At 39.1% G+C, this 72089-nt stretch overlaps 2 protein-coding genes across 2 annotated transcripts; both read left to right on the forward strand.

Annotated features, from left to right (window-relative positions):
• Positions 1–11071: 11071 nt before the first annotated feature.
• Positions 11072–26475, forward strand: LOC149589669 (uncharacterized). The gene is made up of 6 exons (XM_089861818.1): positions 11072–11212; positions 20216–20401; positions 24252–24393; positions 24692–24909; positions 24980–25242; positions 25329–26475. The coding sequence occupies exons 1-6, from the start codon at positions 11123–11125 to the stop codon at positions 25486–25488; spliced, it is 1059 nt and encodes a 352-aa protein (XP_089717944.1). The 5' UTR covers positions 11072–11122; the 3' UTR covers positions 25489–26475.
• A 30133-nt stretch (positions 26476–56608) lies between these two features.
• On the forward strand, positions 56609–58129 carry LOC149589670 (uncharacterized). Its single transcript, XM_089861836.1, has one exon. The coding sequence runs from the start codon at positions 56609–56611 to the stop codon at positions 58127–58129; it is 1521 nt and encodes a 506-aa protein (XP_089717962.1).
• The last annotated feature ends 13960 nt before the right edge of the window (positions 58130–72089 follow it).

Consider the following 72089-nt stretch of genomic DNA (forward strand, 5'->3'; position numbering starts at 1 on the left):
ATTAAGTATAAATTGTAATATTAGTTAATTATTAACACTGATTCCTTTAAAATGTGCCGAATGATTAATTTTGAAGTAGAAAACCAAATAAAATTGAATAAAAATTATCATTATTTTCCTACTGTGTTATTTTTTCTGTCTATATTTAAATAAAGCATGCCCACAGAACCGGAATTAATTAATTAAAACAGATTCCACCAAACTGATTTTACACATTTTCAATATAAATATATAGCGGCCACATTAAATTCTGCAAAAACCAAATTGAGTTCGATTCGGCCATAGTTATTATCACCGTTTCTTCTAATCATTGAACCACGAAAACACCATACTCATAAACATAGAAAGGCGGGTCAAAAGGAGCCGCGACTGACTTGTAAGAAGAGATCCGTTTTGAAAGCGGAATACTACACCAGCGGAAACTCAATCCTACAACTCTGCAACCGCATGCGAACCTTCTTTTGAAATTAATATATATCCTTATTTCAAGTAGCTTTGACAACAGACTAGTTGTTGCCTAACAATTGAAAATTTAGTAGGCAAATAGTAAAGATTAACGAGGAAAAATCGGGCTTCGAAAAGGGAAATCTACCCCATCTAGAGGCGATTCAACACTATACTCTTTCAAACAGATTCGTACTGTTTCTGTGAAAGGTCAAACTATAAAAACATGAAATAGGCCTATTATCTTTCAAGGTAATTTGTTTGAGAGCGGCTCAGCCGCCCTGTACGATTCGGACAGCTGCCCACTGGTAAAAACGTGAAACACAGTTTCTTAAGTAGTATAAGAGTCGTTTTCCAGCAGCAGAGTTGTATAAGCCGTGAGAGGCTGAAATTAACAGTAAACCTTGAAAAAATTGGTCTATCTGCTATTCCTTCCTTATATTGTCTAAGGCAAAAAAAATTAAAATCGGAACTCAATGCGAAGAGAAAAACACGTAAAGCCGGTAAAAAACCTAAAACCGTTGCTTCTCTCTTATTCCTAAATTCTCTTACGCGTTAAAAACACAGTGCGTGAGTGCTTTCGACTTTTCTTGTTGATATGGCAAGTAAACTTGAATTCGCGGGTATACAAATTTTGCCCTATCTTTGCGCAACAACATTCTAGGCGCTCCAAAAACAAATGGCGGTTGTCCAAATGCAACAGACACGGTCTGCTTAAATAATATCACGTTTCACACGTGTCCTACCTTGTAGGTTTTCCCTGGCAAAAAAAGCTGGCAATGAGGTAGTTCAACGTTGCCGTGTGCATATTTTGTCATGCTGAGGATCAATATCAGCCACAACTCCACATTCCCTGCCCAACCCCGACATTAATAGTCCTTCGTCAATTACACCATTCTATAAACATTCGCTCTGTCCAGTTCTATCACTGTTATTGAACAGTAGTCACCCAAACAAAATCATTCAGATTCTGTCCGGCTGTCTAGAAACCCCGACCAACAACCAGCCATTATGAAAGTCTGTCGATCATGAATTGGTAAGCACTCATTCTACTTCAGTCATCCAAAGCGTGGATGATACTCAAATTTGCGAATCACCTACCAACATGACTCTTTGAGACTTTAATGTCGAAAACGTGAATAAGCGCCACCGAAACGAAATTCAAGTTTCCAGACGTCTCCCATTAGTCTACCCTTCCACCTTCACATGTCTAAACTAATATCCGCGATTTAGACAACCAGGGAACATTTCCATTACAATTGTATAAGTTTACGTTCTAGGCTGAAGCTAGATTTCAATACGGTGTGGCCCAACTTGTTTTTCCCAGCTATAGCTAAAGCATAGTAGGGTAGACTCTAATTTAATTATAATTAATGAAAAAGTGTTTTTTGCGTCACTATTTCCTTAATAACCTTTGAAGTTCAAATCCGATTTTTATTTTGAAAACAGATTCGGTTTCTGGGTAACGTTATGCATAAAATGAGACCAACCACAACAAATTCGAAGAAATATTTCGTGACGTCATTTTGCGATAATTAACACATTCATGTGTTGCTCGTGGTCCTTTCAATATTTTCTATTAATTTCGATGGCATCGGGGTTTCAAGGGTTCACCCTTTCCAAAAACGTCTTACTCGTCGCTCTAGCTATTATAGAAGAAAAATGGCGACCGAATGAAAACGGCCGGAAACTTTTGATCGCGACTGTACTTAATCGCGTGTATACTCACTGTCTTCCTGCACAATAAACTGAATAGTTTTAAAGTAATTGCTGTCGTTTCTCAATAACAACAATATTCACTTATTAATATTGAAATAAAAACTACTTTCATTACGCAATAAATATTTTAAAACGTTTTTTATTTAAAAACGGAGACGACTAGTTTCGCTACTTTGTTACAAAGGCATCATCAGGTCTGATCTGTCGATCGCTAAAATTCGATTTAGGAAACCGCATGATTCGGGTCACGTGTCGTCCGTTGCGGGAACTTTGTATTCACCCCTATGCCACAATTCAGCTAAAAACCTCGCGGGGCCGTTATCTCGATTTAGACATTTTTTAGTTTTTCTTTTTTTAAGGATATTCATAGATTCATGTAGGTTAAGTTTAAAATATTGGTCTAGCATTATTAGGTTTTTTGCATTGTTAAACAGTATAGAATGGCCAGGGTTTAAGTCGATGTGTTCTGCCAGTGCTGACGAATCACATCTTTTGTTTTTTATATCATTTTTATGTTCATTGAACCTAAATTTAAAATTACGGATAGATTGGCCGATATAAACCATTCCACATGAACATGGGATTTCATATACTCCAAATTTTTCTAACGTTTTCATTTTGTCCTTTAAGGGGGTGATTGTAGATTGGATTTTGTTTAGAGGTCGAAAGATGGGTTTTATCCCATTGGTACTAAAAAGATTACCTATGCTTTCACTTATACCTTTGATATACGGTAACACTACTATTGGTTTATCTTTAAATTCGTTAATTAATTTTGTATTGTTCCTAATTTGGTGTCTGTTGACAATTTTATCAAAACCTCGTTTTAGTATATTGGGATGAAATCCCCTGTTCATGGCTATTGTTTTTATCATATTAATTTCGTTCTCTAAATCCGATTTTTCTGTACAGATATTCAGTGCTCTTGTGAGGAAGGCATAGAATGCCGACAATTTTTGGTTTAGAGGGTGCCGTGATTCTGCATGTGGGGGTAGAGATACTGAGAATGGTTTTCTATAAACGGTTGTGTTAATTACGTTATTATTATTTTTGACTAAGTAAATGTCTAGGAATGGTAATTTGTTTTGTTGTTCGATCTCTGCTGTAAATTGAATAAAGGGGTTAATTGAGTTTAAGAATTTTAAGAATGGTTGTACTTTTTCTTTTCCTAGTTTCCATACAGATAAGACGTCATCTACATATCTTTTCCAAAAATTGATAGGGAATAATGCATTCCTCAGAGCTACTCTTTCGATTTTGTTCATAAATATATCACTTAATAATGGTGAGAGTGGGCTACCCATTGCTAGGCCTATTTTTTGTTTATAGAATTTGTCATTAATTTTAAAAAACGGATCAACGATACACAGTTTCACTAGATTGATAAGGTCTATGATCTCTAAGTAATTAAAATTAGAGGTAGTTGCTAATCTATCGTGTAATACATTTAAAGCTTCCTCCACTGGTATACTAGTGAACATATTAACGACATCAAAAGAGATTAACAAATCGTTGGGGTCGAGTTGTATCTTTTTAATTTCGCCAAGGGCTTCACTCGTATTTTTTAAAGTATGGTTATGGCTAAGTAATAAGAAGTTAAGTGTTTTAACGAGGTATTTTGCAATTTTATGTGTGGAGGAGCCGATACTATCTACAATAGGTCTAAATTTTATCGGATTTTTATGAATTTTGGGTAGGACATACAGTCTGGGGGCGAGATAATGTGACGGAATTAGATGTTTTTGCGCATATTCGTCTAATGACGCGCAATTTTTGACTACGTTTTTGACCTTATTGTGGAACACTTGTGACGGATCTTTTTTCAACGGTGTATACGTTGCAATGAGCCTACGCTTCTAGGAATGGAAGATGGTGGGATTGATTGAGGTTCCTTCTTTTTTTGGGTTTCTCAGCTCTTTCGTTGATAAGTATTCTTATGGCGAGCGATATTTTGGATGCAGGGGTGTTGGAAGATTCACTATATGTTCCCTCTGTCTCTTTAGAGGTACAAGGAGATGGGTCATCCAGGTCTGTAATAGTTATATTTGATTCTTCCAATTTACCGCCGCCATCATCAGGTTCCAATATTTTATCGTTTATTGTAAATTCCTTGCCCCTAACTGTACACGTATGTGCTCCTGTCACCTCTTTTGAGTTTTGCGCACATGATGAATCTTCCTTATCGGTATGATTGCTCTGTTCATCTGTACGATTGTTATCGTAAAGCTTTGTGTTGGGTGATTCGTCCAACGATGAGAAATTCGAAGTTGTACTATACAGGGTGTTTCTGGAAAGTCTGGCACAAATTAACAGGCATGTTCCTAGGGTTAAAAGGAGTCCGAAAGGTCCTATGACGTTTTGGGGTAAAGCGCTTCGTTGCGACGTTATGGGCTCTCAAAAGTAGGCCGAAAAACAAGGAGATTTTGCAGAATTATAGCACTAGTATTATGGTTTTGACCCAATTGTTTTCGACTATTGAGCAAAAGGCAATGATTGAAATAAGTTCAAACCTAGTCGAAGACCGTGAACGTGTTAAACGGCCAAAAGCGTTAATCCTTGTTTTTATTAATGATTGTAATTAAAGGTAAGGAAAGGAGCTCAGATATCGGTTACTTGTTTGTTCAGATGTACTGGTAACTGACCAGTCTTTTATTTTTTATTTCAATTAGACACATTACTTTTACAATAAATCGAATGAACCCCTTAAATTTTACAATAAATCGAATCGATTCCATTAATTTCACAATAATTTGAATCGAACCCATTACATATACAATAATTCGAATCGAACCCCATTACTTTTACAATAATTCGAATCGAACCCCATTACTTTTACAATAATTCGAATGAAACCCAATTACATTGTTCTACAAAAATTGTTCAAAATGGGCACCATCAACGTTTAAGCAAAGTTGCGCGCGTCGTTTGAAAGATTCACGAACACGTTCGAAGATTCCTGGCGTGTTACGGATGCTATCACATCAATTATCCTTTGTCGTAAGTCTTCGACATCGCGAACTTCACTTCGGTATACCAAGTCCTTGAGATGGCCCCAATGAAAAAATCGCATGGGTTGAGATCGGGAGATCTTGCTGGCCACGCAACAGTTCCGCCTCGACCTATCCACCTCCGTTGAAAACAAATTATGCTGTGTTGGTCTAAACATTAGGGTTGTTTTCAAGGTCAGAAGTTGTAGGTTTTTTACAGACGGCTCAAATTTGTGTACCTTAACGTGCTTCATTGCGTACGTGCACATTTGGAAGCTTATCTAGAACTAAACATGGTCTACTTCACGAATGCAAAGTACTCAGATATCTTATGTTTGGACTGGCTCGGGGAAATGCGGTGGAAGCTCGGCGCTTGTACCAGGAGCACTTTCCTCAACGACAAGTTCCCAATCGACAAACATTTACGGCAGTCGACAGACGTTTGAGAGAAACCGGGAAACTTCAACCGTCGGGACCTGAACTGAACCCGAGAATGTAGAGGACACCGTTTTGACAATTTTCGAAGAAGGTCCAACAACCAGTACGAGGAACGTCGGGCGGCAATTGTGCGTTAACCATGTACTCGTCTGGAAAATCCTTCGAGGACATCAGTTCCAACCATACCATTTGCAAAAGGTAAAGCTTTAAACGAAGCTGATTATCCGAGACGGGTCGATTTCTGCCAGTGGTTTGTGGCACGGGTAAATGACTTAGACTTTCCGCGTACTTTGCTAGTTTCCAACGAGGCCAATTTCTCGCATGACAGGATACTTAATTTACATAACTATCACGAGTGGAAGCAACAAAACCCGCACGCGACCACTGTCATGAAACATCAAGTTCAGTTTAGTTTGAACGTCTAGTGCGGAATTTAGGAGATCATTTAATTGGGCCTTACGTTTTGCAACCGAGGCTAAATGGACAGGCGTACTTGACCTTATTTCTGCGTGACAATTTACCGGACCTTTTAGAAGACGTACCGTTACGACTGCGACAAATAATGTGGTTCTTGCAAGATGGCGCACCGCCCCATTTAAAGTCTTCAAATTAGAGCATACCTTTATGTCGCGTTTCCCCGGAGGTGGATAGGTCGAGGCGGAACTGTTGCGTGGCCAGCAAGATCTCCCCATCTCAACCCATGCGATTTTTTCTTTGGGGCCATCTCAAGGACTTGGTATACCGAAGTGAAGTTCGCGATGTCGAAGACTTACGACAAAGGATAATTGATGGATGTGATAGCATCCGTAACACGCCAGGTAGGCCAGGACAGATAGGCCGAAAAAGGGCTTGACCTAGAACATTTGAACATAAAGATGAAAATTGGTACATGTGTTGTTTTTGACCCAACAAAAAATATACTAAAAGTCCCCTGCTGTAGAGCGCGAGCTTTCGCCGCCATCTTGGAAAATGGCCGCCGTGAATTACAGCTACAATGTATTCCACGTTCTTCTTTAAAAATTATGAAAATTGGTACACATTATGATTGGAAACACATGAAAATCATGGCAAAATTTTACAGCTCTGTGTTCAATATTTTGGTCGCCATATTGGAAAATGGCCGCCGTGAGTGCTAGGTACAGTATACTTCACCATGTTGTTGGAAAAATATGAAAATTGATAGGTATTATAATCAGAGCTGTGTGAATCTCATAGTAAAATATTGGAGCAATTAGTCAGATAGTTTGGCCGCCATGTTGGAAAATGGCCACCATCAATGCCATTTAGATACAGTATATGGTTCAAAAATTATGAAAATTGGTAATTATTATGTTGAAGACCGTCTAAACATCATACTTGAATATTGAAGACGTGCTACTGATAGTTTGGGCGCCATCTTCGAAAATGACTGCTCGAAGTGCCAAATATATTACCGATATATAAATTTTTTCGATATTTTTTTATTGAGTAGATGATTTTCATGAACGTATAAAACGCCATAAAAATAACTATTTTCGAGTCCAAATTATCGACCCATCTTCAAAAATGGTCCCTGAAATATTACTATCCTAAAATCTGAAAAAAAGAGAAGGAAAGCCATATTACTCGGATTTTGCTTAAGAAAAAACCGTTTTATATGGGGTATATTCATTCTAATGTCGTTAAGGATTAGATTTAAGAAACGTATTTAACATTTCGTTCATATTTCTCGTCATCCTGAAGATATCTTATTACGGCTAATACCTTGACAATGACCACGCATTGCCTAGCAAGCTAATCCAGATCGTCTACATTCACAGTTCTTTATACAAGATGTTCTGCAGACTGCAGGTACAAATAATGAATGTTATAAGTTCATCTGATGCCGGAAGGAGAATAATGTGAATGGGTCTTCGACTTTCGCTAACGCGAACCAATCCCCACTGTTCGGGATTAAATCGTTTCCTAGCTATTGTTGGCCTTGAAGATACGCTTGGAAAAAATGTAGTTTTGCGGCGCCGGTTGTTGGATGAAGCTTTAGCGAGATCAAATGAGGACTTGACAGTATGTGTGGCAACGGTTCCATTATACGTGTAATATCTACATAGTTGAAGAGTGACGTGTTAATTATCACCCTAAAAAAGCAAAAAGAAATCTCTCTTCGGCAGCAACTATGGCTTCCCTTGATGCAATATGATCATTAAAAAAGCGCAACAAATTTGTAAGATGTTGATCATCTGTCATTACTTTAAACCACGCCTTATCATAACCACACACAATTACAGCACGTAAATGAAAGAAGTGTTCTTTTAAACTTTTTAACTCAAGTACTTGTCGTGGCGGAGGGGGCTCGAGTTCGGTGTGACGGTTCGGGAGTTCCTTGGGTTCGCCCTTGGTTCAGACCGTTCCTTGCCCCATTCCGTGAAGGTTTTGCTGGGCCGCTTCGCCCCCGGCCAGGTGCCGCCTCTCCTCGCCCCCGCTACTGGCAGCCCTCTAGGGTCGCGGATACACTATTTGTTTTTGGGTCGTATGGCACTGTTGTGCTTGGAGAGAACTCCCCCATCCCCTCGAGTCTTCTGATGCCTTAATCCCTCCCTGTCATCGACCACCTCCTGACTGGGCTCGCCGCTGAAAGTGTCGTGCTTCTGTCACCTGCTCAAGTGGCGTTTGTCGGGCCCGCTGGCCGATCCCGTGTGCCATGACGGCGGTTCCGCAGGTTCAATTTGGAATATGATGGGGAGTGGCGCTGATAAGGCCCCCAGCTAGGTGTAGCGCCTAATCAAGGGTTCTGACATGCAATTATAATGAAAAATCTTCAGGATGACGATGAATATGTATGAAATGTTAGAGATTTGTCTAAATTCTAATCTTAAACAACACAAGAATGTATAAACCCCATTGTTGTTTATTACGTTAATGAAAATCATCTATCCAAAATAGGAATTTCAAAAAGATTTATATATTTGAAATATATTTAGCATTTCCAGTAGTCATTTTCGAATATGGCGCCCCAACTATCTGTAGCAGGTCTTCAATATTCAAGTATGATGTTTAGACGGTCTTCAACATAATTATTACCAATTTTCATAATTTTTGAACCATATACTGTATCTATATGACATTGATGGCGGCCATTTTCCAACATGGCTGCCAAACTATCTGATTAATGGCTTCAATATTTTACTATGAGGTTCACACAGCTTTGATTATAATACCAATCAATTATCATAATTTTCCAACAATATGGTGAAATAAACTGTACCTAGCATTCACGGCGGCCATTTTCCAATATGGCGACCAAACTATTGAACACAGTGCTGTAAAATTTTGCCATGATGTTCATGTGCTTCAAATCATTATGTTTACCAATTTTCATAATTTTTGAAGAAGAACGTGGAATACATTGCAGCTGTAATTCACGGCGGCCATTTTCCAAGATGGCGGCGAAAACTCGCGCTCTAAAGCAGGGGACTTTTAGTATATTTTTTGTTGAGTCAAAAACAACCCATGTACCGTTTTTCATCTTTATGTTCAAATGTTCTAGGTCAAACCCTAAAAGTCCTGGGCTAAGGGGTCTTCGAACGTGTTCGTGAATCTTTCAATCGACGCGCGCAAGTATGCTTAAACGTTGATGGTGCCCATTTTGAACAATTTTTGTATAACAATGTAATTGGGTTTCATTCGAATTATTGTAAAAGTAATGGGTTCGATTCAAATGATGGTAAAAATAATGGAATCGATTCGATTTATTGTAACATTTAAGGGGTTCATCCGAATTATTGTAAAATTTAAGGGGTTCATTCGAATTATTGTAAAATTTAAGGGGTTATTCGAATTATGGTAAAATTTAAGAGGTTCACTCGAATTATTGTAAAAGTAATGCGTCTAATTGAAATAAAGAATAAAAGACTGGTCAGTTACCAGTACATCTGAACAAACAAGTAACCGATATCTGAGCTACTTTCCTTACCTTTAATTACAATCATTAATAAAAACAAAGGGATTAACGCTTTTGGCCGTTTAACACGTTCACGGTCTTCCACTACATTTGAACTTATTTCGATCATTACCTTATGCTCAATAATCGAAAACAATTGGGTCAAAACCATAATACTAGTGCTATAATTCTGCAAAATCTCGTTGTTTTTCGGTCTACTTTTGAGAGCCCATAACGTCGCAACGGAGCGCTATACCCCAAAACGTCATAGGACCTTTCGGACTCCTTTTGACCCAAGGAACATGCCTGTTAATTTGTGCCAGACTTTCCAGAAACACCCTGTAGTGTATAAATTACTTGCAGTTACGTTTTAGAAAGACCTGCTATCGCCAAAAAAGTAGGTTCAAAATAAACTGTAAATATTTTAAATCTTTTTACGGGGTGCAATAAGTCCAACCCATTCCTTTAATAATAGTTCTGAAACCTTTAAGTTTCCAAGGCAAACACACTAAAAGGCTCGTTTACATGGAAAAAGAAATGGAAAAAGTCGAAGTGCAAAGCTGAGAGATGAGGCGTATTGGGGTTTGCGTTCCCTAGGCGTACCGTTTACAAACAAGGGAGATCTTTTTATGTCGCGCTTGTTGCTCATAGATGAAGCGGGTGTTCCGAATAAGCTCCGATCTGACGCGGTAGATTTTTTCAGCTCATGTTTGCATGACGGTAAGAGTCACGTGATTTTCCAAGCCAATTATAGCCAAGGACCGAATATCGTTTGATACTTTTGCGTTTGTTTATCTCGCGAAATAGGCCTAGGCACCCCCGTTGATAATGTCTTTAAAAGTAAGAAAAGAACAATATAAAATTTTTGAAATACGTGTAATCACATTGCTTCATCCCTTCAAGCTAAACAATTAAATCAACATTATTCTAAAGCTCAAGTAGAGAAAATATACCCACATTGACAAATTATATCAAATAACGTTCCGAAGTGCGATAATAGCCTTCTCTTTTTTCTTCTTCTCCATGTAGGATGTACCCACCAACGACGTTAAATCCGAATTTTCTTTTTTTTTGTCATAAATGGCGAATGTTTGTCAAAAGCAATAGTTTCTTTTTAAGCCGAACCAAACTAACGACAGTAGACGCCATTTTAGTTGTTTACTTCCGACTGAAAGGCAACTCTGCAATCTAGGCACATGCTACCGCCCAGCTTGTATGTAAACGAAGGAGCGGGTGGAGTAGCGGGAACAAACGCTTTTAGCAGACGCGATTTCTTAGGCGCGAGAAAAAGATTAGACTTTCAAATTCAACTCTCCTCTCTAAGCTTAATTCTCACGCACATGTAAACGAGCCTTTAGATTACAAATTAACTCTTTAGAAGCCGATGACACTTCAATTTGATAACGACTAGTTGACGTAGCATTGTATAGTTTAGAAAGAAGCGGATTATTGTGGCCATCCTTTCTGGGAACTTGAAAATTTATGTCTATCACAGACAACGGTGATATATTTTACCCCTAGGGCGATTCCACTGTTGGGGCTTGTCAGTGCATTCTTTGGGCGGATTTTGAATATTTTTACTACGCAACTGTGCAAGTAGTCTGAATAGCGCAATGCCATGATTCCAAGTTCCCAAAATTTTAGCTGGGCATCCACAATAAACAACCAAAATTACAGGGCTAGACATTTTAAGCGCAGCAAAAATTATGTAAGGATTTTCATCCTTTTTTTGACTTTTGAACGACGAGGCCTTTATAAATACTCTGTCGTGGTCACTAATTTTTTTTTAATTATTACGATGAACAAAAGTTCAAACAATTATTTTACTTACTTTTCTGATTTTCTCATTGCCGTATTTGCTAATACATACTCTTCAATTAGAAATTTGTAACTTCTATTATAGTGTTGATACGTTTTTGACATAGATTTGTAAAAGTCTTTAATTTCGTGTTTCGTAATTAAGGGGACATCTGCAATATTTTTTTGATAGCCTGAGATAGGAAATATAAGACCGCCATTAACAGCCGCGTTTAAATTCATAACTGAGGACCGTAAAAGTTGACTTAAATAATTGATCTTTCAATGGCTCTCCTTTTAATATGGGTAAAAATGCTATTAAGTGGTAATTTAATTATTTGTTAGTATTAAATAGGAAAATTCAGGCTGGGTGAAAGGTTAATATAGTTTTAATGTTAATTTCTAAGTTGATTTTTTAATTTCTTAGTTAATTTTTTAATTTCTTAGTTTAGTTATAAGGTATCCATGAATTTTCCCCAAAAATTCGTGTTTCGGGATAATTTCACCTTAATTATATTTAATTTTGCGGTTTATCTTGATTAAGTTTAATTTAAAGGCTTTTCTTGATTTTGTTAAATTTATTGGTTTTTCTTGTTTAGTGTTCATTATGTTTATAATTATCTTATGTTTATAATTTTTTAATTGGAACGTTTTGTGACGTTTTTAATTTTAGTGAATTAACATTTACTATTTTACCCCAAAGTTTTAATATATGCGCTTTTGATGTATTTTAGCGATGATTTCAATTGATTTGAAAGTGAAATAGTTAACATTTGAAGCTGTACGAACAACTTTATGTTTTAATCTTAATTTGAACGTGAGAGCGGATTAAACATTGAAATATAATTTATTACAATTTTTTACCATTACTTCAACCTTTAGTGCAGTTCAATATATTTTCCGCACATTCGTTACTTTACCCTAAACTTTCGCATTTCGAATCAATTTATGTATTTTAAATATAATTTAAATTTCGAGTCAATTTATGTGCAATAGAAAACATGGGGCTCTACCTACGGCAGGTGTAGTTTTTATCCTAATAAGGTAGTTCTTTTAAAAGGTTTTGGTTTTTATCCAAAAAATGTATATTTTTGTTTTACTTTTACGTTAATTATACTTAGATAAGTTAAAATTAACGTAGGATTGTGATTCGGCAGTTTTCATTTAGGCTATAAGTTAAAATATAAATTCACCTTAATTGCATTTTTAGAGTTTTTGATTTTTGCCCAACATTATCACTTTTAAACTAAACTTTTGAATTTCGCGCCTATTAAAGAACTTTAAAATTAATTTAAATTTACATAAGTGTGATATAGAAAGCTTGGGACTTTACCAACGGCTTGGGTAGTCATAATTTAATAGTTTATTTTAAAGTTTTTTAGTTTTTATCCAATAAATTGAATATATTTGGTTGAATTTCGCGTTAATGTACTTAACATTTGTGTTTCAATATATAATTCACCTTATTTGCATTTTTTAAGTGGAGTTTTTGATTCACATTCACCATAAACCTTTCAATTTCGCGCCCATTAATGTACTTTGAAAATAATTTAATTTAAGTATGATTAAATTCACGCTAATTATACTTAATTAAGTTGAAATTAATGAAGGATCGTAGTTCGGCAGCGTTTATTTTGCTTTTAAAATGAGTGCTATAAAAAGATCACCTTAATTGGAATGTTTGGAGGCTTTTTTGATTATTTCCGACACGTTGCGTTAAACTTTTATCATATATCCCGTGCTAAATTTGCGGTAAGGTAAAGATTATCTATAAAGTGTGTTAATGAATGATGTGATTCTATAGTTTGGATAACAGGCATTGTATTTTAAACAGAGTGGTCTACTTTCAGCAGGGAAAGAAATAGACTTGTACCGCACGTGCCACCTAACAGCGAGAATGAGCTACAAAATTCCAGGTTTTCTTTCTACGCATGGGCAGAGTGACAGTATAGACTGAGTCTGATTTAGGGTGAAGGTTTCAAACTAAATAAATAAACCGATGTGCGGTTGTGAAGGGAGGCCATGGGGAGGGGGATAATCTAAAAGCCTAGGCAATGGGTGACTATCTTATAGGTCTCAGATTTTTACTTTTACAATTTTCAAGGCCAAATTTTTCATTGAAAAGACTGAATAACCGATGGAAAGTAGTTTATATTTTTAGTGGTTTTCTTATGACAAGAAATGTAAAATGAGTATTATTTGACAATTATGGGGCCCCTGAGCCAGTGCCCAACGGGCCCAATGGATAAGACGGCAGTGCTAGTACACATATAGGGTAAACATATCTCCTTTATGAAACTGGATATTTCCCCACATAAAAATCGCCACGCACGGGCCTATATCATTGCGGAGACTCCGCTTTTAGATAATGTTATACTTGGCAATGAGAAGGAAAAGAGGCAATTTAAAATCTAATTTGGAAATATAATAGGTTTTGAAATGGGCGTGAACCAAGACTTTCGCGCTGACTAGAATAATTATACGAGTTGTTAATATAACGATGAATCAAATCATTTCAACCAAGAATAGTGATTTTAGTAGCTGACCTCTGCGACTTATGCAGAAGTAAGAAAACTAGACTAAATTGCATGGAGCTTGAAAATATTCACGAGATAAGAGCTTTCTGAAAATCTCATGTTTTAAATAGCGTGATGTTTGACATCATAAATTCTGATTGCTATTTCTATCTCCGCTTTACGTGTAATTAAACCTCAACATTTCGAGTTTCAGTTTGATATTGTGATTTAAGACAGTTGAACGTAACAGTATCTATAGCTCCGTGACTGTCAAAACTTGAAAGTTGTGACTTCATACCGAACTGTTCTATAAAATCATTTTTTCAATTGGTGTCTAAAGATGAATTACGCGTATATAGATCAAAGTTTGTACCTTCTATTAAGACCGGACTGAATTAAGTGTTTTACTTTAATTTGGCCCTCGCGAGCGTAAGGCTAGCCGTTTGTGTTTTTCATACGATTTCGTTTTTGGTGTAAATAATAAATTCAAAGTGAATAATAACGCAGCGCTGATATATTAATTTGTAGTGTTTACTCAATTCACTTCGTGAAACATGAAAGAAAACGTGTATAATATTTCTGTACACTGGCCGAATGAAAAGGTAAGTAACACATAGCTACCAAATTACTAAAGAAATTTTCCTGTTAAAATAGCAGAAGTGACGATTACTGTGTTTAAGTTTTCGGTTCAGACACGAAAAAAATATCAAACAAGTGCGGTAAAATTAATGAATAAACACAGATGTGTCCACTCCTTCTCGTTAATCAGAATTCAATTAATATGTTTAAAATTCTAAGCCATGTTTACAAGCCATGCTTGTTTAGAAGTTTTTAGGATTATTGAGGTTTTAACCTGTCTCATCTGGATATTATAAACTTGTAGTCTTCCGTCGATATTAACTTTTGATACTGATACAATAAATGGCTTCCTATGTCATTCAAGAAAGAGTTCAGATACAACCATCGTGTACAGATCTCGATTAGACACAAAAATCGTATACAACCTTCGTTTAGATTCCCTAAATAGTAATAATATTTATATAATCATTTGAAATGGTGTATTTATGATAAATGCCTTTGTGGACAAAGACTGGAAAAGTGATTTTGTAATTTATCTGTTTAAAGACATGATCATGAAACATCAATAATTTGAATATGTGATTAAAAAATAAGACCTTGTAGGCTTTGACGAGAAATGGCTTGATAAGACAGACAGAATAGGCCAGATAAGATCGAGGGATGTAGTCAGATGACGTCGTTAGTCTTTGTTCAATTTATCAGACAGTTCGTTTTGCTCGCCTGGCCACTTCACTTAACTCGCCCCATACGACATTGTTATTAATATTAAGTAATATCTTAATTAATTAATTAATGATTGACGAGATAGTCGCTTTATTGTTCTTACCAGGAATGTATGGAGGGGCTGGAATGGATAAGGGGGCTCTCGTTGTACGCTTGATGGTGGAAACATAAGGCGAGTCCTTTGTTTTTTTGAGAAGTGTACCTCCTCCCCCTACGTCTGTTTAGCTGGCTACCGAAGGCGAAAAATGTCATGACACGTTAAAAAAGGCATGGCAGAAGTGACCTTTTAGATTTTTTAAAGTTAAATGCGCTGATTCGCCGCCGTTCGCGTTCATATTCGATTCTCTCAGCTTAGGCAGAGAACCTGGGGTAGAGGGTGAAGAATTGTAGCAAACAAGTTCTTTTGGCAGCCAATGAATGAATGAAAATAATTTCAGTGGTAAGAATTTTTTCAAATAATCGATGTTTTATGATCATGACTTCAAAAGTGAAAATTTTAATATCTGTTTCTTCAGGCAATTAATTTTCTACACTTATCTTTTAAACTTTACCGTCTTTGTCTACAATGACAGTTTTTATTAATGCTATAAAGATCCCAGAAGAGCCGAATTTATTGCAAGAGCTTCAATTCTGAGCTAAGTTCACGTGTAGATATTATTGAAATGAATTTTTGGCAAATGCATTTTTCATGAAAAAAAAAAATATTTCTCGTCTTTTTCCATAAACACCATTTTAATTAAACAGGGAGCAGGTTTATAAGCCAGAGTCAAGTCTATTTAAGGTAGATAATGCATTTACCTCATTCGTGGTGTTCTTCGGATGATGTATTTTTGTTGTTTTTCAACTTGTTTATGAAATAAATTATCGGAATCTTTATCCACAAATTAAGGATCCGCATTTAAGTTCTTTGAACGTTTGCGGTTTTCAAAACAGTTAACGAAAAACACAAAAAGATAAATCTAAGCAAATACCATCCATATATATTAAAGTCCTCATGAAGTTGAAATGGTGATTAATAGCACCTGGTTCAAAATAGCTTAATGAATGTCAAAGAAATTACTTTTTCAAGTTTTGTATTAAAATGAATTTACTAGTTTAGGTGTCATTATTGGATCTTCATCAAGAGCATCACCAGTTTAAAAACAATTTCTTCTTTTTGAAAACGGGTCATTCTGCTGATGATGGTCCAATAACGAGGCCAAAACTAGTAGAGTCATTGAAATAATTGTTTCTGTTAAATTTATTAAGCCCTTCTGAAATTTTTTTGAATATCATGAACCAGAATTGTATGGCTGAAATTGGGATGCTTTAGTTTTGCAATAAAATTCCTGATATCAAAATTCAAATAATTTTGTAATAATGGAGCCTGGTTTTTTAAGACTAGTTGTAGAGTCGATGTACTAGAGTTAAAGTTGTATTTAAAGATTGAACGCGTCTTCTAGAATCCTTGGGATTATCCTTTCGATTCTGCAATTCGACTTTGGTTTTTCATTTTTGAACACACGGAACGTCTCAGGTAAAGTAGGCCATCAGAGCGAATCAAGGAGGAGTACGAGTCTTGGTTATTGATCCAACTGAAACAGCACTCTCTGTAGTTTCTCTGGAGCGCCAGAGGAAAACGACTTGCATCGATTACTTTCGTTTCGTATTTTGATACCACAGTTGTTTCACTTAGTCGGTTAACTATTATTTCTAGAGCCTATTTTCACTGATGTGGGACAGGTTTGAATAGTTAATAGATGGGACCTTTCACTCAAAAGATCTTGAATAGCTTTTTGGTGATGCGTTTGTGGCACCGCAAACCCTCCGTCATTTCAAAAAATGCCCTTTCGTATTTTGCAAATACCGTACTTAAATATTCTAGGATTATTTTTAAAACCGTCATATCTTAAAGTTGTGTAAATAATTAATGACGCCAGATATTAGTAAGCCTTTAGTATTTGCAACGCGATTGCGCTGTTGACAAAAGTACTTTTCCCGCGTTACTCCTTCCTCATACGCTCTTGGTATCGTAAGAAAAGCGCATTTCTAACTATGTTTATAATTAAAGATTCACCCGGGTTAAGGAGTACGAACAAATGTTAAGAAATGTAAGTATCATGTTCACAATAAACACAAAAATTGGGAACTTTTTAAAAAAATGTCTCTGTTTCGATGAGTTTGTCAACGTTTTATGGGAATTCTACATGAAAGTGTCAAAAATGTGTTAAAAGGGTGTAATTTACGAAAGTTTTTTAACACCCTAAAAACACTCAATAGAAAGTTTTATTACGTTGCCTCTTTGCGACCAATTTAAGGTGTAAATTCTGTGCAAATAAAACTTTGAAAACTCAGTTTGAAATTAAACATGGAAAATTCTAGAAAAATTATAATACTATAAGGGTTTCTTAAATAAGGTCTTCCATTTTTATTAATGTTTTAATATTAAAGTCATTCCACACAATAGAAAAATCAACGAAAAAACTTAATTGTTCGAATTAAATGAAAACTAAAAACATTTTTTAAATGATGATATTCATTAAAGAAAATATTTTTATCGCTTAAATAAAATTAACAAATAAATTGGTCACCTTCATAAAACACTCCTAAACGTGATATGCGACACTCCTAATAGTGATATGTGAAACTTGTAAAAAGTGTTATTTTGAACTCGTAAAGGTTTTGTGCTGCACCCTTCATGGAATTGCACAATTAACTCTCAGTTAACTTTTAACGTGATATAAGAGTTGAAAAGGTGTTAAACTGCACCTCTGTTGCACAATTTATATTCTTAAATTTGACACTCATTGTTCAAATAAGTGTAGTTAAATCCCTTATATGAACACTTGAAACGGTGTCAAATTTGAATCCATAAAAACCACTTTTAAAGGTGCTAAAACACACTCCATTTTCTTAGAGTATGTATTTGGGGAATTACAAGAAATATTTCACTTTATTTGAACTACCTGCATGCTCACGGACCATCTTCACTATGCGTTTAGAATGCAAATTATGCGTAAATAATTATATGAAATTAACTCCTATATTAGAATTGAAAATTAAAGGTGCGATGTCAAACACGTAATAACTCCCATGCCTATTCAATACGAACTTAAATGTTAATGTTGAAAGGACGGACGCGCATAGTCCTGTCGCCTCGATGAAACGGAGAATCCGATAGGCCGAGAACTGGTGCGGTTCCATAGAATCAGAAGTAAATGAACCGAAGTTATCAAGAATGGATAATTAACCAAATGTATTGGCCCCATCGAGGGGGGTAATTGAAAGATTTATGCATTTGTTCCCCATTTTCTACTGAGAAAGTTTGTGCAATGGTTGATGGGATACTATCTGACGCACCATCTGATAGCGACCTTTGTTGATCAGGATTACAAAAAATTGGCGTCTGCTATTGCTACGCTTAGCTCTTTAGACAGTTTTCGATTTAGTCTGTGGTTGTGTAGATGAACTGAATTCATTCTTAAATGGTAGGAAATTTGCCGAAAGATACAGCATACCTTCCGACTGTTAAGCGGCCTTCCGTGCTTTCGAGACTAAATCGTACCTAAAATTAATAAATTCTGATACTGCAAAAGGTATGTGGAAAATTTGGTCGCTTTGTACAACAAGCTTAAAATCCAATGTAAGCCTCAAACGCCTGAAAAAAGAGGAAGACCCAGAAAAATAGCTGTTGAACGACAGTTTGCCACTTTGGAAGACGATTCTAAAGTTAATACGCCTAGACAACCCATACCAATATGTTTTGAAACCAAAGCTAAAATTAGAACGAATCGTTTAATGGCAGAGTTAACTGTACAATACTTCAATGGGGCAAAAAATCTATGGTCTAAGTTCATTACTCAAAACAGTAGTCATGATTAAGCTATGCTTTACAATGTCATTTTCTTCAAAGGCTTAGCCTCTTTGCTGCCCGAATCTTTATTTTTAAGAGCAATTTCTCCTATTTTACACGTTACAGCTTTATTTTTAGTTGCTACTTTGGGCAATAAATTAAAATTACAATTACAAAATAAACAATTCACGTTTTAGTTCTTACAAGTTCATTCAGGCAGCTTTCGTTACCAACTGTTGAACAAACCCCAACTATGAAGGCCGCCATTTTAATTCACTCAAGCAGGTTTTAGTATAAACGCTCTCGAGCGTTTGAGGGCGTCGTAATAGGAAATTGCCCTTAACATTAAAACAATGAGTTTCACAACTTCGGTTCATTTACCTCTGATAGAATGCATGTCAAAATGTTCAAACGTCTGGGCTGCGAGGTAGTCGCAGCTGCAGAAGATGTGGGAGGAGGTTTCCTCTGCAGAGTGGGTCATCAACGATTCCTAATCGGAACAAGAAAATATGGTCTCGCTGATTTGGTCGCTGGACTAATTGGTCTCACCGATTTGGTCTCGGGACTTTTTGGTCTCGGTACTATTTGTTCTCGTAATTTTACGGTCTCGGAACTATTAGGTATCGTGATTTTACGGTCTCGGGACTATTAGGTATCGTGATTATTTGGTCCCGGGACGGTTTTATCTCGTCATTATTATGTTGCCTAATTAGTGGCCACCTTTTCCAAAACAATGGTCCCAATAATTCGTTGCCACCTTTTCCAAAACAAAGGTCCCAATGATTAGTTGCCACGTTTTCCAAAACAATGGTCCCAATAATTCGGTGCCACAATTTCCAAAATATTCTCCTTTTAAATACCTTCCATCTTTTCCAAAATTTTCTCCCATTAAATACCTTCCACCGTTTCCAAAATTTTTCTCCTATTAATTAGTTGCCACCTTTTTCAAAATATCCTCCTATTAATTAGCTGCCACCTTTTTCAAATTATACTCCTTTTAAATAGCTACCACCTTTTCCAAAATATTTCTATTATTGCTAATAAATTGTTCGTGCTAAGAGGCCGGCTTTTCATTTTCTTACCTCCAAAGAAGGTTGGGTTGGGTTAGGTTTGGTTTGGATAGGTTAGTTTAGGTTCGGTTCGGTTAGTTTAGGTTCAGTTAGGGTTGGTTTGAATGGGTTGGGTTAGGTTAGGTTAGGTGAGGTTAAAATATGAGAATTAATAATACGTACTTTTGACTTCTTGTTCAATTGCTCATTTTCAGAACGACACAATCGGTTTGATGCCAGCATTACTTAGATTGGAAACATTGGAACCCTTAAATTCGCTTGGAGTAGTCTGCACAGTTCCATTCCAGTACACACACAGAATAATGCTCTCTGCAAAGAATCTGACATTCGTCGCAGCTCCAATACGATCCTTTGACGATCTAACATCTATTTCGATTGGAGTAAGAAAAATTCATTCAATGCTTTACGTTTTTCCGATATAATTAAGGGAAATCAGGGTCAGCTTATTTCAAGCAGATTTACAGTCTATTAGAGGCCTTTTAAAGACTAGTCCCAAATGGGAATGGGGGAAGATTAAGCAAAATACAAGATGGCCAAAGATTGGCCTATAATAATAATTTTACATGGCTCACTTGAGTCCAGTCAACAGAGCTTTGACCCGCGTAAAATACGATTAAAAGCCCGATATTAGAAGCACTCGCTTACCAAATGTATATACAGGGTGTTTCTGAAAAGTCCATCACAAATTAAGGGGCGTGTTTATGGGACCAAACTGAGCGGAAAGTACCAAAGAACATGGGGTGTACAACATTTTGTTACGGAGATATGGCCTTCCAAACATTCGCCCCTAAAACAAGGAAATATCCAAAAATGAGGAGTAACACTTAAGACCGACTAACCAGCTTGTTTAAAATTACTAGACAATTTCAATAGCCTTTAATCGAACAATTGATTTCTACCTTTACTAATCAGAAGCGTATAAATGAGTAGAAGTATGCCTACGGTGGTAATGTAAAATTAATCCCAAGTGACATGATGTTTCAAGATCTTCCCAGCACCAAGTAAAATGGTTCTGATTGAAGGGACTTTCATTAGCACAGCGTAAACAACGTTATTTTCAGGAATTAGTCCAAATGTCCACGGGCGGCATTACAAAAACGAGGCAGTCTTTCGAATGATACTTGGACATGTTGGAAGATCCCTGGCTTGTTCCTGTTATCTCAAACCGTAAAAAGCTACGCAAATCTTCATCATCACGGACAACACTCTTGTACGTTAGGTATGACCTTGAGAAAACCTAAAAGGACATCTCGAATGTATTTGAAAAACCCATCTCCAATTAAGGGGCGTGTTGTTTGTTTCCAACAGAGTAAACTCGCCCAGAGAACAATTACAATGCAGAGCCACGTTTCGGCGTTAATGGCCCACAAAGGTGGTCCCAAAAACAAGAACAAACTTTAATTTGTTTCGTTCAGTAAGTGTTTCATGTGTCATAGATAAAACGCCATGATTAATGCACGAAGAAAATGAATTTATTGACAAGTTTTAACATTTAATTGCAACTAGTTACAAAAATTGTTCAAAGTGTTCACCACCCGCGTTAAGGCACACATTAGCACGTCTTACAAATGATTCCCTTACACGTTGAAAAATGCCTGGAGTTTCGCGAATTGTTTGACAGCCGTGAATTATTCGTCGACGTAGCTCTTCAACATCGGGCACTTCAGTCTGATAAACTAAGTCTTTCAGGTGGCCCCAAAGAAAGAAATCACAAGGGTTCAGATCGGGTGATCGAGCAGGCCACTCCACAGGTCCACCTCGACCTAACCACCGCAAAGGGAAGGTTGCGTTAAGATAATTTCGGACCGCGATGCTGAAATTTGGTGGTGCACCATCGTGCATGAACCACATTCTGTTTACCAAACCTAAGGGTACGTCTTCGAGTAGTTCCGGTAAATCGTCCCGTAAGAACTGCAAGTAAGCCACACCGTTTAACCTGGGCTCTAGGAAATATGGCCCAATTAAATTGTCACCCACAATACCACACCACACGTTTAAACTGAATTGTACTTGGTGACTTCTAACGCAAGTTGCGTGGGGGTTTAGCTGGGACCATTGATGTTTATTATGTAAGTTAATAATACCATCCCGTGAAAAGTTAGCTTCGTCAGTAACCAACAAATCCCGTGGGAAATCGATATCGTTTACTTTAGCCAGAAACCACTGACAAAACGCCGTGCGTCGTGGGTAGTCCGCTGGATTCAAACCTTGAACTTTTTGAACATGGAAAGGATGAAACCGGTGGCTTCTGAGGATTTTCCACACGAGCGTGTGGTTTACGCCTAATCGGCGACCAACTTGGCGGGTACTTGATTCAGGCTCGTCCTCGAAAATGGTGAGAACTTCGTCTTCTACGGCCTCTGGGATGGCTCTCGCTCTAGGTTGAGGTCCAGCCGGTTGGATTCGTCCATCTTGCCTCAAACGTCTGTCCACAGCCTCGAACGTCAGTCGATTTGGTAGTCGCCTCTGCGGAAATCTTTCCTGATACAAGCGTACAGCTGCAGCGGCATTCCCCTCGGCTAGTCCATACATTAGGTGCATATCCGCATATTCGGCATTTGTGAAGAAAGGCATTGTAACAGACTTCGTTGAATTATGAGTTTAATAAAACAAACACATGTACGTGAAACCTCTTTTATTCCTTTCTTAAAAAACATAGTGCTCTGTTTTAGTGCTCTGTTTTTTAAGAATAGGCGAAGTTCTCACTATTTTCGAGGACGATCCAAAAACAAGCAGCCGCCAATTGGTTTGCTGATTAAGAAAAAACCACACGCAACTTGCGTTAGAATTCACAAAGTACAATTCAGCTTAAACGTGTGGTGTAGTATTGTGGGTGACAATTTAATTGGGCCATATTTCCTAGAGCCCAGGTTAAACGGTGTGGCTTACTTGTAGTTCTTACGGGACGATTTACCAGAACTACTCGAAGACGTACCCTTAGGTTTAATAAACAGAATGTGGTTCATGCACGATGGTGCACCACCACATTTCAGCATCGCGGTCCGAAAACTTGTCAATAACATTTTCTTTGTGCATTAATCATGGCGTTTTATCTATGACACATGAAACACTTACTGAACGAAACAAATTAAAGTTTGTTCTTTTGTTTGGGACCACCTTTGTGGGCCATTAACGCCGAAACGTGGCTCTGCATTGTAATTGTTCTCTGGGCGAGTTTACTCTGTTGGAAACAAACAACACGCCCCTTAATTGGAGATGGGTTTTTCAAATACATTCGAGATGTCCTTTTAGGTTTTCTCAAGGTCATACCTAACGTACAAGAGTGTTGTCCGTGATGATGAAGATTTGCGTAGCTTTTTACGGTTTGAGATAACAGGAACAAGCCAGGGATCTTCCAACATGTCCAAGTATCATTCCAAAGACTACCTCGTTTTTGTAATGCCGCCCGTGGACATTTGGACTAATTCCTGAAAATAACGTTGTTTACGCTGTGCTAATAAAAGTCCCTTCAATCAGAACCATTTTACTTGGTGCTGGGAAGATCTTGAAACATCATGTCACTTGGGATTAATTTTACATTACCACCGTAGGCATACTTCTACTCATTTATACGCTTCTGATTAGTAAAGGTAGAAATCAATTGTTCGATTAAAGGCTATTGAAATTGTCTAGTAATTTTAAACAAGCTGGTTAGTCGGTCTTAAGTGTTACTCCTCATTTTTGGATATTTCCTTGTTTTAGGGGCGAATGTTTGGAAGGCCATATCTCCGTAACAAAATGTTGTACACCCCATGTTCTTTGGTACTTTCCGCTCAGTTTGGTCCCATAAACACGCCCCTTAATTTGTGATGGACTTTTCAGAAACACCCTGTATACAACTTACTGCTTCAGAAACCAAATACTCTCTGAAAGTATTATATTTAAAAAATCAACCGCAATTGCTAGTTCTAAGTTAGCAAAAGGGCGCTAATTACTCTTTTAACTCTACAGACTGCATACTTCTTCGTGAGTGAGGCAATGACAGGGGCAGGCGCTTGCTGCCTTTCTTAAATTTTTCCAAAACTAATTTTAGAAACTTATAATGCAAGGAACTTGCCTTCATCGCGGAAACATTAGGCAAAAGAGAGTGTCACCTGATCGTTATTGGAGAAGGCAGCGTTAGCAGTTCTAGACCCAAAACGGGAAACGACTAAATAACAATACGTATATTTGCATAACACCTTAAACCCCTTTTTGTTAAACGTGAATTTGGGTTCCATACCTTTTCAGGTATGGATTGGATTAGGTTGCGTTATTGCCTTGCTGGTGGCGATTGACATACTGCACATGCTATTGGTGGGTCCTCGAAAATCCATCATATCCGTTGTGTCACAAAAATTTATGCAATACTTTGGAGCCATTCTAGGAAAAGGTAATGGGAAACCCGAATTTTTTAATGACTTCAACTTTCAACAGATTCGCTTATCATGAATTCGATTGATACACTATGTGTTCTTATGCGTGGTTCTTGTCGTTATCTTGATAATAGAACAAGATTTTGAAATTTTTACCTCTCCCAGTGACGCTGACGTCACGAATTGGTTCATGTAATGCGTTCAGGGTTGGCAGTAGTTTGGGCGCGTAAACGATGTTATATTTATACCAAAATATATTATCAATGTCTCTAAAGCAAACGTTCTGAGCGTGGGCTCAATTTTTGCTTCCATTAGGGTTCGATATTCCTTCGTCACAAGCCATTCGCTTCAGCGATGGATCATTCCTCCTGATAATTGCAATTCTCGTCAATTTGTTCAATGGAGTCTTGGAAGCCAACTACTCATCTCAGAAAACAGAAAATATCAACAGTGTAACCGATGCCGTGAGATTATCTGAAGTTATTCCGATTCGATTTTTTCCCAAAATTAGAGAGGATGATGTTTGTCTATCGGTTAGGATTACATACTTTTTTCTAAGAAGATTTCTAGAGATCTGTCCTGGTAATATTCTAATCATTTCAGACTGATATTGAAATAAGAATTCTCTGCGATTGGAGTCGGATGTATAAATCTGATGACATTCGTATTGAAAAACTAACTAGAGGAAAGGAAGTTTGGTTTGCGGATACATATATTTTTCAGAATATAGCCGTTGAGCAGGAGCATTTTAACAAAACCGTTCACTGGGATCCTCACGTTGGTTCAAATAATTACTTCGAGGAACCTATGATTATTTTTGCAAATAAAGGACTGAATCCTGAAGCTTTGAAGTATATAAACCGAAGGTTGGTTTCCTTTCTATCCTAGTTCAGTTGCCCGTGGACACATTTTATTATTTTTTGGGACACCATTTTAAATTTTCGGCAAATAGAACACCAAAAGCCGTAAGGCTCGTCGATAGGATGGATGTACCAAGACAGCAATTTACAAATAACAAACGCGATTCCCAAAAACAGTGCTGCAAATTTGTAATACAAAACTGTTTTAGAAATTGCGGCAACAACCACACTCTTGTTGGTAAATATTCATAATGCTACACGCCCGTAATATGCAAGCAAATTCTGATCGAAATTGTATCATAATGTTACTTGAAATCTTTGGAGAAAATCATTTACAAGTCCGGAACATTGGTTTCGTGTAAACCTTGAAACTATATAATAAAGTCAGCATTAATCACGAGGACAAATGTTACAATCTGATTGATGTTACGGATTTGAAAAACTGAAGTATCTCACCCATTCAATATTACAGATTGCGGGCTTTTATGGAAACCGGCCAAATGACACCGTTTCTACGCTCCCTCAAGAGAGACTACCACATCGAATTGCAACCTCAACATTCGAAGGCTGAGAATGAAGTACATGTACTCCGGTTCAAGGACATTGAAGCGAAGTTCCGATTGTTGGCGGCCATGCTTGGAGTCGCTTCATTCGTCTTCACCGTCGAGCTTCTGACAAGGTTTCAGTTTCGAGAACCACAGAACATCATTTGGATGAAACGAAGATTGTAGGAATGTAACCCCGTGTAACAGAAATTTCAACCGGAAACTGATTTAAAATGATTTTGATCTAAACAAACACAACACTCCTAGTCAGTTCAGATATTTTTGCACAAATCAAACGAGTTAGGTAGCAAGTTAAATCACACATGCAAAAGCGAACGATAAAATTAGTGTTGAACTTAGTATAAAAAAGAATATACACCACCAACAAGCAAAGACGAAGGCATTTTATAATCATGCACAGATATTAGCAAATTACACATTTTAAGACAAGTTATCCAAGCTTCAGTAGCATTGCGTCGAATCCCAATCCCATTCGACCGAAAAAGCCGCACTTTGGTGGATTGAGATTAGGACCAATAGTATAATACCATTGAACAGAAAAACCGGAACTTCGGGTTTTTCCCGATGGAATCTAAGTAAATAAAATCCGGTCAGCACAAAGGTTTTATCTTTTCTAGCAAAAATGAAATTAACTTAAAACAATTTAAGACCTACGTAAAATAAATACTAGATCCAAACATTCTCTAAATTATTATTTTAAAACTAAGGATTTTAAGATCAAAATAGTATGACATAATAAAACCAATTGGTAATTTTTATTTATTTTTTAATGTTATATTCATCAATTAATATACTTGTATATAACTGCTCCAACTTGCCTAATTGTGTCATTTGGGTCTCGTGACAAATGGGTCTCGGGACAATTGGGTCTCGAGACAAATGGGTCTCGGGACAAATGGGTCTCGGGACAAATGGGTCTCGGAACAAATGGGTCTCGGGACAAATGGGTCTCGGGAGAATTGGGTCTCGGGACAAATGGGTCTCGAGATAATTAGGTCTCGGGACCTAACCCAACCCAACCTTGTTTGGAGGTAAGAAGATTATTTATATGAGTATTAAAAGCCCGCCTCTTACCACAAACAATTTATTAGCAATAATAGAAATATTTTGGAAAAGGTGTCAGAAATTAATAGGAGAATATTTTGGAAAAGGTGGCAGATAATTAATTGGAGAATATTTTGGAAAAGTCGGCAGCTAACTATTAGGAGAGTATTTTGGAAATGGTGGCAGCTAATTAGTGGGAGAATGTTTTGTAAAAGGTGGCAGCTAATTAATAGGAGAATATTTTGGAAAAGGTGACAACAAATTATCCGAACCATTGTTTTGGAAAAGGTGGCAACGAATTATCAGAACCATTGTTTTGGAAAAGGTGGCAACGAACTATTGAAACCATTGCTTTGGAAAAGGAGTCAACTAATTCGGTGACTAAATAATCACGAGACCAAACCGTCCCGGGACCAAATAATCACGATACCAAATAGTCCCGAGACCAAACAGTCCCGAGACCAAATAGTCCCGAGACCAAACAGTTCCGAGACCAAATAGTCCCGAGACCTAACAGTCCCGAGACCTAACAGTCCCGAGACCAAATAGTCCCGAGACTAAATAGTCCCGAGACTAAATAGTCCCGAGACCAAATAATCACGATACCAAATAATCACGATACCAAATAGTCCCGAGACCAAATCGGTGATACCAATTAGTCCCGCGACCAAATCGGCCAGACCAAAATGGCGAGACCAATTCGGAGAGACCAAATTGTCCTGTTCCGTCTTTCTCTTCATCCGTCATTTTGATGGCTAGAGTCAACCGATACACTCTTTCATGATTTTTCCTTGTTGTCAACTTCAGCCTGTGGTTTTCCATTTGTTTTTTTTTTTGATATTTTTCGAAGCATTTCTAATGCCCCACCACTCAATCTAATCAAAGAACTTAAACTTTCCTTTAGAACGGAAAAATTATCTGGCTTGAGTTCGGGCTGCTCTAATTGGCATTCTTGTGAAAACCTATATATTTATTAGTCTAAATTTAATAAAAGTATGGTAATCAAAAGCTATATTGATGAATACTTGAATGTTGCTGTCATATAGAAATTAAATAGTTCTTCTAAATCATTTTGATTTCCAAGTTGAGAAGTTTCGCGGAGAAACCGTTCTTTCAGCCTCGTTTTACCAACTTCCCGTAAATAACTTATTAAACACTTATTACTGAACGCAATCTGTAGCAACTCGCCAAGACTTAAATTAAGGCCAGCCGATTTTAATAAATTCAAATGGGTTTCATTTCTTAAAGGGTTATTTTAATGTGAAATTCGAATTTGGCTTTATCATTTAACTCTTTAACTAAGGCTTCTAATTTATCCATTTTGTTTAATTAACGTCATTAAAAAATAATAGCACGATACGACATCCGACGTCGCCTTAAAAAATGTAAACACCATCACCGTCCACATGGATGAACCCTTTATGCTTGAACCACTAGATAGACGGTTCCTGCTTGAAATTACTGAGCCGAAAATTAGCCCCGCCTATGTTAGTTCGAGTCTCCACCGCTGTGGAGCGCTGCATCAAAAGCTCGTTCTCGGTCGTGGCCGAGATTTTAGAATTTTTTTCTCAATTTCACGCGAGCTCGGTTGGGAATGTAAAAGAGCTCATCGTCACAACTTCCAGAACTAGAGGCTACGGCAAAAAATCTTATTTAGGACCTTGGTGTTAGATTATTCACCTTGTGGTAATTGATCCTTCTATTTCAAAATAAACTATGATCGAAAAATTTAGGTAGTCTATAAAACGGAATGTAGTTCTTTATAACAAGCTTATAAGCAAAAGGTTGTTAAAATTTAAAAATAAACAACTTAGTATGAAATAAGAGATATCGAAGTGAAAAAAAAACTATTTAGATTATAACCAATCCAGGTATTACATGCTTCTTATGGGGACTTGTGTCGGAATTTCTTATAGGATAAGAGGACTTGAAAACCAAATCCAAGATCTAAATATATTCCACAATATTGGTAATAGATTCTGAAATTCAAAATAAGTTAAGTTCTAAACATTTTAAAAATAAAATAGCTTAGTATACAATTAGAAACATCAAAGTTAACAAAAACATTTTAGATTATAACCACTCCAGATAATACATACTTCATCTGGGGACTAGTGTCGGAATTTCTTATAGGATAAGAGGACTTGAAAATCATATCCAATATCTAAAGATATTCCACAATATTGGTAATAGATTCTTAAATTTCAAAATAAAATATGTTGTTAAACTTCTTTCATAAATGAAGTACAACATTATATGCTTATGAAAATATAAGTTAAATGTAATTAACGATAATTAAGTACTTCTTTAAGCAATTAGAAATAGATCAACCCCAAAAGTATGACGGTAAAGCAAAAATAAAATTATTCAAATTTTAATTACATTAAGATTGAAGTGACAGACATTATAAAAAAACGTCTTGGTTTGGACCTTTGGACCAAGGCCGAAAAAACAAACGATATGTGTGAGGTTTATCATTTGACTGAAGTTCAGATATTGCAATTGTTTTAGTTATTGTTATCCATTTAATCCTTAATCAATATTAAATTCAATCAACTGATTTTACTGTTAATCGATCCATTCCCTTTAAATTAATTGAAAAATTACATATCTACGCTTTTTCAAGAACAATTACATTTTCCGAAAACATTTTATCATGAAATTAATTATTTTGAAGGGAGTACGTGTTGAGGTGTCAATATTGAATATTTGAAATATTCTACTGACTTTCTAAAAGAGCAGGTGAACTTTGACATAATTCGAAAGGAAAATGTAAATATTTAATAGTGGATGCCAAACAAGGGTGTTGCACGAATTTATATATTTAATTTCGTTAATCGAAATGCTACATTCTATTTTCGCCTCTATGAAGAAAAGATTGCACTACAAATATCCCTCTCCTTGCTTTAGAATTTCTTGGTCATAATTCAGTCTTCATTTGAAACGTCACCACCCCTTTCTACATTGTTGGCGCTACTTGTCCACCAGTTACGTATTACGTGTAATCATTTTAGTACGCATAAAGACCATTACGGAAAACACACTGGGGCGAGGCCACCTTTGGGGTATTCTCCCTCACACCAAGGGTCACCGCCAGACTGTGCCAAAGTTCACTACAGGTAAGAGGCTAGTCAACTCTCACTGCCTATAGCGGTGCTTCTAGGCAAGAAAGAGAGAAGACCTCAATGGTGGCATCACCCCTGTGTTTTAATTATCTGTATTTAATTTCCAAAATGGTCCACTCACTTACAAATGAACACCGATTACACCGAGTGATCGGTCCTTCAGGCGCTAGCGAGTGTCAAGCCACAACCGTAATCATTCATGTAAACGAATGTTTTATAGTTTTAGGTTATTAAGGTTGGCGGGCAAGTCCGGAGAGTCATGTACCGTTCACTAATGTGAAAAGGTTTCGAACTATATGATAATATTGGCTGAGTGTATTGCGACGGCTCAGATAACCCATACACTGGATCACTGGTGATTGTAAAATTGTATATATTGGGAATATGAAGGATTGGGGGGGGAGTTACATCAAAAGCTAATACATTAAAATAAAATAATATATTTTTCGTGTGCTACAGAGTGCCACCTACTAAAAGAAACCACACAGGATAAACGTTGTTGCTTTGTCTTATGAGGACGACGTTAGTTTATAAATAAGTTTGAGAAAAATAAGTTATCATAATTTCTTGAACATCAGTCTTCTCAGAAACTTACTACAGATTTAAATTTTTTTGGTGCAAACTTCAAAATTTGTCAAGCCAGCCTTAATTAAAACTATGCCCGTCAAGGTGCTTTCAAGTTAGTAATCGTCGACAAAAAATCCCTTCAAAATAATTAATTTCATGATAAAATGTTTTCGGAAAATGTAATTGTTCTTGAAAAAGCGTAGATATGTAATTTTTTCAATTAATTTAAAGGGAATGGATCGATTAACAGTAAAATCAGTTGATTGAATTTAATATTGATTAAGGATTAAATGGATAACAATAACTAAAACAATTGCAATACCTGAACTTCAGTCAAATGATAAACCTCAGCTTGTGTCCCATTCGATCGAATCCCAATCGACCGAACGCGTTTCCCATTCAACCGAAAACAGCCCAAATGTGCGGTTTGGGGAAAATATATATCAAAATTTAAAAAGCAAACGTTTTCACTTTTTTTAAGGCTTTTTTTTCCCTACAGTTTTCGTTGTATATATATATTGATGTTCGAAATGTAAAATTTAACTTTAAGAGTGATTGATAACTGAGAGAATTGCTAATAAAGGCGGCTTTCTTTATATTAATAATGGCTACTTGTTTCAATTGAATAAGAAAAAGGATAAAACTAGTTACTATAATTGTAGAAATCCCTCCTGTAAGGTTCGAATAATAGAAGTAACCTAACCTAACCAAACCAAACCTAACCTAAACCTAAACCTAAACCTAACCCTAACCTAACCTAACCAAACCTGACCAAACCAAACCAAACCTAACCTAACCTAACCTAACCAAACCTGATCAAACCAAACCAAAACCTAACCTAACCTAACCTAACCTAACCTAACCTAACCTAACCTAACCTAACCTAACCTAACCTAACCTAACCTAACCTAACCTAACCAAACCTAACCTAATCTAACCTGACCAAACCAAACCTAAACCTAACCAAACCAAACCAAACCAAACCAAACCAAACCAAACCTAACCTAACCTAACCTAACCTAACCTAACCTAACCTAACCTAACCTAACCTAACCTATCCTAACCTAACCTAACCTAACATAACCAAACCTGACCAAACCAAACCTAACCTAAACCTAACCTAACCTAACCAATCCTAACCAAACCTAACCTAACCTAAACTTAACCTAACCTAACCAAACCTGACCAAACCAAACCAAACCTAACCTAACCTAACCTAACCTAACCTAAACCTAACCTAACCTAACCAAACCTGACCAAACCTGACCAAACCAAACCTAACCTAAACCTAACCAAACCTAACCTAACCTAACCTAATCAAACCTAACCTAACCTAACCAAACCTAACCTAACCTAACCTAACCAAACCTGACCAAACCAAACCTAAACCTAACCAAACCAAACCTAACCTAACCTAACCTAACCTAACCTAAACCTAACCTTACCTAACCAAACCTGACCAAACCTGACCAAACCAAACCTAACCTAACCTAAACCTAACCTAACCAAACCTGACCAAACCAAACCAAACCAAACCTAACCTAACCTAACCAAACCTAACATAACAGTAATGTTTTGGAAAAGGCATATTATTTGAGAAGTCAATGAAGCTAAACATGAACACTTCGGAAAAGACGTACCATAGTAAAATGATTTGTAAAATATTACTAACCTAACATAACGAACCCAAACCTAACCTAACATAACAGTAAAGTTTTGAAAAAGGCATAATATTTGAGAAGTCAATGAAGGTTTAAACATCAATATTTTGAAAAAGGCGTAACATTGTTAAATGATTTATAAAATATTACTAACCTAACTTAACCAAACCAAACCTAACCAAATATAACAGTAATGTTTTGGAAAAGGCATATTATTTGAGAAGTCAATGAAGCTAAACATAAATATTTTAGAAAAGGCGTAGAATAGTTAAATGATTTATAAAATATTATTAGCCTAACCTAACCTAACCTAACTTACAATTTCCTTCTCTGGGTTTGAACCCGAGCCTCTGAATTAAAAGTCTGATATTCTACCATGCTGCTGCGGTGATTCGAAATCCTCACAGACATTTAATTAACTAATTCTTTCAAATAAATTCCCATTCAGCAGAAACCCGCCATTGGGCTGGAAATTTAAATATATTCTCCATAAAAAACCAAAAAGCGGTTTCGGTCGAATGGGATTCGGTCCAATGGGATAATACCAAACCTCACACATATCGTTTGTTTTTTCGGCCTTGGTCCAAAGGTCCAAACCAAGACGTTTTTTTTATAAGATCTGTCACTTCAGTCTTAATGTAATTAAAATTTGAATAATTTTATTTTTGCTTTACCGTCATACTTTTGGGGTTGATCTATTTCTAATTGCTTAAAGAAGTACTTAATTATCGTTAATTACATTTAACTTATATCCAATAACATTGATTTTCATAAGCATATAATGTTGTACTTTATTTATGAAAGAAGTTTAACAAGATGGCCCCGGCCAAATTAGAGCTCCATCGTTTGTAACGCTACATCAATCGAGAACATTCTATCTTTGGAATAGGTAAAAGTTTAACAAGATGGCCCCGGCCAAATTAGAGCTCCATCGTTTGTAAGGCTACATCTATCGAGAACATTCTATCTTTGGAATAGGTATTAGTTACCCTTAAACCTCATCCATTTTAAGTCATCAATAAGTCCCTATCACATTTAAAAGCATCAATAAAAATCACCAATGAAAGAAAATCTTCATTAGTAAATAGCCCCTCGACGCGTTGCTTTTAACATTGCTAAAATGATTGCTTGGAACCACTCAATAATCCCAATCCCTTTTAAAATTGGCAATGACTTTTTGTACTCCAAACGATGTGGCTAAAAACAGATAGTTATAGTGATTATCCACTCGATGAGTTTACAACATAGACTTTTCTAGATTTATAACATGGACTTATGCCCAGATGCATTTGAAAGAGAGAGAATTCGGTAAAACACCCAACTTGAGTTCTTTCTTTGTGTAAACCCCGAACTTTTTATTCTATAGAAACTTGTTCGGATTCTTAGAATATTCATGGCTTAAAGTGTGACAAATTTTAAAGAGAGAATGAAATCTCTCATTTACGGTAAGGCAATATGACAAATTGTGGTACAACCCCCAATGTACAACCCACAATAGTGCCACGGGTGATGTCATACTAAATTATACAGGGTGTAAATAAATGTTTAGAGTTGTAACGATAAAATCTGAATTATTTATATTTCCCCACTATCCCTTTATTTTATTCACCATCCCTTTAAGAAAATTTCCTACACTTCACATACTTAATCCGACAATAATAAATTTCCCGGGGAAACATCTGAAAAGGTCAATCCCAATGCTGGCGTTGGTTACCAATTATGAGGCTTTCCCCAAAACCCTTTAAAACCCGGCTTCTTTGTGGCCACAAGAAGTCCCGGCCATCTAGTTCTCAGAACTTCTCTATCTGGGAAAAATAGCGTTCCACTCGCTTCATCCCTTTTAGATTATTTACCCCTCGCTTATTGAGAGTTGCCAGGTATTTTTATTTTTTCGATGTCTTTATTATTTTTAAATGTTTTGTAGGCCTATATAATGTACAGTTGTAGTATAGTGTATATAGATCTTGAGTACGCGCGCGGACTGGGGTTCACTCCACGGTAATTTACCGACATCGCGAACGGCCCGAGAGCGGGGATGCAACGCCAACGCGACGCTGCCAAGCCGTCGCCAACACGTCACCAGGGCCCTGAAAACCCCGAACTCTACCTAAGAGCGCTACGCAGTGTCATCCTTCGTGACACGAGCGGAAAACCTACCGTCTGCCGGCTATAAAAGCTCGACCATGGCTTCGTAAAAAACATGACTCGTATCCTGACCTTCCAGAGGAAGAGCTGTCCGACCAGAAGGACCAGCTGATGTTCCAGCTACTGGGGACGTTGCCCCTTGGAGCTACCCAGAAACCATGATGCCCTAACCGGCAATTAAGTACTAAGTTCGGGAACTCAGTTTTATGCCAAAACTTTAACAAATTGTCGACGGACATTTTCGACGCTTGCGCGTAGCGAGTCGCGCCGTCCGTTGTTTTAGCGGACGCGTCATGGACATATAAAAACTGTTCGTTCGTGTTCATCAACCTCGTTGCACCCCACCTTGAACTATGGCCAAAACCGTAACGTAACCAAATTGAATGCATTTATTTTTTATTACGAATTCGTATAGTGGATCTCGCCTAACGAGATTCAATATTTAAAATATCTCGCCTAACGAGAAATCAAAGAATGGGTCATGACCATTTTGTTTTTTTTATGTTAATGTTATTGTGCAAGTTTTATTTTTTTAGTATATTCTCTATCGCGTGCATGCTCATTTTTTAGTTTTATTATTTAGATTATCCGTTTGTTAGCGATTTTATTAAAATTAAACAACATGACCTTGGTAACTCTCAATGTCGTTTAATTATTCCCTCTCTAAAAATCCCCTAGACATACTAAACATTATTATTTTCATCTTTATACGCTACCCCGCTATAGAAAGTAAGGGTAACGAGCCCGGACCACGTATTTATATTTAGTCCTTTTTGTAGTGAGGTTTCCCCTTAACCCTTTTACTTGTAATCTTAGCTAAGTGAATATTTTATCGTCACACAACTTCGCTACAGAATTCATGTTTAATTGTATGCAAGTTACAACGAGCGACAAGGTACAGAAAGAATACTGGAGAATATGCCTGAATGCAACAAAATATTTTAAAGCACAGTCCTACGATTAGTGTTAGAACCTGGGCCTCAAATTGCAACCTCTAAACTGTTTGGCAAACAGCTCAACGTAAAAATTCGAAGTGTCTGTTGAAAATATTAAATAAAAGCGCGAAATTCTAGGTTGGGATTTGCCCATTTTCACAAATAAAATAAAATTTAAAATAAGACTTTTTAGTTCCTCACGATAGGAGATCAAAGGTAAAAGCAGTGGTCCCAAAAACCCTTCAACCCTTCAAAATTGATTTATGGGATAATTTGTTCTGTGCCAGGTAGCACCGACTCGCCGCCAAAAAGGCGACAGTTGGGACCACCAGTAAACAAAAAGAAAGGGGAACACTCTCACCCTATCGTGAGGAACAACCTTTAGAAATCACCAAAACTTGGTTGAGTAAAGATGGTCAATTTTTTTCAGCCATTCAATTTTCTAAGTTAAATTGTCGAAGTTTCAATTTTTTTGATTTAACATGTTTTAAGAAATAAAGTTAGAGTTTGTTGTTTACACCACTGTTGTGAATTTATCCGATTCGCTCCTACAATTAAAAAACAAAGACCTTTTCGCCCAATTATCGGTTGTGAATTATATTGCGACCAACTCGAAATAGATCCTGTTTTCAGTCCGGGAACTTTACGAATCCCCGCGAAATCGCCATAGCTCTCCCAAGGAGTTATAACATGGTGCCGTGAAACCTTCGGGAATCGTGGACTTTAGATAATCAAAGTAAGAATTCTGCAATTACGTAAAATTAAGTTGAACAATTAAACACGCAAAAATGGAAGAAAGCGCATCATCAGTCGCAATTAGAACAAATTCAACAAAGAGTAACAAAGAGCTGCTTAAACTCGCTAAAGCATCGAGGAAAAGTATCAGAACAGCGACAACCAACAAACTCAATCAAATTGACGCTTTGATGAGTGCACCGGGAACGCCAGTGGAAAAATTAGAAGATGCTATGGACGCCCTAATTCAAAAGGAAGATGACCTGACACAGGTCGGCTCGAGGGTCGAGGCGCTAATTGAAGACGACGCCGAGATGGAAAAGGAAACAAGCGACGCCATTGTTTACAAATAAAAAATTGGAGACCGGAAGTCAGCATTAGCACGCAGCATAAGAAAAGCAACACCGGCAACATCGGGAGCGTCATCCGGCATCTTTACGCCTAACAACGCCGGCACCCAAACCAACGTGGGATCAGTCAGCTTTCAACCGGAAGTTAGACTACCGCAATTAACAATCCCTACCTTCGATGGAGACCACGAAAAGTGGAACAATTTTTGGGGACGTTTTAGTGCTACCGTGGATTCGAACCAACGTTTATCAAGGTAGAAAAATTGTTTTATCTCAACTCTTATCTTGAAGCCGACGCGTTTCAAACCGTCGATGGGTTAGCCGAAATAGGTCCTTCGTACGATGAGGCCGTTAGATTACTAAAAAACAGATACTCGCGTTCAAAATTTAGTGTCAATTATCACATGAAAAAGCTCTCTGCAATTCAGCCGGTTGATGATTCTAAAGACCTAAAATCATTACGTCAATTATTAGATACTTGCGAAATAAGTTTGCGAAGTCTCGAGGTTTTGGGTTTTAATATTAAGGATAAGGCAACTTTTGTTTGTCCGTCAATTTTAGAAAGTGTACCTGAGGATGTAAGAACGGACTTTTGTATCAAGTATAAACCTTCGGGAAATAGTTTCGAATGGGATGCAAAAGAGTTGATTGACTTTATCAGAGATCAAATTGAGAGTAGAGAGATGGCAGCAATTTTAACTAAAGGCCCCAAAAAGAGTACTTCAAAATTCGAAGAAGAAATTAAACCCCGTAAAATTCATTCAGATCGGGAAATTAGAGATAAAAATAGGTTCACGGCCACTGCAAAGGTTTTCGGAACATAGGTCAATAACAGAACGGACAAAGGTTTTTTCATTTTTTGTAAGACAGAAGAGCACAGGTCCCTAGACTGTAGAAATTACACGTTAGAAAGAAAATTAGAAATTATCCAGGAAGCTAACAGATGTTTCAATTGTTTCCCCTACGGGTACAGAACTAGGGATTGTAGGTCGAGATACAATTCTAAGAGAGCGATAGCTCTCTTAGATAAGACTTCATACCGACTTTAATGTATAAGGATGGTTTTTTGATTGGTTATAACTTTTCTTTGTATCGTATTAACTGCTTTGAAAAAATTCCACAGAACTACAATTCGGGCCCTCAATATGTGGTTAAAATTTCAAGAAGATCCACCCATTAGTTTATTGTATAAAAAATAAAGTTGCTAAGGGTGGTTTTCATTTCCATAAAATTAATCAGCCCTTTTGGTGAAAAAGTTAAATTTTCCCATAGAAATAACATGGAGTTTTTTCAAATTTAGCCTTTTGTCGCCACCCTTTTGAAATAAAATATTCGTTTGTTACGTTTGGGAACGGTTTTATATCAAAATTTAAACCTTTTTCTAGGACCATTTTTAAGGTTTTTGAGAAAAATTAATTTTAAGTATGTTTAATTTTAAATTTTAAAAACTACCCCAATCTGCGATATTTTAGCATGGATACGCTGTTTTATTGGTAAATATCAGCGCGACCAATATTGGCCTTTTTTTACGTATAGTTGCGCCATAATAATCCGATTGTTTTTTCTTAATGCCTTTTGGTTGAAATGGCCTATCGATCGTGAGATAAGACTGCTTTAATATTGCCGCCGTGACAAATTACCCCGTTTGTGGCCGCCATTTTTTTAAGGGGAAAAAAATTTGAGAGTGGGTCCTTTTTCGTTGCCATTTTCATATTTTTTGAGGATTTGCTCATGGATGGATTTTAATTATAATATAAAGTAGGTTTCAAGCTTTAATATAAGCCTAATTTCATAATTTTCCACCTTTTTATTGTCCCACAATCTATTTCTAAACTTGCCACTTTCTTTAAGGCGGTGAAATTGCGCTAAGCCTTGGCTTACCGTTAATTTTAGCTATTTATAAAAATGTTTACCTCTTGTTGTTACTTCGCCTTCTCGTATCGTCGTATTTTTAAAGTTTAGACTTTGAAAGTAGTGCTTAGTTTTCTTAAATATTACTTAATTGTATACAATTTCAATATTATAATTGCCTAAAACGTCCGTATTAACGAATTCAATGTTTTTTGTTGAAGGGACGCGCCTTGCATTTGAATTTCGTTCCCTCGAAACTACCCCCTTTAAGAGACCGGCCGCCGGAGGCTTTTTCTTTAAAGCCCTCTCGGTCGCTCGTTCAGCCCCGAAAAGGGCCGAAAACAGCTGTAGTGTTACCAAAAATGTATGCGGTCAGTGTGTTGTTTTTGCATTTTAATGCTTCTAATCGTGGTGCACGTCGAGGTTTACGAATCCAACGTGTGTTGCGTAATGAAAATCAAGGGTGGATACTATATGATCTAATGATCTATGCTTTAAAAGGAATTTGACGGCGACAGTCATGCAAAAACGGTATTAGGCCTTGCCAAAAGTTGACTAAGCTATAGTGAGCCTTCGTCAGTCAATGATATAAGAAATTGACTCTCGGATATCCTCTGACTAGGAGATGGTTATAAAGTTACTAACTCTCGATTTTGGAGGTAGATACTGTCTAGTGACACTTAAAGTAACGACTTAATCTTATAAACAGACTAACATCATAAGCCCATATCGTAAATTCACCGATGTTGATATCTAAGCTTACTTGAAATACCAATACCAATTTTTTTAACTCAATGAATCTTAAATATCAACATCAAAAATTATCTTCTGAAAGAGATATCTACTTATATTCCATTCAAATTTCTCGCAACATTTCAAATTAACGAATAGAAATGTGCAAATGAAGTTTAAACTAATTAATTGGGCAAATTGCTATATTGGTCACCATTACCGATCACAGATAGATTTGCGCCCTTCAGTAGTGTTTATTATGCTTGTGAAATGGTAAGCGAAATCTGTGATTAAAGTTTAAAATGCTGAATATTACATACACAAAGTAAATAATAAATTAACTTCTAAAATTTAAATGTAAAGTGTGTGCATTATTTCCCAATTAATAAAAGATATCCACCTATTTTCATTCAAATTAATTACTAATTTGTGGATAATGGATAGAAAATGTCGAGCTCTAATTGCGATATAGCTAAAATCAATCCCACAGGCTATTTATAATACAATATAACCTTTGCTCTATGTTTACTGTTTTGAATTTTATTTGTAAAATTTAAAACATAAAATAGTATTACAATTTTTTTGATTAAATAATTATTAATAAATTTCAATAAAATAAATTCTGGTTAAATACATAACACTACTTTTTATTAATTTTCTGAAATTATCAGAGCTAAATATCAAAGACACATATTTAATTGCTCTCATTTCGACACAACTGCAACCGTATAGATTTATTCATTTAATAACATTTCTCATTTCTAATTATTTAAATTCAAAGGGCTGTATTAACTTTTAAAGGTGAAAACCCAGCTGACTGAGAAGTAAACAAATACCAGGCTGCCAGGCTGTCTCTTACACAACAGAGTTGGCCATTCTCGCTTATGAGAAATGAATCCTTGTCATATTAATCTCTGGACTTTAGGAGCTCCAGGACTCCCAACTGAATCAGGGTTGGAAATAGGGATTTTTTTAAAACTAGACATTTAGCCAGCGACCCCCTGCCCAGGAATAAATGAACTGGTCCATGACCATTGACCAGGGCGCGGCGTCTGCTAAACTAAAGAAGTGGGTAATTAAAATAGTTGAGATAATGTCTGGACCCTGGTTACCCTAGAATTTTGTTAGTGGTCCTGTGGACCACTGCTCACCCTCCGATTTAATTTTTAAACTGGTCATTTTCCCTGTGCCACCGCCTTATTTGCAACGCTGAACTGAAGATTTCTTTTGACCGGACCATAGCCTACTCGATCACGCGCAACACGTCGCAAGCTGCTTGCGCTATAGCGCGAGTCAGGGTGGGAAATAAGGATTTTTTAAACTGGACATTAGGCCAGAGACCCTCCTGACTTGGAATAAATAAACTGGTCCGTGACCATTGGCCAGAGCACGTCGTCTGCTAAGCTAAGGAAGTGGATAATTAAAATATTAGAATTTTAATGTGTGGACTCTGGTTACCCTTGAATTTTTTAGTAGTCTCGTGGACCACTGACCCCCCTCCGATTTAATTTTTGAACTGTACCAGGCAATTTTTAAACTCGCCATTTGCCCTGTGTTACCGCCTTATTTCCCACGCTAGCGCGAGTTGCTTTGCGTTGTCGAGTGCGTAATGGAGCGGGCTATGCCTGGAGTCCCAACCCCCGTTACTTTCTACCAAAATACCCACTAGCATAGCCCACTCGATCACGCTCTCTTTTCCCCGGCTACATATTTTGAAGAGGGCACTTTTTAGGCGTATTTATTAACAATCTTGGATCACCTTTGTGGACTTTTAGGGTAGCCCTTATAAATTGAGTCTTCATTGCCCTGACTATATTGTGTTTAAGGTTTACAAGCTTAATATCAAACAGACGTTAGTTAATGCTACAAAAAAGTTCGAAATTGATAATCTTGGATCGTCTTTGAGAAGTTTTAAGGATATCCGAATTTCATATTGGGCTTATGAAAAGTTTGAGCTAAGGGTTAAACAGACATAAATCAGCGTTTTAAAAAATTGTGTAAAACTGTCAATTTGGTCCTATTTGTGGAATTTTTAGGGGAGCGCCTCGCGTTTCAATAAAGGGTTGTAAAAAATTGTATTATGTTAATTACAATAAGAATACAAACTTTCAATGAGTTACGTTTTTATTTTTTGGAGTATCATTATAAATAAATGACTGATTGAGCTAAAGTTACGGTCCCCTTTTTATATGTTTCTGCTTAGTGTAGATTTTGAAAATGTAAAACAGTTTCATAACAATCTTAATTAAAAAGAAGACTGAAGGAGCAGATATTAATCAAAAATTTCTTGATTAGAATCAAGTCCTAAAAAGTATCGATAAGACTGAGGTTATCACTTGTCTGAAGGATCAGATATTAATTTTTCTTTTTAATTGAAACTTAAAGGCATGCTTAAGAAAAAACAACGTTCCATTACCGTTTTCCGTTGAAATAACTTATTTTACAGGTAATCAATTTCAAAAATTTACTTATCTCGGGTTTTCGGGCACAATTCCATTCCCCCAAAACATTTTATCATTACATTAATTACTTTTGAGAGATAACGTGTCAAAATAAGCTTTAAAACAATAAAAAACTGAATGAGCGGTCTGTTTAGCCATGACCAAAACCTTCAAATCAGTGTTGCTTATGTTAGAAAGTGGATGTTCCCACTTCCATTTTAAAAATTTGCCGCATTTCCCACACCCCCTTTTTTACAGTCATATTTATCTGGACTATTCTATCATACTAAGTTTAATATGGAATATCACTCCTTATGGCTTTGACAATATGTACAAATGCTATAAAGCTTTAAAATTCTCAAAATATGCTTTCTTTTTTTTTCAGTGCCAAACTTAAAATCACCGAATTTATTTCAAAATGTCGCTTAAAATTATTAAACCGGATAAAATTTTCGAAATGTACTAATTTTAACTGTGCAGTTAAAATTAGTGCATTTTTCAAAATTTTGCACTATTAACCCTTGAACAGGAAAATTCCGACATTTGATTGATTTCGGAAAAATATTACTTTTTCCCCACAGAGCCTAAAACCAAACCTAAATCTCCCACGATGTGGGAAATTACCCACACATTGGCAACACTGCTTTAAAAACTTACAACAAGCACACTTTCGAGACATGTTCTGAAAAATTAGTGCTTAACCCTCTAATAGTACGACCACGGAGAATTGAGGTAAACTGTAGTTGAAATATATTCATGTGCGACCTGCGGCACTGAATGGTCTCTAACCATTGTTTGAAACTAGAGAGAGAAATAGTGAGCAGCATTAATCATGTTCTGAGCTATGAGAATGAACAGTATGACTGTTGACTGAAGTACACTAGACATTAAATCATTTTGCATAACCACGAGTAAAAATCTAACTGTCCCTACTAGAGAGCTGCAGAGAACAAAATATCTGTGTCCGATCCGTTTCATTTCCGTAGCCATAAGATATTTTTTTTCCTTTTTCCGTTCCGTTTCCGAAACTCCTTCATTAGGTATTCCGTTTCCGTTCCGTTTCTACAAAATCGTTCATAAGCTTTTCCGTTTCCGTTCCGTTTCCATAAAATCGTTCATTAGCTTTTCCGTTTCCGTTCCGTTTCCATAAAATCGTTCATTAGCTTTTCCGTTTCCGTTCCGTTTCCATAAAATCGTTCATTAGCTTTTCCGTTTCCGTTCCGTTTCCACAACTCCTTCATTAGCTCTTCCGTTTCCGTTCTGTTTCCGTTTTAATCCGGCGGAACGGAACGGACTCCGCGGAAAACGGAAAAAATTCCTTTCGGTGCAGCTCACAAGAGAGCTGCAGAGAACAAAAGATCTGTGTCCGATCCTATTCAATTCCTTAACCGTGAATAAAAAATGTGCGTGAGGAAATTTCTTTTCACGCTATAGGATAGGCAACTCCCTATCTCGAAGGACAGCTTATTCTGTACATACGCTGTTACAAGATCGGTTATCAGCACGCGCATTGCTAGGTCTCTATGTAACCTAGCTTTGTGCGCGCTGACAAGAGACGAAAAACCTCAGGCCTTAGATTCAAATACGTGCAGTTGGCTGTAGGCAATTTCACACGCATCGAAAACTAAGGCCTTGATGTCCTTACACTCGCGCTAAAAAAACTCGCAGATACATTAAATCCTGAAGTTTTTCGTCTCGTGACATCACATACAGAGTTAGGTTAGATAGAGACCTAGCTTTGCGCTTGCTGAAAACCGATGCTGTAATAGAGTATATACAGAATAAGCTGTCGTTCGAGATAGGGAGTTGCCTATCCTGTAGAGTGAAAACTCCTCACGGGTATTCTTTATCCCTGCCTTAACGATAACACATTTTTTTCCTGTTTCCGTTCCGTTTCCATAAAATCGTTCATTAGCTCATCCGTTTCCGTTCCGTTTCCATAAAATCGTTCATTAGCTCATCCGTTTCCGTTCCGTTTCCACAAATCCTTCATTAGCTCTTCCGTTTCCGATCCGTTTCCACAAAATCGTTCATTAGCTTTTCCGCTTCCGTTCCGTTTCCATAAAAACGTTCATTAGCTTTTCCGTTTCCGTTCCGTTTCCACAACTCCTTCATTAGCTCTTCCGTTTCCGATCCGTTTCCGTTATATAGATCTTTCTTTCTTCCGATTCCGTTTTAAGCCGGCGGAACGGAACGGACTCCGCGGAAAACGGAAAAAAATTCCGTTCCGTGCAGCTCTCTAGTCCCTACTTAATTTTCCGCCATTGTTTTAAAACGTATCCACTGCGAAGCATGCCGGGCACAAATGAGGGAACCTTTTAAAACTCAATGTCATACACGTACTCTCTCAAAAGTAATTAATGTAATGTTAAATTGTTTTGGGGGAATGGAATTGTGCCCGAAAACCCGAGATAAGTAAATTTTTGAAATTGATTACCTGTAAAATAAGTTATTTCAACGGAAAACGGTAATGGAACGTTGTTTTTTCTTAAGCATGCCTTTAAGTTTCAATTAAAAAGAAAAATTAATATCTGATCCTTCAGACAAGTGATAACCTCAGTCTTATCGATACTTTTTAGGACTTGATTCTAATCAAGACATTTTTGATTAATAAATGTAAGGGATGTTCAAAAAAGCACAATTACGCACTATGTGAGAATAATGAGGCTAATGAGAAACCTAGAGAAACAAAATCAGATAGTACCAATATTAAAGAGACTATTCAAATCAATTCATCAACAGCTAAACTAAATTCGGAGGAAAAGGTAGTTCTTTTGCAAACAGCAGTAGGCCTTATAAAAAACCCCAGACGCCCCAGTAGCACATCGACGTCGGACCGACTGGGTCGGTTCAGTGTCGAAACGACGGCGACTAAAACTAGTCGTTAAACAATGCCTTTTACCGTCGAAATGTCCTACCCGCAAAAGGGTCGGCCGACTCGTTTTAGTGCTAATATTTTCGGACCTTTTACCGTTCACTGGCCCGACTTTTATTCTTATTGTTAGCCAACCGAGACACCATATTTTTACCGACGCAATATCGATGTACAAAAGTGGTCGGCCCGACACTTTTTAGCTCTAAGATTCCTATACCTTTTACAACCCTTAAACCATATTTTTACCGATGCAATATCGATGTACAAAAATGGTCGGCCCGACACTTTTTAGCTTTAAGATTCCTATACCTTTTTCAATCCTTAAACCATATATTTACTGACGCAATATCGATGTACTAAAATGGTCGCCCCGACACTTTTTAGCTCTAAGATCCCTATACCTTTTTCAATCCTTACTTAGCGTCAGTGATAACGTACCCTATGCCATAAAGCGCATTTATTTTGATTAACCATAAAGCAGTAAACTTTTAACATTCCTTAATCGTTTCTATAGAATTTTAAGCAGGCGAATATGTTTTGTAGCCAACATGATTAGTTAATTTGTCTCTTACAATTTGCCTACTTTGAGCAAGCTAGGCCTTGCCTAACTGTATCTGAACCTTTCAATAACAATATTTTGTTAATTTTTACAAATGAAACACATTGGAAAACGTATTGAAGTTTTTTATTCATTTTACTTCAATGAGGTAAGGTCCATTGTATGCCAATAAAAGGGAGGGTGAAGTCGAAATTCAAGTGATTTTACATCGATTCTTCTACTAATTATAAGACCTAGTTGCATAGCTAATTATCCAGGAAATATCTCAGAATGCATGATTGTTTGGAGGTGTTGCATTTAAATCTTTCGGAGATATTTCCTAAATGTTTCACTATGCAAATAGGTCTAAATTATTAAAAGAATAGATAAAAAATCACTTGTTTTTCCTCGACACCCTCTCTTTAAGAGGACGAAACCATTTTTAAAAAATACAAAGCTACTAGACTAGAAAAGATTCTAAAATAATCTTAACTATCCGAAATCTCTTCAACAGTGTGGTTTTCGATCCTCGAATTCCTTGATGCAGATCGGTTTTTTCTTCCACCATTTCGGTCCATTTTATGTTTTAACCAGTTTGTTATGCTAGTTTCAATTTCAAAATCTGTCGACCTTCGAAGCCTTTGATGTTGGCGGACTGCAGCTAGAAATACGATATGTTTAATGTTTTGTATTTTTTAGTACTTAAAAGCACAAACTTAGCAGGTTTTATTGGGAGACTTTGTGCTATCACATTTTTATGCCCCATGAATTATGTGCCTTAGGTCCCTCAATAAAGTTGAGCTTTTCACGCATTACCTATTATGACTGATGCCATGACGAGCTTTGAAAATGAAATTTTTCCATTTGCACCACTCCAGTTCATTTTCAGGACTAGCTGGTGATGGAAAGTTTCTCACAACTTGAACTAAATTTTTTCCTCCCCATGACTTCATAATTACAACTTGAACTAAATTTTTTCCTCCCCATGACTTCATAATTGTGACCTGTAAATTAATTGTTATACCTGTTTAAAACGGCTGGTTTTTAAAAAGACTATAGAAGTTTCATAGCCAACATAAATTCCTCTAAATTGCCGGGTTTTGAATCACCACAAAACACGCCAATGATGGAAGGAGTGCCTAACATCCCGTCATCAATTTTAAATATAGAAGCTAATATTGGCCAAATGTGTTTAGAGCTACTTTTGTAAATAGGCAGTCCGTCGATGTTTATCGCAAAAGTTATTTCATACGAATAGTTTGGGTTATCTAGCAAAAAGTTCTCTATCGCAGCTGAAAACCCAGCAAGAAAATACTCCCCATTTTCAACAGTTTTTACGCAAGTAGTTCTCGGTGTTTCCAAAAGAGATCTTGCATCTGAAGGTAAATCTTTTTGGCCAGTATTTATTAGAATTTTAAGTAAATCGGAGAGAGCAACATTATGAACTCAATGCTTTTGGGCCCAATCACGCAATTTCAATCTAAGGTTTGTGTTGTCATCATCAGAGGAACTGCTCGAATTTATAATACATGAATCAGCTAATCAGAAGTATCATCATTTGTGGCTTCGCCAGAACTCGTTTGATCTGCTTTTGATGATTCTTTCTCATTTCCACCGAAGTTCGAGTCACGCAATGATTCAGATCCATCCTCGCTCGCGCTTCCACTTTGAGAATACTTATCATTGGCAGTTGACGGTTCCAATAAGCCATTGAAAATAGTTTCACACGAATCAGCGTTACAAAACGTTTTCACATCGTTTATTTTTCTCATAATACCGACCAAATATTTTGCTCGCTTTCGACGCTTTTGTCTGTTACTCAGGTCTATAGGTGATTTGTATGCAGCTCTACGACATGGTTCCTCTTTATTCATGATTAAATGGCCTAGGTGGTAATTTTAAAACGATGACAAAAATCAATTTGCAATACTCCGTGTGAATTCCAATGTGCTATTATTATTATTATTATTGGAGGGAGGGTGCTCACGCCCTAGCACCGATGCCAGAGGCATATTGTGCACCTTTCAATGTGCTAAGGTTGTTCAGTACTTCACCAAACAAGGATCTAAGGCGATACAGTGTCTCACATACCGTATAAAGTTACAAAGAGTGCCACATAAACTTGAGAATTCCCTGCCCAATTCAATACACGCAAAATACATTGACCACTTAAGGTGTCAGTTTAAGCATACATTTTTTCCCTATCTGTAAATCGTAGAAAATCAACACAATCATAAATAAATCCTTGTAGTAACAAATTTCACAATTTCTTATGCAAAAAAACCTATTCCATTAACTTTTGGATAATAAAGGTGTTTCCGATGTCTATTTAATTTCGAAAGGAACCCCACCGCAACTAATCGGCCTCCAGTGAGGGTGGTAGGCTTTCTATACATGTTTTATATGTATACGAAAACTAGTTCTGAGGTCTTAGAACTGGTGGGTCAGGGACAATATCCTCATACGGGATGATAAACTGTTCTGTTCCAGTATGAGTAACAAAACAATTCTACACTTTTACGAACTCTTGTAAGATACGCTTCACAATGCCTTTAGGAACCCAAGCTTTATCCTGAACTTCAAAACCGTCCTCGCACCACGATTTTTGAACTATCAAAGCTGTCACTTTTACCAGCCCCTTTGCAATTGCAATATTCATGGAATTTCGAGCACTACCTTTTCGCGTGCATGACACTAAATAACTAAATCAATGATTAAAAAATAACTAAATGAAAAACCGGGTATCATCTCATTTCTCCGTTGGTAAATTATTACGTAACTACACGAAGTAAAAAATCGTCGCATTGTAAAGAAATTGAAGATTTCCGTTCATTACGATAAGGGCTGAAACATTCGATTTCTTTACAGTGCAACGGTTTTTTTTAATAAAAAAACTATTATAGCTGAGAAGCTTAACTTTGCGGGATGATAAAAACATTTCATTACATGTGTCCTAAAAATACGTCAGTACGGATGCACCGTTAGACCCACAGACGTTGAAAAAACTGATCCACCCGATAGGCAAAGTCTCAGCCTCTGATGAACGAACGAAATGGCGACTTTTTCAAATTCGAAACCTTTCCTCACTAACTGTTACTTTTTCTGCCCAAAAGAATGTCGTTTGCTATAGTTCGGTCGTGAAAGCTTGGGGGGACACAAAAGGGAAGGTGGGGGACTTCTCTACCAGCACGAACCTTCTAGAATCTATATCCTCACTAACTGTTACCTTTTCTGCCACAAAGAATGTCGTTTGCTATAGTTCAGTCGTGAAAGCTTGGGGGATTCAAAAGGGATGGTGGGGGGACTTCCCTCCCAGCACGAACCTTCTAGAATCTATATTGACGGTTCGTAGTACCAGTGGCTGTTCAAACGGGATATTGTTATAATAATAATATTTATTTCGCAAAAATAATTAGCTTGCAACCACAGAGGCAAGCCTAAATATGGTGATTATACTGAGCTGGCTGCACTGAGTTTTTTGAATTTTATTTCCTGACTTTACTGGACAATTAGGAAAAATACTATTTGGACATGGAAAATTTGCTGGTAAAATTAACTGTCAGAACATTTCTTTCCTCAATAGTTTTTTAACTGAAAACGAGGGAAAATATGAAAAAGTTTCCCGAGCTTATCTTAGAACGAAAATTGAAACTAAACGTGCCTTCTGAAGCGAACTTAAACATCTCATCTTACCCTTGAAAAATTGAGATCCACGATCTCCCACTGACCATCCTCAAGGACGAGAGTAGTGAAAAAATAGACTTTTTTCGTGAAAGGCCAGGATTTAATTGAACGTAGCCGTTTTAAAATTCGAGCGAGACACTTTTCCCTTACCTCAGCAAGTGTTAAGTAAAAGAGTCTACGGGCCTCAATGGGCTTTTTTCCTGAACGTTCGGTATTGAATTGAGATTAGCTGGTTTAACGTTCGATCGAGACGCTTCTCCGTTTGCTCTTCAGGTGTTAAGTGAAAGAGCCTAGTATCAAAATTTTACAATCCTTTCCTCTTCAGGGAAGTTCGGGGTGGAGTGTCACTAAAAGGACAGACTTTAAAATGAAAGATATTATTTAGGCAATGCTATTCTGAGATGTACGCAGTTTTTATTTGAATATAAGTCGTGTTCTTGGCTCGAAATTGTTTGTCCTTAAAAGGAGAGACTTTAAAATGAATGCTTCTATTTAGGCAATGCTGTACTAAGACAAATGTGGTGTGTATATGATTCCAATTAAAGTTCTTTACAGTAAGCGAGAAGGTAAAGACGACTTCCTAACACGCTATACATTCCACAATTTTTTTTGCTCTTGTTTTAAATTACTTACATAAGTACTAGGTTAAACTATAGCGTCCAACTCCAACCACCCTCGTCACTTGATAAAGCAGTTCGCTAAAACTTGATTAGAATAGTAGCGTTCTAAAGCAAAGCTTACAAGGTAAATAAAATAGTCTTGAAAACTTATAAAATGACTTGCGAGCTAGAATTCCAAATTTTTCTAAGTCTCTTACTCTTCTGGTCCATATGATATAACGACGTGGAATTTGCTCCGTTAAGATAACACGTATTAATAAACACAATTAACGTACTAAGCAAAATTCTTTTGACGTTCATGTGCTATAAATTGTTTACCGATTTTTAAAAGAACCAACTGAAAATTGATGCTACGTGACAAATTTAGTATAAAGTTATTTCAAAGCTCTTGAAACCGTTTTCATCGAAATTCTGACCGTCAAATTATGAGTTTACTAATGAATAACAATAGAAAAGTAGACGTCTTAACATTCTTGTTTTCTCAACACGTGCCGCCAAAAGCTGTAAGTTTTAGTTTCATTCAGAAACTGTCAACACGAATTTGAGTAGCTCAGTTTTCTCTTTGGGATTTCACTAAATAAAAAGCGGCATACTATTACACGCGACGGTTAGTTTACTAACGTAATTTACATCATTTTCCCCTAACATATGTTGAAAGTAAGGTAAATTAAATCTACTACCCTTGAACGTCAGTGAGATCAAGCGGAGTAAAGCAACAAATAGGAAATACTTTAATTAGAATTCCTACGTATAAGCAATATTTGAAATGTATACACTGAAAAATGTTTTACATATTGTCACGTAGGTGGAAGGAAGATACGTTAAATATAGCAAGAAATACTTTTATTCATTTACAAAAATGGCCAAGGCTTAGGTTTCGCGAGGTTGAACGGTCGGCTATGGTATAAGGGGATCCTAACAGTGGAGCTGGCTTTTTCAGCCGGCGATCGCACTGCTTACCAGAGGGGCTTCGCTTGTTCAGCGTCAGTCCACCTCGACTAACAATCTCCCTATTTGAGGGCGCGGGGGCTCCTTTTATAGGCAGCGGGTCGTCCCGTCGGGGCCCTCGGGGGAAGTTCCCCGCCTTCTCTTCGGTTCTCCCGTCGGTGATGGCGCTACCGGCTCTATTGCGTTACAGCTCCCCGCGAACGAAGAAGCCGACCCGGCGAAAAAAAAATTAAAAGAAAGGAAAATCGAAAGAAGGCAATACAAAAAAGACAAACAAAACGAACCAAAAAAAATGATATACAAAACAACGCGATTAGGAGAGAGAGAGGCGAGAATCGGGCGACGGAGATCCATCCCTGGGGTGAAGTCCAGAGAAGCGGCAGTGAGGAGGCATTTGGCGTATTCGAGGACGTAGAGCCCGGAGTCGTGCGGGATCGGAGTACGAGGAAAGGCCGGGACAGCGACAGAGAATTCGTCTACATCGACGGTGACAATTCCGCGGAGATGTGCTTCGCAGGCGAGATAGGCCTTGGCCCGGGTAACGAGAGATTTCGTGGCTGGTTGAATCGGATCGAGATAGACGATGGAGTTGAGCAATTGGTTAATGGACAGGAGGCTCCACTGGTGGTCGATACAGCAGGGTATCAGGAGGAGATCGTAGCGAAAGAGATCAGCTTCAGCCGCAGTCCATGTACTGAGTGACGCGGGTTTGGTCGAGATGAGAGCGGTATAAAACGTCGACGGGTAGACAAAGGCCGTACATGTAGCAGAGGCCCGTAGGTACTGGTGAAAATAATCAATAATAGCGGCAGTTGGTTGCTGATACGGGTCCAGGGAGAGCCAATCCGCGGGCGTGATGGTGATCCCGAAGCGAGTGATGACGGGTCGGTGTGGAGCTGAAGGGGTTGAGGTTCCGGAGTGGGAAGCGGCAGGCTGGGCACGGCGCTGACAGCGGCGGTCCTGGCGGTTAAGGCGATGAACGAGCCCGGGATGGAGAGGATCCGTTGTCCGGAGATCGTGGAGGCGGGTTTCGTAAGTCCGACGGCGGGACCGAGTACGGGCGTTGGAAGGCATGAGGCGGCGGATAAGAACGTTGTTACGGCGCACATTAGAACCGGTCTGGACTCTGGCGGACACGCAATGATCGTCGGGGAACCGAGGGTGTTGAGGATTGGGGGTTAGCGGGAGAGGTTATAACGGAAGGGGGGGTCCTGCGTTGAAAAATCGCAGGCGCTGATAACGGGTTGAAAAGTCACTTTGCGAGGAAGAGGGGAAGGGATGTTTTCTTTGAAATCTGCCCGAGGGTCATAAGGTTTCATGCGTTCAACGGAGACAATATCCGATTTCTTCCCCGTAGAATCCGTGATTTGAAAGTCATTGGGAGCGGTTTGACGTAGAATCCGGTAAGGGCCACTGAACTGATGGAGTAGCTTTTCACTACGGCCGGGTATACGACGGGGTGTTCGGATAAAGACCAGGTCCCCTTCCTGGAATGAATTCGGACTTCGCGTCGCATCGAAACGGGTTTTGTCTTTGGCCTGGGAGATGGCGTGGCGTTCTGCTGCCAAGGTGCGGGCACGAAGAGCGTATGTGATGTTTTCTAAACCGAATTGGCTTTGGATCGTGTTTCCCGGTAGGTTGAGAGCAGCGTCTAGCATTAGGTCTGCTTCGTATCCATGGAGTAAGAATGGCGAGTAGCCTGTAGTATCGTGGCGGGAGGTGTTGCATGCGAAAACCAGATAAGGCAAGAATCTATCCCAAACCCTATGGGTTTCCGAGACGTATTGGGACAGCATACCGGCGATAGTCTTGTTGAAGCGTTCTACGAGGCCATTTGTGCGGGGGTGGTAGGCGGTGGTCCGGTGATGTTGAACGCTAAAGAGGGTCGTGATTTCCCCCACAGTTTTATTGAGGAATTCCGTGCCCCTATCTGATATCAGGTCCCGCGGGGTGCCGTATTGCAGGATAACTTTATCGACCAAAAACCGTGCAGCTTCCTCGGCCATTCCTCGGGGGACTGCAGCCGCAACTACCATTCTTGTACAATAATCCGTACAAACGATGACATGAACGTTTCCGTCGTAGGAAACCGGAAATGGTCCCTGTTTATCGATCCCCACTCGCTGGAAGGGTTTGGTAGTTGGTGGAATAGGCTGGAGGAAGCCTGGTAGTTTAAACTTATATGCCTTGTGTTGTTGGCAGGCCAGGCAGGACGAGACATAGTTGCTGACATGTGTCAGCATTTTGGGCCACCAAAATCGAGTTCGAATACGTTCCCAGGTCCTATGGAGGCCAGGGTGACCGGCCTGAATGTCGTCGTGAAGCGCGTACAGGATAGAGGATCGCATACTCCGTGGTGCAACCAAGGCGTTGAAGAACCCGGCTTGGGTAAAGATACGGCGGTGTAGGAGTCCATCAAGTAACTCGAAACAAGACGCTGCGCGTCGCCAATTTCGGCTTGCCGGTTGATCGGGGTTCTCGAAAAAATCAATCATATCCTGAATGTAGGGGTCCTGCCGCTGGAGAGTTCCGACGTCAAAGTCGTTGAGTTGTTTGATCGTGGTATTGGGACTGTCTTGAATTTTGATCGGGTCCACCAAGAGCGAGTCTGCGATATTGGGCGGTGGATCATAAGGTGCGCGTGATAACGCGTCGGCATCGAGGTGCTTGCGGCCATCTTTATGTTTGATTATTGGATCAAATTCCTGTAGAGTGAGGGACCACCGCGCCAGCCGGCCATTGGGGTTCTTTACAGATGTTAACGAACATAGCCCGTGATGGTCAGTGACTATGGTAACGGATCGACCATAGATATATGGGCGGAACTTTTGTACGCCGTAGACTATGGCCAAACATTCCCGTGCGGTTGGGCTGTAGTTCTGCTCTGCTGGATTTAATACGCGGCTGGCATAAGCGATGACGTGTTCGATCTTATTAATCCGTTGCTTCAGGATGGCTCCGATACCGTAAGCGGATGCGTCAGTATGGATTTCAAATGGTTCATCTCATTGTGGGTATTGAATAATGGGCCGTGAGATGAGATGGCTTCGGAGGGTTTGGAAGGCAGCGTCGGCGTCTGCTGACCACGCGAATGGTTCATCTTTCTTTGTCAAATTAATGAGGGGTTTAGCGATTTGGGAGAAGCCTTTCACGAATCAACGATAATATCCGGCTAGGCCCAGGAATTGTTGGACTTGCCGTTGCGTTTTAGGGGTAGGAAAGTTCTCTACGGCGGCCAGGTTTTGTGGATCCGGTGAGATGCCATCGCCATCTATGACGTGCCCCAGGAATTTTATTCGTGTTTTCGCGAACGAGCATTTGCTCGGTTTGATCTTCAAATTCGCTTTGCTGAGACAAGACAGGACCTCATCCAAATGGTGAAGATGGTTACGGAAGTTTGACGAGAAGATGATTGTGTCATCTAGATAAGCGATAGCGGTCTTCCACATAAGTCCTCCCAGGGCTTTATACATTAGGCGTTGGAAAAAACTTGGGGCATTACACAGGCCCATGCCTAACACGTTGAATTCGTACTGACCATCCGGGTTGACGAAAGCAGTTTTCTCTTTGTCGGCTTCGGTAACCTCGACATGGAAGTACCCTGATGCAAGGTCAAGTGTAGTGAAGAGGGTCGAGCCGGCTAGTCTATCGAGGGCGTCGTCAATACGGGGGATTGGATGCACGTCCTTTTTTGGTAGTTTATTTAACTTCCGCCAATCTACACAGAAACGCCATGACCCATCCCGTTTCTTCACTAGGACGACCGGGGCAGCCCAAGGACTGCATGATTCTCGAATTATGTTCGCTTGTATGAGCTTGGCGACTTCTTTTTTTAGAATTTCCCGTTCAGTGATGGACTTCCGGTACGGCTGTGAACGCACGGGGGTAGCGTCACCGGTACAGATGCTATGGGTTACCAGTGAGGTTCGTCCTAAATCTGTCTCATGGCGGGAGAAGACAGAGCTATGGTTCTGAAGAAGCTTTCGCAGTTGTTGCCTCTCTGATTCCGTGAGTTGTTCACCCACGTCGAGTTATTCAAGCATGTTTTGTGGTATTTGTGTCTCGCCTACTTCGTCTAATAGATGGATGTCGAGAATTTCATACGCAGTCGCGATGGTGGCTCATTTCGGTACTATAACCGGACGTCTGTGAGGGTTGGCCACCCGTACAAAGGCCGAGCCTTCCTTGAAATTTACGCATGTTTTGCAAATAAGGACCCCGAAACGGTCGAAAGCGTCCGGGGCTGCTTCCACCAGGTAAGCCTCAGATGCGCGTGGAATGCGGACCTCCAGGGCCATTTCAGACTGAAGTGGGATGGTAATGGTTGCGGCACAGCGTACTTTGAAGGAGTGATCGAAAATGTAGTCGGGTAATGGGTACGCAAAGTCTGGGAATTGTATGGTGCGACTGCTAAAGCTTATATCTACCCCGTGAGTAGAACAAAAGTCAAGACCAAGCAGAAGTTCGTGACTGAAGTTATCGAGGACTAGGGCTTGGATGTCGCAATGGTGTGGGCCGATATTTAGATTAAGTGTAGTTATCCCCAGAGGGGTTGTCAACGAACCATCCGCCACCCGAAGTTTAATATCAGGTGCTGGGTGTATTGTGGCTTTAATTGCAGTACAAAGTTCTGGGCTAATAATGTTTTTAGCACTACCCAAGTCGATGATAACTTCGATGGGCGTGTCTTTCAAATGAGCGGGAATAACAATGAGTTTATCTTGACTACTAAGGAGAAAAGATTCTATGCGTACGGACGGCTTGTTTACTCCTATTGCATCCGCCGGGGTCCGTTTCCCGAATTCCTGTTGTTGGGATGGGGGGAGTTGTTTCTTCCCCTCCACGGGGAGCTTCCTCCCCCTGAAAATAGTTCGAGTTTCGTCGGTCGTTTGACCGTTCCGAAGTTGGGTAAGTGGTGTCTCGCCGCTAGCTGGATGCCGAGCGATAGTCTTGTTGGCGTCCCGCAGAAGGAGAGCGGTAACGGTCTCGGTGGTCATTAGCAGGAGAGCGGGATCGATCCCGGCCGTGAAAGTCATTTTCACTCGAGCAGTGGGCAGCCATGTGGGCGGATGAGCCACAACGGAAGCAACGGAAACCAGGACTGGAATCGCGGCGTCGTAGAAGCTGTTTAATATCGTCCATGTCTTTTTTCAGAGCATGGACTTCAGAACGAAGGGACTCAATTTCGCTATTCGATGGTTGCGCATACAGAAAGGGGGTGGCTGCCGCCGTAGAGGACGTAAGCGATTTGATTTGGTTGTGCCTTGAGAAGTGTGTTAAGGAGGTCCATTATTCGGCTCTCGCTGATGGCGGCCGAGTTTGGTGGGGTGCTGACTGTGGCCAGGAGCTGCAACTTCTCTAGGAATTGCGCGGTGCTTGTGGGTTCCATCAGAACCATCCGGTCCCTGACTTCCGGCTGGAGTCCTCGGAGGAGATGGTTTAACTTCTCCTGATCAGTCATGGCTGAATTAGCTAGCGAGCATAAAACTAGCACGTCTCTGTAGTATTGCACCGCATCTTCTCCTGGTTTTTGTTGGCGGGATAGGAGCTCTAGTACAGTCAATCTAGCTCAAAAAAGGGCCTAACCCGGAACAAATTGCGATAGTTTTGAAATTGGGGGCTTTTATAGAACTTGAAGCGCTCTTTCACATGGTGCAATCTCCCCCAATCAGCAACTTGAGGAAAATCCGCCATCTTGAAAAATGGCCGACAAAATTACTAAAGTGCTACGTAACTTTGGCTGTAATTATCGGATTGAATCATCAAAAATCTTATAGTGTAGCTTAAGAAATTCCACACGATTTACCTTATATTCATTTTTCGCGTTAAACCAACCGGAAGCTGGGAAACATGCATTAAAACCGGCTAAATTGATAAATTTCGTGAAATGCAAAGTTTCTACCGAAAGTAATTAAAGATTTCTTTAAAATTTCGCTGTTCAAATAGAAGGAAGCGCTCTTCAAAGACTTTTTTTCTATCCTACGATTAAAGAGGGCTAAAAGTGTCCGCCATCTTGAAAAATGGCCGCCCAATTACGCTAAAATGATCATAACTCGTGATCTAATCATCCAATTCACACGTTTCATACCTCAAATTGTTTGTTATAATATTTCCTAAAGTTTAACTTCTAAGAGTTTTGGTCATTTTTTCCACCGTTGTTTAATTTTAATTGATATTTTTATAGTAGGCCAAATGCTTATCTATATTGTAGTAGGCCAAACGCTTATCTATGGTCTACTAGGTAACAAAGAACTTTGATATCACCAGGGAAGAATTAACCGACTATATAAAGATTAGATTAGATAAGACCGCACTTGTTATCGGGCCGGGACTAAGAATGTTAAAGACGACGCTCGCGGTATCGCGCTAATGTGTATTTATACGACTACAATAAAATAACCTTAATTACGTTTTAAACACTGAACAAGTCCTTTAAGAACACGACACAACAATGGCGACGGAGGCGAGATCAACTTAGCGCCACGGGTACGTGGTCAGAACAAGTACGCCCACAGAGACGGACACCTCGCAGCAGCTTACCTGGGCACATCGGGGATGGCTGCTTTCGGCAAAGTAGACGCTTTTGATGACGCCTCGCAATCATGGACAGTTTACGCTGAGCGCTTGGATCTTTTATTCTTGGCTAATGGAATCACGGACGAAGACGAAAACAAGAAACGGGCAATGTTCCTCACGGCCATAGGAGGTCCCACATACAGTCTGTTACGGGGCTTAATATCGCCAGCCAAACCAACAGACAAAACCACGGTGGAGTTAATGGCGATCCTTCAAGCTCACTTCCACCCTACACCATCAGAGGTTATGGAATCGTACAAGTTCCTAAATCGTAACCGATTACCGGGGGAATCAGCCGCCACGTATCTCTCAGAACTCCGTAAGATGGCCGAACATTGCAACTATGGAAACTTTTTGAATCGCATGCTCCGAGACAGATTCATCTGCGGCATCCAGCATGAGACCATTCAGAATAGGCTGCTGGCCGAGGCAGACATAACGTTAGCGCAAGCACTACAACTGGCCCAAACGATGGAGACAGCAGCACAAAATACGAAGGAAATCAAAGGGAGGTCCGACTCACTCCTGGAACCAGTCAACAAGATTTCACAATCAAACATCGTACGCGCCGACACGAGAGGAAAATATGGCGAGCGTAGAAGCCGAAATTCAAGGAAACCACCGACATCACACCAAAATCTCGGGTGCAACAGATGTACATCGCGTGAGCATAATTCAACACGTTGTCCGTATTCCGAATTCACCTGTCACAAATGTGAACTCAAGGGCCACCGTAGAAAGGCATGCCGTCGTCCCGATTCACGCTCGGAACGCTTCGAAGTACATACCATGGCACAACAGCATACGGACCAATACGACCAACCTGTAGACAGCCATCACAGATGGGAAGAAGGGGCGGTGCACAACGTAGCACCCATGAACGTCACAGGTCGTGAGCCGCCATGTGAATATCATTTGTTTCATGTCCACGGCACGCTGTCCAGTAACACCTTAGAGCCTGTTTACATAGAATGCCAAATCAACGGATTCACCTCGCGAATGGAGCTAGTCACAGGATCGGCATACTCGATGATGCCATATGAAGAGTTTAAAAGACACGGACACCACCAGGCATTAGAACCGTTCAACAACAGTCTCACATACTTTTCTGGCCACCAAGTCACCGTGCTGGGAGTCGCCAACGTCAAGGCGCAAATCGGAGAGGTACACGACCGCCTTCCACTTTTACTATACCAAGGAAAAGGTCCAGTTTTGCTCGGAAGACAATGGATATTTTCAAGATTAAACGTACTTCGAAAGGGGGCGAATCACGTATCAACGAGGATAGCACACGTCACTAACCATCAAGCGTCACTTGGCAGGATATTGCACGCTCACCGCGATTTATTCACCCCGGGTCTAGGACGGCTCAGAGGGGTCAAAGTCCACCTTCATGTCAAGCCGGGAGCAAAACCCAAATTTTGCAAAGCCAGACCGGTACCGTATGCCATACGCAACATGCTAGAAGAGGAACCCATCGCCTTGAGGCCGCCGGAATAATTACCAGCATCCCACATTCGGAATATGCTTCCCCGATAGTCCCTCTGGTCAAAAAGACGAACAGCTTACGGGTATGCGGGGATTACAAACGCACGGCTAACCAAGTACTGGATATTGAACAATACCCATTGCCACTAGCAGAGGACATTTTCTCCGAGATGGCAGGATGCAAGTATTTCGCTAAACTCGATCCTAGGGAAGCATACACCCAGCTGGAATTAGACGAGAAGTCTAAACAAGTGGTCGTAATCAACACCCATAAAGGACTGTACAAACCCAATCGATTACCGTACGGTGTTGCCTCCGCGTCGGCACTATTCCAACGTCACATAGAAACCTTGATACAAGGCATTGAGGGCACGGCCGTATTCCAAGATGACATACCCATCGGCGGAAGGGACCCTGACGAACTTCTGCAACGGTTGGATCACGTTCTGGGAGCACTGGCGAAGGCAGGGCTGAAACTCCGACAGGAAAAGTGTCAATTCCTCCAAGACTCTATAGAAATATTGGGTCATCGTATCGATAAAGATGACCTTCATCCGCTGGAAGATAAAGTCAAAGCCATTGATGACGCACCGGAACCAGTAAATACCGAACAACTCAGTCTTTCCTGGGGTTGTTTGGATATTACCGAAAGTTCATACAGAATGCATCAACAATGTTAGCACCATTGCACCGCTTACTGGAAAAAGGAATTCCCTGGGCTTGGGGAAGCGAACAGCGAACGGCCTTTGCCAAGGTCAAGATTGCCCTGAAATCTTCGAACGTGCTGACTCACTACGATCAAAACAAACCGGTTAGATTTGCATGTGACGCATCACCTTACGGTATCGGAGCGGTAATATCGCATACCGACGAAGCTGGAATAGAACGCCCAATCGCCTTCGCTTCAAGAACACTCACCAAGGCGGAGAAAAATTATCCTCAAATAGAAAGAGAAGCGTTGGCGATAGTATTTGGGGTCGCAAAGTTCAAGGTATACCTCTTGGGAAGACGATTCTCCTTGCTAACCGATCACCAGCCGTTGGTCACTCTGTTCTCAGAAAGTAAAAGCATCCCAATCATGGCTGCGGCCAGGATTCAAAGATGGGCGTTAATATTGGCTGCATATCATTACGAAATACGTTATAAAAAAGGATCTATGAACAATAACGCGGATGCTCTCAGCAGGTTGCCGGTGAAGACACCAGAATTCGAGGCTCCGCTTCCGGAAGAACACGTGTTCTTCTTATCTTCATACGAGGAGAAGTTTCCTATAACACGAAAGATGATCAGAGAGGCCACCAAACAAGACAACCAGCTAAGGGAAGTTCTCAAATTCACGCAGCAAGGATGGCCGAAAACAAGCCCAGCGGATTTGAGCCAATATCGCAAACGCAGGGATGAAATATCGGTGGCAGAGGACATTCTCCTTTGGAACAACAGGGTTATTGTCCCGGAAGTCTTTCAAGAAAACATACTGACGGAGTTACACGCTACGCACCAGGGTATGAGTCAAATGAAGGCGCTGGCCCGCTCAAAGGTATGGTGGCCCGGGCTGGACGCGCGCTTGGAAGAAATCGTCCGAACCTGTCAAGAATGCCAGTTGGATGCTCCGATGCCAAGCAAAACCCACATCCCTTGGCAAGAACCGTCATCGCCATGGGTCAGGATACATGTGGATTTCGCGGGTCCAGTCGAGGGCCGATACTTGCTGATCGTGGTAGACGCCTACTCAAAATGGATAGAAGTAGCAAATTGTGCATCAACATCTACAACGGCAGTCACATCATCCCTGAGGCAAATGTTCGCACGGTTCGGATTGCCGCAAACATTGGTATCCGATAACGCCACATGCTTCAGCAGTGAAGAGTTCCGGGTTTTCATGATGAATAACGCCATCCAACACAGGCTGATTGCTCCATACAATCCACAGTCGAACGGTCTAGCAGAGCGAAACGTGAGAACGGTAAAAGGCAGCTTAAGAAAAATAACCGGAAGTTCGTCACACATCACACAAATCGTAACCAATGGACTTCGAGAACAGCGAAAGGGTACTTTGGACCAGAGACTAGCGAGATTTCTGATCAACCACCGCAGAACACCATCTTCAACGGGCCGCTCCCCAGCGCAACTAATGTTTGGCAGAAACATTAGAACACTATTAGACGTCTTCCATCCAGTAGACGGATACGAGGCAAGACCAGTCAGAATTTACCCAACTCAGGAGACCGTGGGACAAAGTATATATGCCAGAAATTACGGAAGGGGGGAAAAGTGGATCGAAGGTCAGATATCACGAGCTATCGGAAACGCTATGTATGAAGTAACCACAGATGAAGGGGCCATCATGAGAAGACACCAAAACCAAATTCGTAGACGATACCGAACAGGGCACTTGACACCCATCACAGATCGTGAGCAGTCGCACTCACATCAATCACCTCCGAGGTCCAGTCACCCTGTTCCTGTGGCTCCCCATAAACCAGGAAATCACTTGGTACCAGTTCGCCCAGCCGATCAATTAGTTCCTGCAGCCTTGCAACATCCGTCCGAGCAGGCTCGGACATCAGCGGAAGGTACACCCAGCCGCGCACAATCGGATCCGTCCTCTCCAGAGTCTGGTCGTACTGTACCCAATAGAGAATCGTCAGAGATGTCGACTCCTGATTCAGGACCCAATCAGTCTATAGCCAGTCCATCAGTTCCGGTTGTCCGCAACGATCCACCCGTAGTATCAAGCGCGGATACTAGTCAAAAAGCCACAGACCTGTCAGCACCCGTCTCAATTACTAACCGAGAAAATTCATCATCCGAAAGTGTCGACAGACCGGATTATCAAGAAGAGCCCATCCGACAAGCAATTCGCAGATCGAGTCGCCCATCAAGAGTCCCAGACAGATTAACTTATTATCAACAACAATAAACGCCATTTTTTATGAGAGAGATATATTGTAGTAGGCCAAATGCTTATCTATATTGTAGTAGGCCAAACGCTTATCTATAGTCTACTAGGTAACAAAGAACTTTGATATCACCAGGGAAGAATTAACCGACTATATAAAGATTAGATTAGATAAGACCGCACTTGTTATCGGGCCGGGACTAAGAATGTTAAAGACGACGCTCGCGGTATCGCGCTAATGTGTATTTATACGACTACAATAAAATAACCTTAATTACGTTTTAAACACTGAACAAGTCCTTTAAGAACACGACACAACAATTTTAAATAATATAACTAATTTTCATAATAACAAATTGTTTTAAATAAATAATTTCAGTTCTCATTCATGAGCTTTAAAATTCGTAATTACACATTAGCGCCATCTTTCCCTCCTAACATTAACTATAACTGGAACTGGAACTAATAGCCATTGACGTCCCAGTACAGAGTACACCTGCACTCATAATCGAATGTTATCATCCTTTTCAGTGGCGGCGCCAGGGGTAGGCGACACAGGCTACAGCCTACTTTTCGTTTCAATTTGGAGGCCCATAAACGCTGTTAGGGGCCCAGCGACGCCCTGAATTTTAATGTAGTATATTTTGGCCCCACTTTCGTTGAGAAGGGAAATTATTAAAGCCCATTGTTTCTACTGACAAAAAGGATGTGAAAAATTTCACGTAAAAATAAACATGTCTAAGGGATCGTAAATAAACTACGTCACATTCTTATTGGGGGAGGGGGTTTCGAAATTTGTGACGGTCCGTGACAAATGGGGGGGCGGTGTCAGATTTAACATTAATTTTGATACGAAGTCAGGAGGACTGTTGTGTAGTTGAATGTAATTAAATGGGAGTGAGATTAACACTTAACCATCTCCATACATTGCATTTAGCTATTTTTATGCAAAAGGTTATTAACAATAAGTATCCCGAGTACATAAAGACTATGTTTCAAAATCCAAATTCATCTATTCCGTAAAAGGCAGGGGAATAAAATTATGGAACTCTATCCCACACGACATAAAAAGAATTAATTCAATATCTGTTTTTAAAACAAAGATCCTGGAATATGTCAAAGATATTGTTTAATTTTAATTAACATTTTTAACTTAAACCGGACTCCTAAGTAAACCAGTTGTAAACTGATAGGCATATCCATGAAATAAAGCTATTGTTATTATTACTATTATTGTTATTAAAACCCGCGGCTGTCGAAAAAAAAAAATCGCAATAAATATGACGCTAGAAAATATTGATGATCTATAGAATAATGGCATCAGCAATTCTGCATGCCTTGGCTATGTTACGCTCTATGAGAAATTAACATGGAGTGCCACTACTCTATTGGTCGAGAGAAATAACGTAACCACTTGACTACCTGGTCAGCGCTTTTTAGGATTAAAGGGAAAGCAAATATCTACCCATGTAGGATATCAGCGTTTCGATTATTTCACGCGAATCTGATTGAAGAGCGCCCAAAAAAGCGCGTTTCAAAACGGGTTCTGATTTCGCTATAGTGTTATGCTTCAGTTTTTGAAGCGAAACCTTCTGTAAAAGCTTGATGGTAAACGGGCCTTAAGGACTGCTAAATATAGAGTACGCGTAGTTTCAGCTTAAACTCTCTAATGCAACTGTTTATTCGCCACTAGCATTAGCTAGGATGAGTCGGATCCCCTTTCGGATTGAAATGGTTTCGTTTCTTTCGCACATTTTTGAAATCTGAATATCATGATCGATTAGATAATTGTCTATCAATGTCGAAACCTATTAAGTGTGCCCCTTTAACCAAGCTTTATGGAAAATGTTTTGAAGCTTACAAAAAAAGCAAAGACCAGCTTTGAGTTACGATAATAAATACTGACAAACAATTTAAACAATGAATTCTAAAATTTTCTTAACAATAATTAACGGGGCCCATATTTGTGAAAAACCTTTAGCCTACACCAAAGAATATCCTGGCGCCGCCACTGGTTTTCTTCACAAAATAAATCAATCTTATCAAGTAATTAAAAAAAAGTATAATTGTGAATTGGATGATTAGATCACGAGTTATGATCATTTTAGCGTAATTGGGCGGCCATTTTTCAAGATGGCGGACACTTTTATCCCTCTTTAATCGTAGGATAGACAAGAAGTCTTAGAAGAGCGCTTCCTACTATTTGAACAGCGAAATTTTAAAGAATTCTTAAATTCTTTCGGTAGAAACTTAGCATTTCACGAAATTTATCAATTTAGCCGGTTTTAATGCATGTTTGCCAGCTTCCAGTTGGTTTAACGCTAAAAATGAATATAAGGTAAATCGTGTGGAATGTCTTAAGCTACACTATAAGAATTTTTTTCATTCAATCCCATAATTACAGCCAAAGTTACATAGAATTTTAGTAATTTTGGCGGCCATTTTTCAAGATGGCGGATTTTCCTCAAGTTGCTGATTGGGGGAGATTGCACCATGTGAAAGAGCGCTTTAAGTTCTATAAAAGTCCCCAATTTCAAAACTATCGCAATTTGTTCCGGGTCAAACCCCAGATTGACTGTACTACTCGTTAAATATAGCTCTCGCGGAGCGACTGAATTCGGCTTTTATAGCCGCTTTCCAGGCTGGCCAATCTCAGTTTACGACAGTGGGGTCGCGGAGTTGCAAGGCGTACCAATTGAGGGCCTTCCCTTGAAGTACTTGGGGAAGGTAACTCGTCCTATTTGTGTTTGGTTGAGACGTACTCTGCTTGAATATTTCCAGCCAATCATTCACGTCGGTGTTTTCCGGGTTAAATTTTGGCGGTTCTTGCCGTGTCGTAAGCGCTCCTAGCGCTGTCGTAAGCGCAGCTACAATGACAGCGGCGGTAGCCATGGGTAGCGTAGGGCTGGGGAGAGGTCCCGAAAGTACCTTTACGGCTAACTTAGCGTGAGATTTCCCAGGGAGTTGACCGAATTCCTGTGGTAATTGTAGGGCTCTTCGTGAGCGACGGGAGAAGGCCTTCGCGGCGGGTGTTTGATCGAAGACCGCGGGTTGGTCTTCGGTAACGGCCGAAAAGCAAGGATTGCTTGCGGGAGCGTCTACGGTGATTTCGTGAGTTCCCACGTTTTCGAAATATAATTCCGTATCGGACGAAGTGGGTGACTCTGACATGCGGTGAGGAATTAGAACCTGCCCCGCGCCTCCACCAGTTTGTCACGTAGATGGAAGGAAGATACGTTAAATATAGCAAGAAATACTTTTATTCATTTACAAAAATGGCCAAGGCTTAGGTTTCGCGAGGTTGAACGGTCGGCTATGGTATAAGGGGGAGAATCCTAACAGTGGAGCTGGCTTTTTCAGCCGGCGATCGCACTGCTTACCAGAGGGGCTTCGCTTGTTCAGCGTCAGTCCACCTCGACTAACAATCTCCCTATTTGAGGGCGCGGGGGCTCCTTTTATAGGCAGCGGGTCGTCCCGTCGGGGCCCTCGGGGGATGTTCCCCGCCTTCTCTTCGGTTCTCCCGTCGGTGATGGCGCTACCGGCTCTATTGCGTTACAATATGTGTAACCATCTTAACTCGAAAATAGAATTAAATTTTTGATTAATCTGTAAATTAATAATGAAGTACCTTAAATTAGCATTATAAATATATTACTAGCCCTTTAAACTTAAACCTATCCCTTTAAAAAACTGAAAAGAAATTTTTTCGTACAAAAGAAAAGGAACTAGCCCCTCAATGTTGACACAGAACTTTCTAGAACGATCCTATACCCCTATATCCATAGTGCAAAATGAAATACCTAGCAACGAAAACTCTTTCCAAGAACCCAGAGAAATGTCACGCTGATTTAGACCCCAAGCAACAAGACCCTGAGTCACTATCCTGGTACCTGGCCCGAGAAACTTCTAGAACATTTTTTTTAACCTTTAAACTGACCAATCCGTATTGGGTCCCAAAACAAAAAGTTTTGCCTATTCGCTGTTATCATGAATCCGCCCAGCTACGTCATAAATATAGTCCACTATTCGCCAAACCGAAGTCAATCAACAAACGTCATTGTCCCAGAAATCCTTGCGAGAAACTAGAAGTTATATATACGAAGTCCCTCCTGTCCCACCCTCAGTCGATATCTGAACCCCTTAACGAAACCCTGTCGGCTCACCCTTAAGAAACCCTTAGAAGTCCGGAGTATTATTTTATATCGGAGATATTTTTTATTCATTTTGATACCTTTATTTTTCATCAATTTGAATCCCTAATTTTTGGAAGAGAATCGGAGATATTTTTTTAACCCCTAAGTTGAAGAAGAGAAGGAGCGCGAGTGCGCGAAATAAATCGAGAAAAAAAATAATAATTAACCCTTAAATCGCAAGAAAAGAAAAAAATCATAATTATCTCTTAAATCGAGAAAGAAAGAAAAAAGATCCTGAATTAAAACCCTTAAATCGAGAAGAAGAAAAAGAACCCTTAACCCTTGAGAAGAATATGGAAAAGAGGAGCAACTTGTCGTAAGAAATAAAAAACTTGAAACTATTTTGATAAACTGACTTGAAACTATGGTTAAAGAACTGAGATTATGGTTGACAGATTGATTCATTTTTTAAAATCTTAATTTTTTATTTTTTGAACATCATTGTTTTTATTGCATAACTGCACGATTTGAACCTAAACAACGCCTAAAATTTAAATTTGAAACTTAAAGGAGACATTCCATAGAGGTTATAAATTGAAACCCCCCTTTTTGATTTTTGTTTATTTTTTTATTTTGACCCTTAAAAAGTGTGTGAAAATTTATGAACAGTATTGAATATTATGTTGAATAATAAAATTTGGATTAGAATCTATTTTGACTCCCAATTGACACATACCATCAAACGCGGTCACTTTTGATTCAGAAATTTTCTAAGCCCCTCGTTCCCGTTAAATGGCCTTAACTCTCCACAACTGACTGCATTCTAACATCTAGTCTAGCGTTAGCGAGGTTGAATCATAAGTGAAAAGAGGTAGGTGTTTGTCTTATACTTTAACCCCTCTAATAAGAATCGAACACTCCACCTTACCCCCATAAAATCTTAAAGAGCATTAAGAAAAGGCTTATATATGCACGGTAATGAGTAGGCCCGACCGACTAAATTATTTTACGGAAAATCTTTTAACCGACTCGAAAATGTAAGAATTCCAACAGTCGGTAAGTAGACGATACGACGACCCTAAATAGTGTACTTGAATTAGAGTCGGTTATAAGATGGCGAATAGTCGAACATCCGACACTCTTAACCGATGCTTCGACCCTGATCCGACCAAAAATCGGAAAGCCTGTGCTACTGGGGAATAGGCTGAAGTATTATCTTGGGGCGGGTTTGTATCCTCGTGGTACTTTTCTAAACGCAAGGCGGCTACTTCTGTAGCGAGTTGCGAGACAGTAGTTCGTAATATATTCAGTTCATCTTGGTCCGCCGAACATTTTGAAGACATATTAGGGCGTGTTTCGCTTACACTTTGAAGGGTTTCCGGGCGACGGAACCTGGGATCATTTCTTCTCATTTCCTGAAGGGCTTGCAGTCGCTTTGCTATGGATAAAGCTTCGGAAAGGTCGTTAGGGTTAGCTTGATGCACACCGTCTTGTAAGCCAGAATGAAGCCCATATAGAAACTGTTCAAACACCAAAGTTTCATAAGCAGCGGCGTTCAATCTAGGCATTGCCCGTTCAACTAATCGTCGTAGATCTTGGCAATAATCATTCAGATGTTCATTTGGTTGTTGAAAACGTGCGCGAAAACTCATTACATGTAGTCGTTGCCTTTCCTGTTGTAAAAAGGCCTCGGATAACGATTGAACTAAGGTTTGATACGTACTCTTCTGTTGTGGTAGTAGATTGTCTTAAGTAACGAATGATCTTCCGGTAAGAAACGTTGGTAGGATCTTGCATTTCTTCTCATCATCCTATTCATTAGTGATTGCACACACCTCAAAATAGCGCAACCAAACTCCAAAATCTCCGTCACAGTTGTACTTTTCTGGGGTGGCGTTTAGGTTCGTGCGGTAAACAACGGCTGCTGGTTCTTGACGTCGGGGCATTGTCAACGGTGATTGTCTATCCCACCGCTGTCACCAATGTAAAAAATTTGTGGGGTTGCACTGTAGGATTTCTTCAATAATTAGGCTTAAAACGTTCTTAACTATTCTTAAATTTTTTTTACTCGAGACTCAAAACGTCTTAACATTCAAAACCCAACTGACAAAACATTTTCGCGCGCTCCTACTCGCGCTCTTTTTATTTCTAACTCCACGCGCCAAAGTCTCTAGCATAATCTTTATTGTACATTTTCCAAATTCATTCTTTAATATTGTATCACTAATTTTTCTTAATGAGTAAATTTTCCGGAACCAATTTTCCTTAATGTCCGCCCTAGGTTCAGCCTCGTTCCATAAAGTAACTGTTATTGGATTAACAGTCGCGAATACTCGTTCAAGACATAGGCCTACACTATTCAAACATGCCGCCAATAACATTTACCGAAAGATGGCAACACGTCCTCCTTATTTTTGTACTCTTTATATTGTTTTGCTCCTCTTGTATATAATAAAAAGGTTCTAGTTCTCTTTTGCTGTCATAAAGATGGGTTGTGTCTTTTCTTAGCCGATAATTCTAACAGGTTATGGGTTCAGTTACGCATCAAATAAAGTTAGACGAAGAATAATAGAAGAAGAAGAAAAGGGAGCAGTCAAGTTTCAACGCCGGAAGGAAACTATACCAAATATTAAGTTTGAAAAGGGAACAAAACTCTATTTGAAGAACCAAGGCCCAAGACGATTATGGCAAGCTCATCGGAAGAATACCGCATACCAAAGCTAAGTGACGATAACTATCATGCATGGTCGATACGCGCGAAGGCGGCGCTTATACAAAAAGGCGTATGGGAAGCAATAGACCCTGGTCTTGGCACTGTTATGTCAGCAGCAGAAAGAAAAACTAATGAAAAGCCATTAAGCTTTCTCTTTTTAATCGTGGAAGATCATTATCTAGACGACGTAGGCGAGTTGAGTCGTGCATCACAAGCCTGGACCACTCTTGAAGAATTAAATACCAGACACGGGTTATTGCATATTTTGCATGTTATGCGGGAGTTCTTAAATGTTCGATTGAAGAAAGACGAGTCTATGAAAGAATATCTTGGACGCCTCATGGATCTCCACAGAAAGCTAGCAGCGTGTGGTTATGGTTTCACTGATAGAGAGCTAGCGATGATCATGCTACTTGGTTTTCTGGAAGCGTACGAAGCACTCATGCAAAGTTTAGAACATGATCCCAACGCCATAGGCGTAGAGTTTCGTAAATGTTTGGTGGGGCTCGGCCCAACCGGCCTGGACCAATACATAGATAGCATCATTCATGATGCATGCATATGATGTATATAAATACCTAACGACTTTTAAGTAATAAATTTAAATATACTACATTGTATAGTATATTTATTAAGTATATCCATGTACTATGTTTACCGCTAAAGATAATCTAGGCCGTTTTAAAACAAATTTATCCGTATTTGCGCATTACAATGCGAATGTAAAAATCCTTACAAAAATTTCGAGACCACTTTCAAAACTCGGGAAAATCACCAACTTAGGAAACCATGAGAGCGACTTAACCCTTAAGACTAATTTATACTTGTGCCTCGAAAAACATTTTGAAAATTGTTTATCTACTCTATGGAGTTGGCCAGTGCCGCGCCTTACCAGGGATACTAGATGTTTAAAGAAAGATGATCAGCTAGAGCCTTTTCACGTACGTTCAGACGAGACTGCGACAAAGGTTTTTTTAACGGGGATCTATAACGCACGCCGTCTGGTTTTTCCCTATGAAGGACAAATTTAATTCCTATTCCGAGTATTCCCCCATTTTTTGCGTTCCACCGGACCTAAGCCGTCCACAGCGCGCCTATTTCTCTCAGATTTCGCATCCTCCCGCCATCATCCTTATTTTGGCATTGAATTGCACTAAAATCTAGAAGTCCGGTAGACTGTACTGCGTATGACACGCCGATAACTCTGTCGCAATTTCCGTCTCCCTTCGAATCTCTCTTTTCAAGCATCTAGTATCCCTGGCCTTACATTTTTCGCATTATTGCAAAAGCGGATTATGCTTTACACATAAAGTACGTAAGTCCCACTTTTCCATAGCTTTGGCCATAGATTTCATGACATAAAAACTAAACAGACGAACAAAAAAACTTTTAACCAATCATAAGTCCCCTAACCGTATATAGCCTCTTTAACGCCTGACCAATCAGCGACGGCTATTACTATTTTCTTGCATGGGACCTCGCCGGCGACATATCTGGGAAGCTCGAAAGGCAAATTTGCGATCGTTCGTTAGTCGTTATATTATATTAAACGTTTTAAAGCTCAAGTTTGGAAAATTTTCGAGTCATTTAATAAGTCTTCAACTAAATATTATAAGAATTTTTTTAATTTCAACAGAAAAATAGCTCTGCGAATAATAGTAGACTCGAAAACAACACTTAGCCTCGGCTAGGTATCGGCGTTATCCCGATTCCGGAGCCGCCAGCGGCTGGGCTCGCCGTAGCCGCGAGAACAGAAAAAAATCCTCGTAAAAAACAGAGTCTTCGTGCCTTACTCCCAATTAATCTTTGGTATTGTGTATATAGTTTTAACTAAAGAATATTCAGTTTTTAAAGTAGTTCCCTAATTTACGTACCTGGTAAATCGGTTCTGAAAGCGGAAGGATCGCAAGGATCCGAAGGAGCCGCCTTACCGAATTATGTTCCTCCGCATAAGGGGGGGTCTTTCCCAGGAGCTTAGAGAATATCGTGTAGCTAGAGAGAGAGAAAAAGAGAGAGAGAGAGAGAGAGAGAGGGAGAGAGAGAGAGAGAAAGAGAGAGAAAGAGAGAGAGAGAAAGAGAAAGAGAGAGAGAGAAAGAGAGAGAGAGAAAGAGAGAGAGAGAAAGAGAGAGAAAGAGAGAGAGAGAAAGAGAGAGAGGGGGGATTATGATATAGCCTTAAAATGGAAGGTTTAAAACTCCCTTTAAAATTTCTATCACCCGTCGACAAGTATTTCACGCTTTCAATGCCACTCCCCTATTTCAACATTCAAAGAAATCGTGGGGAATTTTACAAGCAAAAGCTTTTCGGAACCGGGTTATTACAATTATATCATATAGAAATTTCAAGTTTTCTGTTTATGTCGCACTATTACAAATATAACAGAAGTAAATTTATTGAAGTAAGAATAATTAAATAGATAACGATGTGGCTACTATTATGGCCCAGCCCTTGGGTCGTTTTGTTTACATTTTACAGAACAAAATAAAACTATTCTGTTTGGAAAACACTGCTCTGTATTGGTTTTAATGGTTTTTTGCAGTCAGTTAAACGCAAAAATTATTTTTATGAGGTCACTATCTTCATGATTTCGGTATTACGGATGAAACATTTTTGGAGGGGCCTGTGGCCACTTCTAAAATCTTTGGGGGGGCTCGGGCCCCACGGGCCTATAGAACTCTACGCCTATGAAAACTGGTTTACAAATTGGGAAGCGATTCCCTAATAGAAGGATATACCGATGCCGATTGGGGCTCAAATAGTATCGACTGTAAATCGTTTAGCGGGTATATTTTCACACTAGGCAAAAATTCCGTTAGCTGGAGTTCGAAGAAACAAACCATGGTTGCGTTGTCGACAGTAGAGGCAGAGTACATTGCTATGTGTCACGCATCGAATGAAGCATTATGGATGAAAAATTTCTTGACCGAAATAGGTCACATTCAGCTAGTAAAAGAACCTCTTACGATTTACGCAGATAATCAAGGAGCTATACACTTAACCAACAATCAAGTTACATCGGAAAGAAATAAACACATTGATTTGAAGAAATTCTTTTTGCGAGACATCGTGGAAAAAGGGAGAGTAATTTTCCAGTATTTGAAGACAACTGACAATCCGTCAGATATGATGACGAAAGCCTTAACCGGCAAGAAGATAAACAGCACAGTTCATGTGTAAGATTAAACAGCACTTAAACGTAGCATTCGAGGGATAGTGTTATTGGATTAACAGTCGCGAATACTCGTTCAAGACATAGGCCTACAATATTCAAACATGCCGCCAATAACATTTACACGTCCTCCTTATTTTTGTACTCTTTATATTGTTTTGCTCCTCTTGTATATAACAAATAAGTTCTAGTTCTCTTTTGCTGTCATAAAGATGGGTTGTGTCTTTTCTTAGCCGATAATTCTAACAGTAACTATCTCCAAAAGTAACATAATAAACATAAGTATGACTCTTCCTATTGTAATAATGCAAATTTCAAATTGAAACCTATAATCAACACTGACACTCTCACTTACATCAGGCCAGGACTTGTAACCCCGTCGATTACTTCATGCTGGTCTTTGGCGAATGGCATAGTTCTACAATTTTAGCCAATCTCCTTAAACGTATTTTTGTCGGAAATAGGTCGTCAGTAGTAGGGACTATACAGATAGACATGGATCCAAGATAACCGCCACCCCAAGATGGCTGCCAGACCCTCATCCACCAAACTTAAACCAAACTTCCAACAAAGATTAAGCTAAATTCCTACCTGATCAACCCTACCTTCCAGCATGCTATGACTCTTTAGAGGGGTTTTACCTATTTTCCCCCCAAAACAAGCTCGGCTTAACCCTCGGAGGGTGTAGTTCTTTTAATAAACCAGTCCAGGTATTTTTGCCAGATCCCCGTTTGAATTTCCCGCTATAAAAAATAAAAGCTTTAAATATGTCTGAGAAACAAAAACAAATATACGAATAAAGATTTTTAATAACAATACAATAAGATGATAGAGAATAACAAAAATGTAGACATTGTTTGTCAGTGTCATCAAGAAGATCAATACTTCTTTTCTTTGAGTTGGGAATGGCTTGTTCCCAACTACAAAAAAGATGTTACATACTGAATCCTAAATTATTTACCAATACTTCTGGGGTAAACAAAACAGGTTGTTTTTGGCACTTCTGGATCCCGAACTGTAGGTTTTATGCGCACGACCTTGTGGATGACGTCGACCA

Source organism: Phalangium opilio, unplaced genomic scaffold (genome assembly GCF_054372755.1).
Source record: "Phalangium opilio isolate 3A_F unplaced genomic scaffold, DU_Popi_V2 ptg000521l_1, whole genome shotgun sequence".
Lineage (NCBI taxonomy): Eukaryota > Metazoa > Arthropoda > Arachnida > Opiliones > Phalangiidae > Phalangium > Phalangium opilio.

Bases quoted from the DNA above. Each gene is read 5' to 3' on its own strand.
- LOC149589669 (XM_089861818.1), top strand. From the start codon at position 11,123: ATGATTCCAAGTTCCCAAAATTTTAGCTGGGCATCCACAATAAACAAC. The intron at 20,402-24,251 runs GTAAGAAAAATT...ATACCTTTTCAG, and splicing joins TAACATCTATTTCGATTGGA to GTATGGATTGGATTAGGTTG. The intron at 24,394-24,691 runs GTAATGGGAAAC...TGCTTCCATTAG, and splicing joins TGGAGCCATTCTAGGAAAAG to GGTTCGATATTCCTTCGTCA.
- LOC149589670 (XM_089861836.1), top strand. From the start codon at position 56,609: ATGGCTGCTTTCGGCAAAGTAGACGCTTTTGATGACGCCTCGCAATCA.